The 66,654-nt window shown below is 32.7% G+C and overlaps 1 protein-coding gene across 1 annotated transcript; it reads right to left on the reverse strand.

Moving 5' to 3' along the window:
• Positions 1-4,107: 4,107 nt before the first annotated feature.
• LOC118186424 (protein D2-like) lies at positions 4,108-28,527 on the reverse strand. The gene is made up of 4 exons (XM_035356511.2): positions 27,864-28,527; positions 24,470-24,590; positions 9,873-10,010; positions 4,108-4,485 (listed from the first exon to the last, which is right to left on the reverse strand). Exons 1-4 carry the CDS (start codon positions 28,002-28,004, stop codon positions 4,319-4,321), a joined length of 567 nt encoding a protein of 188 aa, XP_035212402.2. The 5' UTR covers positions 28,005-28,527; the 3' UTR covers positions 4,108-4,318.
• Between the last annotated feature and the right edge of the window lie 38,127 nt (positions 28,528-66,654).

The following is a 66,654-nucleotide window of genomic DNA, read 5'->3' on the forward strand; positions in this document are numbered from 1 at the left end:
GGTCGTCACTCTTTTTTTTTTTTTTTTTAGCTGGACCAGTTGAGCAATATGAGGTGTCACGTATTGGCCGTTTTTGCATTCATTTCCATATCGTAAATCAGTTACCCTTAATTATTTTATTTTATTACTGTCTCAAAATATGAGCATGCATATACAAGATTCCATTAAAATAAACGGATTATTTTTCATCGCATTTTTTGTTTTTGTAATCTTAATTTCGGACATCAGTGTATAAAAATAACCTAACAATTTCAATAAAAATTAAAAACAAAGGAGAAAATCATAAATTTGCGGTTTTATTCAGCATTTGTTTAAAAATGTTATTCGCGAAATATTGCAAAATTCCCTAAAATTCGCAAAAATAATCGCCATATTTCGTTTCGCGATAAAATTAGTATATTTGTAATTCATGTTTAGAACAGTTTCAAAGAATTCAAATAAATTTTCTTTTCATCCGGCTTTTTTTTTTTTTTTTCCATTTCATTGCTTACCTTTTAGATACGAGTGTACTTTTAACAGAATATAGTTTGAAAGAATCTACATTTAAGAAGCATTTTTTTTTTAATTACGGAAGAAAAATTATTGGAGGTTATGCGCAGGAATTAACTAAATCTCTCGAAAACACATTTCTTCCGTAAAATTTAGCTATCTTTGTTAGAACAGCTCTCTTCTTTTTCGAAAAGGGCTTATTCGCTGTTGTTGTAAGGGTTATCATTTCCATATCGTGAGAAAAGAATTCAAATTTGCTCTAGTGCTCTTGATTTAGTATGCTGATAAAATAAAGCTTCATAAGGCTAAGTTGCTCAAATCGGCACTAAATCAATCTTAAGACTAACAGCTAATTTTTATAGCAGAATGTAAACTTCCTTTTGTAGTTAATTAATCACTCGTAAAATGGTTGTAAAAGATAAACATTTATTTAAAGATAAATCTTAATAACCTACACGTAACGTATTTGTAAACGTACATAACATAACAAACGTACTTACTGCATCGTACCATTAAACATTTCAAGCGTACACCATCTCAATATCTTTTAAAAATTATATAGAACAACATCCAGCAATTAGCTGTTGCCATTTCTCAATACATATTTTGTCTAATAACAATAAACAATTTACAGTCATGCTTACAAGAATATGCTCTGAAGTTCTATATTTCTTTTATGTTTTCATCGTATTACTTACTAAATACATGTTGCCCATCACGCATATATGTATTTTCGCATTAGCAAGGCATAGTACTGGTCTTTAAAAAAAAAAAAAAAAAAAAAAAAAAAAAAAAAAAAAAAAACCGGAATTGCGCAAAACAAGCCAAAGTGTAATAAATTTAGTGTAATTCAACAGGCCGAAGGATATTTTGCCATGGATAACTTTAAAATACGAAAATCAAAATGTCAAATAATAGTTCATAATCATCATTTGATTATGAACAATAATAATTTGATTATTGTTCATAATAATTAAAATAATTGTTCAGAACCAACAATGATTAGCAAAAAAAGGTTTATTAATTTTTTCTCTTGCCTAAGATTATTTAATTCTTTAATGTGGAATTCTGAAATTTTAAATAAAAAATTTTTCAATATATATTTAACATTGCTGATAAGAGATGCAAATTCACCACGACTTCGGTGATTTAAAAAAAAAAAAAAAAATTCTTCCCAAAACTTTTCATGTGTATGCGATTACACATGAAAAGTCTTGGGAAGAACAAATTTTTAGTGCGATTTGTGAGTTTTACCACATGCTGTAAAACAGTCAGCCACCGCAAATCACTAGGATTACTGTATGAAGAAAAACATATTTCAGAGATAAGATGGAGTTTTATGTTGGTAGCTGATTGGTTTAAAGCAGAACAATCTAACTCTTTTGGGGAGAATTGTACATTTCTATCATTGGTAAATCCAGTAGCAAATTGTTCAAAACAGTTGACAGACTAAAAAAAGCGGGGGATTAAATACATGACTGTGCTTTAAGGAATGAATTTCTAAATTTATCATTAAAAGGGAAAATAATTCGAGAATTAATTTATGGAGAATCTGCAAACAGAACAGGGTGAAAATATAAGAGCAAGAAGATTATATCTTTAGTTGAAGAGGTGTTGTCCTGTACGGCAAGAGGTAGAAATTTAAAAGCTTTACAAACAATGAAAGGTAAGAAAGTTATTAAATACAAAGGTTCATCTTCATACATACATTCTGGGTGGCTGGTCATTGAAATGTTTGCATGTTGGCTGTGTAGCTCTGCCGTTATTTAGATCCATCCCAGTTTCGAAGAACCTTTCGGAGGACATCCAAGAGTCTCCTACCTTTCTTTCCTTGACACTCTATCGAGAGCACATCCGGCTTGATAACATTTTAAATGCGCCCACAAAGCAAAGACACTATTCCACGAATAAACTTCTATATCCAACTTCAATACAGAACGAGCTGCCTTTTAGAATTCAGGAAATTTCAAGAGGCTCACCAGCTGCAAAGTGGCTGAACGCTGGTAATTCGGTCCAGAGGTTTGAATTCACGAACAGGCTGGTTGTATGGGAGTTTTTGTCGTTTTCCTTATCTCTAACACATATATGAGCCAGTTTCCCTTAGAAAGTCCTCCACGAAGGCATCAATCCCCTCAGGCAGATAGCCCTCAAGTGCTTTGCCGAAATCAAATAAACCAATCAAGAGCATCAAATCTGTATTTGCATAATTTTAAAAGTAGTGAAACATTCTTTAAGTGGAAAGAAACATTTGAAGTAAATAGATGAGAATTTCAGAATTTTTACTTAATTAATGTGGTGGCATAACAAATATAAATAAATAAGTCTTATTTTTCCAGTTTTATATTTCTGAGAATATGCTTTTATGACATGAAAATGCAAAATTATTGTACAATGTAGCTGAATACTTATTTTATTAGACATAAAACCAAATATTTTTCTTTCCCTCTTCTCCCAATTATAATTGTTAAGTAGCTTTAACAGAAGTAACCTGAAGTGGAAAAAAGATGTTTTTACGAGTACTGAATGAAGAATACTGACTCATTTGAAAAGTACTCAAGTACTCATTTAAAAAGTAGGCCCCATGATTTTTTTTAATTGTGTGTGCATTTCTCTGGAAAGAATAGCACTGCATAGAAATTTATATTCAAGAAAGGAAACTTATTTTAAAATAAGATGGCAACTTGCCTTAGGTTTTCCATTAATACTTTTTTCCCCCTTACAGTTACCACGATTATTAACATTCTAAGATCAAACCTAATCTTAAATAATTAATTCATTAGATGAGAGTTGATTCAGAGATGAGTTGATTCATTAGATGAGAGTTGATTCATTAGATGAGAGTTGATTCATTAGATGAGAGTTGATTGTTCTATTCATCACCTTATTGTTTTCTATCTAAAACATATGAATTTAGTTACTTGTCAGTTATAAATTATTAATTTTGTTGTTAGTAATAATTAATTCATGTGGGGGGGGGGAATTGCAATTTTATTTCTTTTTTACACATTTTTGTGTTTTGTATAATACAGCATTTAGAATTAGGTAGTTACACAAACTCACATTCAGAGCATGGTTTATAAGAAATGTAATAACTTAAAAATGAAATAAGTCCTATAAGGAATAAAGTTAAATCTTCTGTTTCTCTAGACTGAAATACTTTTCAAATACTGATTACCTCACATAATTTTTTGATATAATAACAATTTATTTTACATACATAATATCCACACTATCTGAATTATGCTATAAATGCTATCAAAGTGCACTTATTTGCTTGATGATGTAAGATTTAATATACCATAATTTTTACCTTTTTAGAAAAATATGAGATTTTTTTTAAAAAAAGGGGGACATTTTTTTTTTTCATTTTGCTTTTTAATATTTCATTTAAATAAGCATTCATATTAAATGAATTCTGAATATTAACAAGCCTAAGTAAAATCTAAACAACATCTTAAATTGAAATGAAAATGTTATGCTTCATTAACTTGAAAATCTAAGAAATTAATATAGTGAAATATTTCAGTTATTTCCACGTATTTTCTCATGAACTAATAAAGTTGTATTAATATCTCATATTAAATATAAAAGAAATATATTAAAAATAAAAGAAAAATATTTATGCATAAAGCATATAATTTTATTATAACTAAAATAAATTTTAACAGTAGGAAAACCCTATAAAACAAATCACTTAAAGTAGCCTGAAACACTCATTCACAACTTGCCTTGCATAATATATTTTGTTAAGTGTCAATAAAAATATTTTTTCATTCATTTAATCTTATCGGAATAATTTTTCCATTTGACCTCTGTCAAAATGAAATGGTTATGAACTACGTGTATAAAAGAAATTGCCAGCAACTGGTCCATCTAGCCCTAGTTCCGACACCATGTGTGTCATATTAAACTTAGAACGTCTTTTTCCATCCATATAAGAAGGGCTGAAGATATAAGATGGCTGGTGGTAAATCAAGAGAATGTACCTATGAGCATCTGAAAAAGAAATAAATGTGAATGAATTTTAAAATAAATAAATAAAAATAAAACCATTGAAAAAAAAAAGGAGGAATTGCTTTAATTCTGTATAATATTATAATATTACAATTAAGATAGTTAATTTTTACTGATAAAACAATATACTTTCTTTAAAAAAAATAATTTTAAAAAATCCCATTTCGCATATGATTTCAAATAGCTAGAAACTTCATATTTATTTTATCTCATGGGGGAGGGAAGAGTATCAAAGTCCACATACAATGCTATCAAGAAATATGTACCAAATGATACCCCTTGATAAGAGTGCTCTGTCAAAAGTGTTGCCATGAAAGTCAGCCACTGTTTATAAAAACTTTTCAAATGCTGAAAAATATTGTTGTGACACATTGATTTCTTGGAATAAAAGTGCTTTACCCTCATAAATATATGTTTTTAATTTATAAAAAGCAAGTTTCTTAAACTTTGGGCAACTTGAACAACTTTGGGCACTTTTATGCAAATAGGATTTCAATTTGTTACTCTGATTACCAAAGCAAGCAGAAATTCTATTTGCATAGCAGTGCATTGGCCAAAAAGTGCCCACACTTTTCTAAAATCTGCTTTTTAAAAGAACGTTCACAAGGATGAGGACACTTTTTATGCTAGGGCCACCTTATGAAAGTTTCTGCTTTTTGAACAGTGGTTAACATGTTTAAAGATTTACCATTATGAAAAGGTCTTTGTCAAACTATCAAATACTATAAGCAGGTATTTATTTGATTCACACAGAGAGATTTTAAACAGACACATGCCGAATCACCTAGACTTAACTTGATTGGATACCTGTGTTTTTAACCAGCCATGTAATCTAAAAACTTTTAGCTTACAATTGTTGATCAATTGTTGATCATAATTTAAGGGTTTTCTATTATTATTGATTACTTTATATTTCTGAAAGAACAAGATAAAACTTATAGAGCCATAAAAGTGTGTTTTGTTTTTTCTCGCCATTCTGGTGAGCCAGTTGTTGTCTATTAGCTGCCGAGTGAATTGTTCTTATAAGTGTTCAGCGAACTTTGATTTCTCTTAAAATGACTGAATGAGTTGAATAATAATACTGTATCAAATTTTCTCAAAAGCTTGGTGATTCTCAAAGTGAAACAATTCGTACCATTCAGCAGGTGTTTGGAAATGATGCTAAGGGAGTAACACAAATTAAAGAGTGGTTCAACTGATTCAAAAATGGCCAGACATCGGTGGAGAGCGATCAGCATTCAAGGAGTTCACAAACTGCTTTGAATGCAGCTGTTGTTGAAGGGTAGAAAATACAATAATGGGAGATGCAGTTCTGTACATGTAGTTTTGCGTGATAATACGAGTGGCTGAGGAATTTCTGCCCAAGCTTTAGTCAGCAGATAAGAAAGAACTCTCATGAGGTTGTACAAGACCCACTGAACACTCACTAGCAACATTGATCACAAGTTTCTGAATACCATGATAACCGGAGATGAATCATGAGTGTGTACAGATACAATCTGAAACAAAAGCCCAGTCATCAAAATAGAAGCATCCTGGATCTGAAGAAAGCAAGGCAGATGAGAAGCAAAATATGATGCTAACTGTGTTCTTTGATATCCGAAGAATTGTGCATCATGAATACACATCTACAGAACAAACAGTGACAAAAAAATACTATCAAGAAGTTCTGTGCCAACTTCCTTGATGCAGTTTGGTGCAAAAGGCCAGACCTCTAGAAGGCAAAAAGCTGGCAGTTGCATCACGAATGCTTCATCTCATTCAGCACACCTGATACAGACTTTCTTGGCAAAATAAGGAATTCCAGTCATTTTCTAGCTTTCCTACTCTCCAAAAATGGCTCTTTGTGACTTCCGGTTGTTTCCGAAATTGAAGATAACATTGGCAAGATCTTGTTTCAAAGCAGAAAAGAGATTAATGCACAATGCAATGGCAGAATTAAACATCATTCCAAAAGAAGCCTTCCAGAAGTGTTTTGGGCAGTGGAAGGAACGATGGTCTAAGGGTGTGGAAGCACAAGGGGCATACTTTAAAGGGGACCCATCATATAACTAATATAATAAGGTTTGATACTTTTTAACAGACCTTGTATATGATAACTATGTAAAGAGGAAAAACAATAAAATGAAAGATCATATATACATATTCAAACACAATATGCACGATTATGGCACTGCTTTAATATTGAATACGAGTCATTTATATGCACCACAATAACTAATACTGGATAGATTTTGCCACATTAATACAAGTCAAAATATAATCGTGCAAAATTATAGTAAGGTATATTAAATTTATTTATTTTCAAGGTAAGCATGCAATTGTTTATATTTTAAGTCACTTAAAATTACTTATGATTAAAAAACATAAGATTTAAAATAGAATTCGTAAAATATTTGTTTATAATCTTTCTGATGTTTCAAAGTGTATTTATCTTACAGACCTGAAATTATTTATAAATTATATTATTATTTATAATATAATATTTATAAAATCAGCTAATATGTTTAAATATGCAGCAAAATAAACAGTATATTTTAAAAACTATTAGCTCTTATTGACTAACTTTATATAAAAAACTACCACACTTACATTTAAGAGCCACAAACAATGAGACTGATGGAGAAAATCATGGATTATAGAAACAAAACAATAGACTGACAATACAGCATTTATTGATAAAAAGCTCAGAAGACTAAGAATAATTTTTGAATTCTGAAAACATTTTTTTTTTATCTTTGATATATTGAATTAACTACCAAATAAGCACAATAATTAATGCAATCTGTTCTGATGGCAAAATGCGTATTGATAAAAACTGAATAAAAACTAAACAAATATAAATTTTAATGACTTATTTTTATTGTTTTCATTTGTAATTGCTTCTTTAAATAGTATTTATAATTTTTTTTTGGTTGAAATATCTTAACGGAATATATTACTTGATGGATGTACACTGCGCAAAACAAAAAATTGGATAGTTCTGTATCTCCCATTCTATTGAGCTAATTGACGAATTCAATGTGCACTTTTCATATCTCGAAAGCGCGACTTAGGATATGTAGTATTACATTTATATTGTTACGAATTTGGTATTTAAAAAGCTAATGTTAGTTCAATTATAAATTAAATGGTTTTATTTCTCGCGCGGTGCAGCGCGTGACGAACATTAAAAGAAAGCTAAGCCTGAAAATTGAAAATACAAGAGCGCGTGCATTAAATAAATAAATATCTCTTTTTGATTTCGAGAAAGTATTGGAAAATTCTAGCATGTGATTTTTAAAATCTTATAAAAGGAGGAAAACATCTCAGTTAGTAGTAGTTGCTTAGTTTGTTGTTGTTTAGAAAACTGCTCTTGTTGATTGTAGCGAATTCGTGGATTAGCGTTCTTTAGCTGTTTTGAATTACGTTCTATTGGATATTTGAGTAGTTAAAAGATAACTACTGTGAGATATTGTAATACTGCATGATAATTTGAGAAAATTTAAGCATTTTTGTTGTGATAATAATAAATTTTTCTTCATTTTTCATTGGACTTGTGCATTCATTTCATAACGAACCCGTACGCACGCAAGAATTTTTGGTGTCAGGAGTGGGGTTTTGAATGTCAATTACAAGAGCGATGGAAGAACAATTCAGGCAAATGATGACTGCATTTGCTGCTTTCCAAGAAAAGATGGAAGGGGCCGTCAACTCCGTTAAGGAAGAAATGAAATTAGGCCAGGAATCCGTTAAGGACGAAATGAAAGCCGTTCAAGCTGGTCAAGAAGAAATGAAAAGAGAAATTACCTGCATAATAGAAAATAAATTTGAAGCTATAGAAAGCAGAATTGATACAGTTGAAAATAAAGTTGGACAAATTGAAGAAAAAGTTTCTTCCATAAAAGATCAAATTGAAGAAAGAGTTTCTTCGGTGAAAGAAGAAAAATGAAGAAAAATTTATTATTATCACAACAAAAATGCTTAAATTTTCTCAAATTATCATGCAGTATTACAATATCTCACAGTAGTTATCTTTTAACTACTCAAATATCCAATAGAACGTAATTCAAAGCAGCTAAAGAACGCTAATCCACGAATTCGCTACAATCAACAAGAGCAGTTTTCTAAACAACAACAAACTAAGCAACTACTACTAACTGAGATGTTTTCCTCCTTTTATAAGATTTTAAAAATCATGCGCTAGAATTTTCCAGTACTTTCTCGAAATCAAAAAGAGATATTTATTTATTTAATGCACGCGCTCTTGTATTTTCAATTTTCCGGCTTAGCTTTCTTTTGATATTTGTCACGCGCTGCACCGCATGAGAAATAAAACCATTTAATTTATAATTGAACTAACATTAGCTTTTTAAATACCAAATTCGTAACAATAACTGTTCTAATATAGGTATTTTGGCAAAAAATCGGACTTTTTCTGAAATGACATGCCATTTTTTTTTCCGTATTTCGATTCTACGACTCAAATTATGCCAAACTACCAAGTTTTGTAATAAAACACTTGAGTAGTTTTTAAAAAATTAGCTCTCAAAATTTTAGCTCCTCAATGTTTAATTGAATGTGTTAAACTTGATTCCTTCTTACAGAATTTGAAATTTGGACTTCAACTAAATATAATTCACACATTTTTTATAATTTATTTCCATAAGTTGTATTTTTAAATATTTTCTTTTAAATTTTTCAAAACATTTTTTATATTATAACCTATAAAATTTTTACCACCAACTTAGAGTAGATGTAGTTCGAAGTATACCTGCAAAAAATGAGAGTTTCTTATTCAAAATTTTCTAAGATACTCATGAATTTACATATTGGCATGTTTTAAAATTTGGCATCTTTCTTTGAGCGATAACACCGAATACGGTTTACGCACTTTACTAAAATGATTTGAAAGTATGAATGCTGACTTTTTTCTACTCATCTACAATGAAAAAATCAAAGGAAAATAAGTTGCTATAAATTAAGAAGCTCGTCAAGTAAATAATTCTTAGCGCAAACTGAAAAAAATTGCACCAAGATAAATTTTCAAATTTCTCTGTAAATTTCACACCAAATTTGACAAAATTTAATATTTAGGCAAAATTTGAGTCGTAGAAAAGAAATATAGTAAAAAATTGCCATTTCACTTCAGAAAAAGTCTGATTTTGTGTCAGAATACCTATGTTAGAATAATGCTATATTTAAATATAATCAGTCGCACTTTCAAGCCATGAAAAATGCAACTTGAATTTCATCAATCGATTCAGTAGAGCGGAAGATATAGAACCATCTCCCTTTTTTTTTTTATTTCACATTGTACATTACATGTACCATTTTAAGTACTTTAAGGTCAACTTTACTCTCATATTGACATATTTCAAAAATCATACCAGAATAAGATGGTGGACTGGGACGCATATACTCCATTAAGTCTTTGCCTTCAGTGATCTTTGTACCAGGTACGTTAACAGTCAACCAGTGTAAGAACTGGGCATATACTGGTTTGTGGGGGTCAGGAGCATCTGGATCTATTATATAGAAAATAAACTGTTACTTAAAAAATTTTGCAGGAAACTAATCTGTTTGTATACATATAGCTACTGCCTAGTAATCTATAATGCACTTATGAAAAAAAAAAAAAAAAAAAAAAAAAAAAAAATCGAAACTTTTTATTCTTTTTATAAATTTTAAAATAATGGCTGTTTAACATTTAATAATTAAATGTGTATTATTTGGACCATAATTATTACCTATTACTGTGTTTTCACATCATAATACTTTTCACTGAACTATTCCCAAGATATATTGAACAAAAACTGGAAACACTTTATTAATGAGAACAAAAGCTTTGTTTACTAAAAAAAAAAAAAAGTTAACATCCTTATTAACATTTAATTGCAAAAGTTTGTTTTTAATGACAGCATATGGCATGGAGTCCATAATTTTGTATGCTTTCCAACCAGAATAGAATGCCACATAACCAGCATAATAAGTCTCTTCAGATTTGATGAATAATGGCATTTTATTTTATCTTTTTAGTTTACACTACACATAATCAATTGGATTTAGATCTGCTGGCTGAGACAGCCATGGCAATCAATTCTGGTTCACTAGAACCAGCCTTTTGTTAGATTTACTGAATGCCTTGGATGATTACCTTGTTGATAGTACATTTTAAAAGGCAGCTCTTCCTCTAATCACAGTAATACTGCATTCTCTGATATATCCATGTATACCTCTGTTGTCATTATAACATCTGTACAAAAAATTAAAACCGTACTCTATCATGAAAAATAACTCCAAAACATAATACTGCCACCTTCATTTTTAAGAGTTTTTCTTGTGCATTTTGGATCATATAAGAATTCCTGAAGATGCTCCAGTTCTTTCAGAATTTTGTAAGACTTACTGCCACAACTTTGGACGGATCTCTGCTAACTTTGATTGTCACCAACTTTCATGGTTGATAAGATAATATATAAGTAACCATTCAACCAATGAGGTAATTTTTCAGGATGATAAATGTATTGCTATTTATTGTTAAAACAGCTCACAGCTTCCACACTGTACAATGTTTTCCACAACCTATTTTTTTTTTTCTATATATTCACATAAGAAAAGCAGTCGCTTGGTAAGAAAATTCAGAGTTAAACAGAAGGACGACACACATTTTTATTTCTTATTAAAGGGATCAATGTTAATTCTTTTTTTTTTTTTTTTTTTTTGTCCAATGTATTTTGAGAATAACAAACAGATAAACATATACAAAAATAGTCCAATAACTAGTAATTTTAGTCACAGAATTAATAAATTTGTCACTATATATGTTAGCCATAAATTAAGAAAGTTAATCAATCCTCAAAATAAAAAAAAAGGGTGTTTGATTTTTTTTTTTTTTTTCCCAGGCACGGATGTGTGTGCAAGTATATACATAAAAAAAAAAGAAAACAGAAACGAAAATAAAATACAATACACAACTAACTTTCAAACAGACATAGAAAGAAATTAATAAAAATTTTTAATTTACTCATTTGAGCTAAAGGGAAGTATTTAATAAACCAAGTTTCCTCACCACAGCCAGCTTCAAAATTATGCTAGACCAAAATGGAATATTTACAGTGAAACTGCAAATGTTTGAAAGTTAAACAAAATATGTGTATCGTAAGAAAAATTCAAATCATCTCACTAAAAAAGAGAGAGAAAAGCAATGTAAAAACAAAAATAAAAAAATAAATTTAAAAAAAAGAGTACTGATAAATGAAAAGAAAGTGATACAATGCTAACAATGCACACACTTACCTAATACATCAGAGAACCATAATATCAAAATTTGTAAATTGAATCTTAAATTAGTCAATACGGATAAAGTGAAATAATAACTATTTGGTTTGGTAACTTCAGTACTATTTGGTTTTGAGGACCGTAAAAAATCACCAAACTATTGTTGATGCCAGTGCTGCCAAAAATAATTGCGGCAACCCTAATGCAAGAAAGGAAGTATAAATAGTAAATAACTATCTAAGATTAATGTTTTAATTTAGATGAATGGTTACTTTCATATAATAATTTTTATTATTATAATTTATATAAAAAAGGCTAAACATGACTGAATAGAAGCATAAGAGTAAATAACTATTAATTTATATAAAAATTGCTAAACATAGCTGAATGGATGCCTGCATCGCTATTTCGCTACCGAGTTATCGCTAAAGCACAATTTCATCTTGTTGGTTGTTCAAACATAATTTTCTATAATTAATGACGCCTTTTCTTTGAAAAAATTCTCGGTAAAATGCGGAATCGCCCACTTATTTGTTTGCTGCTTTTTACAAGGGTAAAAATAATTGGATTTTTGTCAATTTTCTTTGACTTTTTAAGTGAAAATAGGTCGATGTGTACACAGATAAAGTCAAGGGCGTGTGCAGTACCATTTTTGTGCAATTCTGGGATTTTTTTTAAAGTAAAAATAGATCGATGTGTACATGGATACCGAGTATGTGCAATTCTTAAAAACGTGTCAAGTAGCAGGTGATTCTGCACTTTACCCAAAATTCTATTGCACACTTTTCGTCATGGGCAATTCCCAAATTGTTAAATCCATAGGATATTAAAAAAAGGATTTAAAAATTAAACTAGTATTTCAATGGCGTCTTAAGAAATATAGAACTATATAAACTTACGCAATCTGAAATCAGCTCGTACATTAGATTTGGCGCACTTGCTATATTTGGCGCTTTTGCACATACATTTTCGCTGCAATTTTTTTACGGTCCTCAAAACGGACTAGTACCCTAAATTCTCTACTTAATTTTCAAAGTACACTGTCATTTTTCAAATGTATTGAAACAATGTTAGAAGTAGCAAAGATATATATTAGATTTATATATTAGATTTATATATAGCATTGTTGAAATGCACATATTCTGATATAAAATTGGACTTATTCTGAAATGACATATCGATATTTTTTTTCACATTTCAATTTTATGACTCGAATTATTCCAAAGTGCCAAGTTTTGTAAAAATCGCATGAATAGTTTTTAAAACAGATGCACAATTTTAGTTATTCAATGTTAACTGAATTTGATACATATTTATTAATATCTTTTTTTTGTTGTTGTTGTTAAACATACTTGATTCCTTCTTTCACAATCCAAAATTTATGTTCAATCCAAATACAAATTGCATATATTTTCTGATTTATTTTTATAATTTGTATTTTTTAGTATTTTGTATAAATGTTTTGAAAATATTTTTGAATTATAATTTGTAAAATTTTTACCATCACCTTTAAGTACATGTATATCTAGACATACCTGCAAAAAATTAAAAGAGTTTTTCACTCAAAAATTTCTCATGCTATATGTGAATTTATATATTGGTGCATTTTGAAATTTGACATATTTGTTAAAAGTAATAATAATACCAACTTAAGTACTTTTTTAAAATGATTTGAAAGAATGAATGATGCACCTTTTTGTCTGCTATATACTCGTACACTGCGTGGAAAAAAAAAGGGGGACAGTTCTATATCTCCCGTTCTACTGGTCCGATTGATAAAATTCAAATTGCGTTTTTCATGTCTCGAAAACAAGAATTACGAGGTATATTATATTTATATACAGCATTGTTCTAACATAGGTATTTTGACAGAAAATCAGACTTTTTCTAAAATAACATACGAATGTTTTTCCATATTTTGATTCTATGACTCAAATTATGGCTAGATATTAAATTTTAAAAAATTTGGTGTGAAATTTATTGAGAAATTCAAATATTTATCTTGGTGCAATTTTGGTGCGAAATTTAAGGAAAAATTTTTTTCAGTTGCGCCAAGAATAATTGCCGAATTTCTTAATATATGGCAACCAATTATCCTTTCCCTTCCAATATGCAGGGGCAGAAAAAAAGGCACCTCGTTCCTACCTTTTTACATTGTGCACGAGCAGGGGGAAAAAAGGCAATTTGTTCCCACTTTCAAATAATTTTAGCAAAGTGTCTAAACCACATTTGATGTTTTATCGCTTTCAACAAATATGACAAATTTGAAAACGCACCAATATATAAATTCACATATATCTTCAGAAATTTTGATTAAAAAACTATAACTTTTTGCAGATATGCTTAGAAATACGTCTTCTTTAAGATGATGGTAAAAATTTTATAGATTATAATTGAATATTTTTTTGAAAAATTTATAAAAATTATTTAAACATACAAATTTTTTAAATTAAGTCATAAAAAAAGGGTTGAATTTTATTTGGAATCAACTTGAATTTCGAAATGCGAAAGGAAGAATCAAATAAGTTTAATCAAAAAAAGAGAGATTAATAAATAGCTACCAAACTCAATTAATATTGAGAAGTTAAAATGTTGAGAGTTAATTTTCTAAAAACTACTCGTGCGATTTTTACAAAACTTCGCAGTTTGGCATAATTTAAGCCATAAAATATAAATATGGAAAAAAATTGGTATGTTATTTCAGAAAAAGTCAGATTTTGTGTCAAAATACCTATATTAGAACAATGCTATATATAAATCTAATACATATCCTAAGTCGTGGTTTCGAGACATAAAAAAAGCAAGTTGAATTTTGCCAATTGGAACAGTAGAAGGGGAAATATAGAACTGTCCCCCCTTTTTTTTTCACAGTGTACAATGAAAAGGAAAGGAAAATAGGTTATCCTAAATTAAGAATTTTGCCAAGTGAATAATTCTTGATGCAAATTCAGAAAAGTGCACCAAGGTAATTTTAAAATTTTTCAGTATATTTCTCACTAATTTTATAAAATTTAAGCATAATTTGAGTCACAGAATCGAAATATGGAAAAGAATCAGTATGTCATTTCAGAAAAAGTCCAATTTGTAAAAATTGCATGAGCACTTTTTAAAACAGGTGCTGTGTGTGTTTTAAAAATGCTTATTTAAGAACAAGTCATGTTATTTCAAGCCAGAACTGAGGCTCCAACTGTTTTTTTCTTAAAAACTGTTGACTTCAAAGTAGGGGAAAAAAGGTAGAGACAAATTTTGACTTCACAATTTTCCTAGTAAAAAATTTTCTCTTGTTGCCTTTTGCTTTGGAGTCCTATAAGCAAGTATTTACACTGCATAATATTTATTTATTTAATTGCATAAGAATGGTTAGTAATCAATAGCAACTCTAGTACAACAGTTCTAGATACACTACTGGTTACTACAAATTTCAGGTTCTTGAAATATGAAAACGGAATCCCTTTCCACTGTCAAAATACTTATGTTAGAACAGTTTTATATATAAATGTAATATATATTCCTAAGTCATGATTTCGAGACATGAAAAATGTAAATTAAATTTCATCAATCGGCCCTGTAGAAGGGGAAATATAGTATTGTTTTCTTTATTTTTGTGCAGAGTGTACATGCATATAACTACTGTATTAATATGTGAAATATGATGTTATAAATCCAGTTTATTTCTAATGTTCTACAATTTTAAATTACCATGCTATAAAAAATAGTCTGAATAACAACACAATCTGCACAAATCACACAGAAATTTTATCATACTGGCACTCAAGAAAAGGAATTCAACAGTTAATTGGATACATATTATTATATGGTTAGGGGGTATTTTTGACATTACAAACAATTCAATCTTACACAGATTTTTTTAAATAGAAAATTTAAATCATTCAACAGCAAACAAAATGGCCTCATTTCTGGGAGAGTAAAAATTATACTACAAAATAATATGGTTATACAGTCAAATACCGAAAATCCGCTTTGCCTCTCAAAATATAAACATTCAGTTTATAGGTTAACATTGAGTATGAAATATTGAAGAAAAATACTTATCGAATAATGACATCATAATTATCTAATTATAATGAGTTATAATGAAAATACCAAATTATTGACATCGTGATAAAAGTTTTTTCCCATCTAATCTGCATCGAAGTAAAAAAGCAGACGATTCACTCAAATCTTCTTTCAAGTTCACGATTCACGTTGTTGTATTTTCTGAGCTTTGTTATTTCACAAGATTATTTGGTGCTGCCTTCTTTTTTTGTCCGGATATTTTGTGGATAAATTAAGAATATTTTAAATTTCAGCCCTTTTTAATACAATTACAGACAAGAAACGCACTCATGATTTTACTGCTTGCAACATTGAAAAACGTAAACACGTTGCATTGACAGTAATGCAAATTTTGAAAAAGATGGAAGCAGGTGCTACTCCTCAGTTTATAGCAGAATGGTATGGAATTGTGACACGATTATGTGTGATATACGGAAAAATAAAGAAAAGCTGTTGAAATTTTACAGCAACAGTGATTCTAACACCAGAATAATACAATGAATAATATAATCAATTTATATATGTAATAATAATTTAATGCATACAATAAGTTATTGTAATAATGCATAAAATAATTTAGTTAAATGTACCTAATATGCCTTATTTATTTTGCATTTTTAGTCTGAATATTACGATTTATCTTTTCTGTCCTGAAATCCGCAAAATCCTAAAATCTGCACAACCTCTGGTCCAAGCTCTGCGGATTTCTGGACTTTTACTGTAATACAATATTATGTACATAATTAAATACATATTGCATGTTTAAAGTTGCACTGATGGAAGACTTATCTAATTTTATACAGCTTTATGAAGTGGCTTTCTTTTAACATTTTGAGGTCAGGGATTCAATGCCTGCGAGATCTTAAAAAGATGGATTTTTCCTATCTCATGCTTTCCCCCTTTTGAGAAGTCCCTTGCTGTTTGCAACAATATCTGTTGTAGGTAGTTGATTCATTCTGAAAGAGGTGCATTTCCTTTACAAAAGAAATAGAAATGTAGGGATCATTGTCTAACAGCTAGATGGTTTTTCTGATGAAGGGAAAATTTAAACGAGCAATTGATTCTCAATCAGATTACACAATGATATTGCAAAAGTGAATGCATATTTCCATTCTAGAAAATGGTATTCTGTTTTCCTCTATTATAATACACACCTTTCTTTAAAAAAAAAAAAAAAAAAAAAAAAAAAAAGCAAAGAAAAGAAAAATGTCCATAATTTTAAATAATGATTTTAATTTACCTCACCGAATTAAATGGCTTTATAAAGTGGTAAAAAAAAATTCTATCATACTTTAAAGTTATGTTATAAAAATTCCCCCTATTTATTATTCTACAGGTTTTTTTTTTTATTTATCAGGTCTCCATCTCATTATCATCCATCATCATCATTTATTTATCAGGTCTTTATCTCACAACATTTACAGAAATATCATGCAAATGTTGCAGTAATCAGAAAAATTATTTACTGTCACTTTTCCTTGTATGTTTAATTTGTTTTGTTGCATATTTTATTAAAATTATCCAAATTTTAAAAAAGAATTTAAGTGCAAGGAATGGCTCAAGATACAGCAGTTAAAGCTGCATAAATGATTAAAAAGTTAAATTGTATGGAAATGTTAAAATGTAAATTGCAGAAAAGTTAAAATTTAAGTCTAGATAAATGTTTAAAAAAAATCTGTGTGAAAACATAATGCTTAAAAGCTGCAAGAATGCAAAGGGAATGATATGGAAAACCAGATCCTTAACACAAAGACATTTGAAAGTGATAAGTGGTTAAGACTAAAGCGACACCAAACTTGACATTTCACTCCAACCTTTCAGTTTAGAAAGGAACAAAGACATGTCGATTAAAGAGGGCATCCCTGTCCTTTCAAACACATAAGACAAAGGCCAATATAATGGCCATTTCATCCTGAAAAGGTTGAACACTGAAAAATCAAATTTTAGTTTAACGTATTTTATATCTACTCAGAGTTAATATTTAAGAAAATAAGCCAGCTTTGAGAACAATTGATTGCAAGGAAACAAATTTCCCTTCTTTTCAAAATCTTGTAAAGAAACTCTCTAATGAACTGAAAATTAATACTCATTCTGCTATCAAATGAGAAATCTATGGAAAACATTTTCGAAAAACTGGCTACATATGTAGAGAACAAACATGAATATATTCAAATATTTTTTTTTTTTTTCTGAAATCAAACCCAGGGTGTAACTATAAATTTTCAGAACAGTCGATTAATTGCTCAGCCACTGGATGATATGCTAGAACTGGTCTATAAATTAAATGAGTTGAATAAGAAATGCATATTAATTTCATCCTTCCGCACATTTCATTTTATTCAAACATTTAACTTTATTCAATCTTGTCAAAATTTGACACGGAAATTCAGATGGCCAAAAAACTACGAATGCCCAAAAATTAGAAATTTTAGAATTAAAAAATAAATCTGCAGATATAAAAGTAAAAAAATGCAAATTTTAATAAACAAAGTTTTTATTATTATTATCATCATTTATGATTTTTAACTATTAATTTCAACAACTACATTAGACAACTACTACCTAAAGCATCCAAAAATTAAAGAACATAGAAAAAAATGCAAGTAGAACTTAACACAAATTAAAAGGAGAGAAGGGCCTTTACCACATAACAATCTTTAATATAGGTTGTATATTTAAACACTTTTGCTAACGGCATTTCTGATATAAATGTATGTTTTTAAGGTTACGATTTAAGGTTTCCATATAAATGCATACTCTAAGATGATAAATGTATATTTTAAAATACATAAATTTGTAATTACTTTTGCAAATTTTTGAGTAATTCCTATTATTGATTTCAGTAAATCAAAGTATATGGCCAGCGTAATTCACTTTATGTTTCCTACTGTGGTTTTTGACTGCTAGTGAGTAACCAAAGCACAAAATAGAATTTTATACACATTTTCCACCAATCTAGAGTTTCTTTCCTTAGTTCTATTTTTTTATATTTTTAATCTTGCATTTAACATGGAATATTTCTTTTTTAAGTAGATTTATTTATTAGTTGGCAATGCAAAGCCTGACGAGATAAGGAATTATTGTATCACTCTCTACTTGGTCTTATGATGCAATCAGTAGTATATCCAAATAGCAGTGGACTACTTTGAAAAAACATAATACCTCTACAAACTGAAAACAAAAGAGCAAAGCTTGATTAATACCAACTGATGTAATTTCAAGCCAGAACTGAGGCTCCAACTGTTATTCTTCTTAAACTCTGTGGACTTCTAAGCAGAGAAAAAAGGGAGAGGAAAATTCTGACTTTGCAATTTTCCAAGTAAAAAAATGCTAATAATTATTTAACTGTATAATAATGGTTAGTAACCAGTGGTGTAAATCCAATCCTAACAGCTCTAGATACACTACTGGTTGCTACAAATTTCAGGTTCTTGAAAAGTGTTGAAAATGGAATCCCTTTCCACTGTCACCAAAATATTAACATGTATAACTCTTAGACTTTTAAACAGAAATTTAGAACTCAGATTTTGTTATTAAGCTTTTTTTTTTTTTTTCCTGTTCAAGTATTTCTTCGTGACCATATTCATATTTCATTCATTAATTTTCAAAATATCACTAATAAAGATTGAATTATATGCTTTGGCAGACAATATGATTTCCAATATATCCAGTATTCTACAGTTAGACTGAATGCAAATATAAAAATTATTTTAAATTAATTTAGAAATTTTTACATAACAGATTTTACAAGTATATTAGTAGGTATGCTGTATTTACGAATAAAGCAAAGAAAGTCATCTATCAAATTATGTTTCATGCAGTTCTAAACAAAGGCTGCAATCATAACACCTGAATATTTGGCTCAATTTCACTCATAAAATCAAAATAACATAGCTGATCACATTGTTCCTAATCTTTGGCACATTACTACACATTTCAACAGTTTTTTTTTTTTTTTTTTCGTGCCGCCAATATAACAGAAAAATACCCAAATTATTCCAAATTAATTCAGCTTTTCCCATCAGATTTTATAAGTGTATCTACTAACAGATATGCTTATATGCCAAATATTTTTGCTACATATAAACTGCATTATGGAAAGGAATAAGCATATAGTATCATTATTTATGTGACTGTATAAATATATTTATTCACCGTGAATTCCTAATTCATATAGTTTCAATCTGTGTAATATCTCTGTTCAGTGTAGATTGTATCTGTGTTATCAGTCAGAGTATAAAGAGAAAGTATCAGATGGATTTATTGAAAAACAAATATTACAATATGAATGCAAACTAAGAAAGTGCTCAAAGGAAAAACAAGATGACTCTGTGACTGTGAGTAAAGAATGTACTGACACTGGAAATAAAGTAAAGAAATTTCTGGAAAATTAAATCTAGAAATCCGGCAAACAATTTTCAATTTTAAAGAGGGAGAGAGAATAGAATATAATGCAAAACAACTTGTACTGGCAAAAAACATTAATGGAACAGTGGTGTAGCTAGGGAGCGGTCCTGGGCTCAGCATCTGGGGTGGGGGAGGGACCAAACTGATGTTTTAGAATGAAATATTATCTATTTCCTGAAATAATGAGAAGGCACAAAATCTTTGATTGTCTCTGGACCCTAGAAATCCTAACTCTGTAAGTGAAAATGAAACACAGAAAAAATTTATGAATAAGAAGAAACAACTCAGAAAACGAAATTTACAGTAGGACATCCAATATCCAAAACGATCTCAAATCTGTACCTCAAACACTAGCAAACATTTTTTTTTAAAGGATTTTTTTTTTTTTAAATATAACTCACGCTTGCACATTTTACATTTTTACATAACATGTTGAGAATCCTGATTCTCAATTTGACTTTGGCACTGATATCAACCTCGCGAAGCATTATTTATTATTATTATTATTATTATTATTATTATTTTGCTTTCATCACTGATGATTATCAAGACAGTCCAGCTTGAGAAATGATTTGCAGCAGTGTCTAAACTTATTTTTTTTTAAATATTAGTTACTGAATATCAAAGAGCATGGTAATTCTTTTAGATTGACATTACGCTTGGCAATGATTGCAGGCTTTGGCTATCCTTTGCAAAATATTGTGTCGATAAAGAAAAATTTAACAGGAATTTCCTTCCATATGCAAAAAATGGTTACAGCCAAAAATGTTATGGAGAAAACAAAGCAAGGCAAAATCGTTGTGGGAGAAAATAAAGCAAAGAGAAAACATTGCAGTTCTAAAGCATAGTGGTACAAAATATTGTCGCCGAAAATAAAGTGGTTTAAAAACTTCGCACTTTAAAAACATCGTCGTCGAAAATATCGTGGTAAAATTTAAAGTACCTACAAATCATCACATGATGATAACATCACAAAAATGTGTTTTTCAGGCTTTAATAATTGTAAATGGATATTCGCATAATGATTTGTGAGCGCAAGATAAAAAGAAGGATAATTTTTACTTTCATATTTTTTATTAACTAATAAATGTACAAAAAAATAAAACAAGAAATTTAAACAAAAAAGAAATAATTTTTACTATAAGAATATCAGATTAATAAAAAGTGAAGAAAATAATCTCATAACTAACTTCAAAATTTTTTTTATAGATGAGGGCATGCAGTTACTTCATCTTCCTTTTTCTCATCCTTTTTATACAGTCAAAAGCCGTTAATTCGGACACCCATAATTCAGAATGATCTATAATCCGGACCTCAAAATTAAAAACTTTCTGTGCATGCGCTGCGTTGACACATGTGCATAGGCGTTTACGCGTGCGCGTAAGACCTTTTACGACTGCGCATATGAGTGTGCGCAAGTGCAGAATACGTTTTCGCGTGCGCGTTTTATATATAATGGATGTATAAGCTAAAATTATCTAATTATCTATTTCAGTTAATGTTGATGATTGCATTGTTCCTTAATTTTCGAATTGGATCCGGCTTATTATTTTTTGCAGACTGTAAGAGCAATTTTATAAAAGTAAGCTTAAACTTTCGATTATATCAATTACAATTTCCGATATATATTTGTTAATATGTAAAGGATCTAAAACGAAAGTATGTTTTGAAATCCGAAATCTGTTTATCAATTTCACGCTGCTCGGCGGGGGGAACGCCGCGGCGGGCGCGTAATGAATTGGAAGTTGATCTGTCAGCACTATCCTTATCTTCAGCGCAGATGTTTTTATTTTATTTGGCTTATAATTCCTTACCAAATGTAGTATTTCATCTCGATATGCTCCATCTTTGATATGATTTAAAACAAGTTCTTCGTCATTATAATTCGCTTCCGATAGCGAAGAAAGTGAAAGAGGTTATTGAACACGAAAAAATTTCGATTGACAAATTAGTCGGTGTTCTCGACACAGCAATTATAGGACTTGAACAGCGGAACTTTGTAACTGAACAAGAAATTATGTCTGTTTAATAGAATTAAAGAGAAAGTATTATCACATGAAACGAAGCAAAACTTAAACATCTTACATTGAAAGAAATGTTTAATAAAGTAAACAAATAAATATTAAGCTTTTTCTTTTTGCAAATTTTGATACCCTTTAGATCATAATTGTTCTTTATTTCATAAATTACGGTTTCATATTTTTAATTTTAGAATTTCTGCATGCCATCTTACGAGATTTAAACTGATGATCTATAATCCGGAAAAATCGATAATCCGGAATCGCCGAAGTCCCGACGAGTCCGGATTAACGACTTTTGACTGTATTATACTTTTCATGAAAAATTACCAGTGAAACTTTATGAAAAAAATAATTTATTAATGATCTTTGTTAGTTAACTATGTCAGTTTAAAATTCTATTAAGTACTATAAGTTGCATTAGTTTTCTATGCTTACATTTCCATTTTACATTTCCAGCAAATATTTATTAGTTAATAAAAAATATGAAAGTAAAAATTATCCTTCTTTCCATCTTGTGCTCACAAAGTATTATGCAAATATCCATTTATAATTATTAAAGCCTGAAAAACGCATGTCTGCAATGTTATCATAATGCAATGATAGATACTTTATTTTTTACCACGATATTTTCAACGACTATGTTTTTAAACTGTGAAGTTTTCGAACCACTTTATTTTTGATGACAACATTTTGTACCATGATGTTTTCTCTTTGCATTATTTTCTTCCATGATGATTTGTGCCACGATGTTTTCGCCTTGTGTTATTTTCTTTGCGACGTTTTTCATCCGTGATGTTTTTGGCAAACAACGCAAAATGTAGATTTTTAAATGATACTACCAAAGATTACAGTTAGTACTCCTTGAATTGAGAATAACTGATTTATGATTCAGTTCAGCCCAGAACTGGTGCCATAGTTGGTACAGCCACACTGGAATTACTGGTACTGACCACACTGAGAAGGCAAAATTTTTAGAATTTAGAGAAGTACCAAGCAACAAAGAAAACAGATGGCAAAGTTTTTAGAATTTAAGGAGGCACTCTGCAGAGATTGCACTGGGCCACAAAATGTCTAGTACAGCCCTGGGAGTACCTTAAGTATATGTGGGGGGGGGCATGGATATGCCTTAAGCATGTGCAGGAAATAGTCTAAATACAATAAATAATTAAACTAATATTCAATAGTAATAATTCAAGCCAGTACTGTAGCTAGGATTACATTTCAAGGGAAGTTACTTTTATGTATGTTTTTGTCAATGTATTATATTTATAAACTGAAACTTCAGCTTCCTAATAAATACATTCAAATTTAATTTCATCAGCATGCGATAGAAGCAAGGCATAATTTAGCAGAATAACAAGTCATTAGTTTCCAATTTCATGATACATAGGCAATAGTATATAGCGAAAGGTAGCTAAGCTTTATGATGATAGCCATGATTTTGAACATTTGCAGATATCACAAACAAAAACAAAAATTTCTTCTAATGGAATTCATGAAAAAATGTGGAGAAGTGTTAATAAATGAAGATGGTGTAACAGAAATTTTTCACTGCAATGGTAATTATCAGTCAACTAATGGATGATGAAATCTGTAATATGTTCTAAATCTAGAAAATGTTGCTTCTGACATTGAAGGAAATGACAAAAAGGCTGTTGAGAACAAAAAAAAATTGCAATTGAGAATTTGGTGGAAATTCTTGATGTGGCAATTACAGGATTTGAACAATGTAAATTTGTAATTGAACAAACAATTAAGCCTGTCTATAGAATTAAATAGAAAATATTAGCATAAAAATGAAGCAAATTAAACAACTTGCATTGAAAGAAATACTGAATAAAGAAAACCAAAAAATATTGAGCCTTTTGTTTTGTAAATTTTGATTTGTTCGAGCTGATAAATTCTTCATTATCTCATTAATCATTATTTCATATTTTTAATTTTATATTTTCTACATGTTATCCCTCATACTAGATTTAAACTGACAATCTAATATCCAGAAAAATCCCAAATCCAGTACAGCTGAACAGCTGATGAGCTCACATCTCGGACTTTGTACTATGTTACATTACGTGCTTATCATTTTTGTTTTCTAAATAAAATTATCAGTGGTAATAAATTACAAAAATTCAATGGTCAGGTTTCAGATATTTCTAACATCTATAATCCCAGCACTTAATAAAAGATATATGGAATTAATCAAATAATTTAAATTAACTTACCTATCATAACCAATGTATAAAACTCGTAATTAACTGCCGAATAGTTTAAAGTGGGTTCAAACTCAGTCACACTGCGTTTTAGTTCCTCTCCACATTCTACGCTATGTGATCCATAAACAACCTAAATGTAATGAAGGAAAAAAATAAATAAATGTTTATAACCAGATTTGATTATAAAAAGTTTTTGTTTAATTTTCAATTGGCTGGCAACTTCTGGTTTCTGATTTAATAAACTGTGTTGAAAACAAATTATGTCACAGCTTATAATAAATATTATTAATAAATATGTTGAACATAATAAAATACATACAGTACATAATCAAACAGGTAGAAACTAGCATTACTTCTCTCAAAATTGCGAACTATAGAAAAGTTGCAGTGAAACTTAGAAGGTATTTCTCCTGCCTTCTTGGCATGCCTTCGTAGTGTGGGGGTCTGCACGCTGGGCACCTATTCCAGAGGTCTGCGGTTCAATTCCCGAAGAAGGTGTTACTCATTTTTCATCTCTTCAGCTTCCAAAAAATACCTAATGAATCTACAGTGGCACCTGAACTAAAAGGGTGGTGGTTGATGATTCCCCACACCCAGGATTTAACATTTGGGTCTCCTAAAACCCCAGTCGCCCTTTAAAAGGGAGTGTACATAAGGTGCTCCCACTTTCTTGGCATGCCTTTGTAGCGTGGTGGTCTGCCTGCTGGGCGCGTATTCCAGAAGCCCGTGGTTTGATTCCTGGTGAAGTCGTTGCTCACTTTTCATCTCTTCAGCTTCCAAAAAATACCTAATGACTCTACAAACTTACAACATTTTAAATGAAATATCATTTACTGAAGTTCTCCCTCTGACAAAAAATAGTTTTTCCCCAAAGAAGTTTTTTAGAATTTCTGTCAAATAATCTCAGCTAAACAAAATTTAAAATGGCTCTATTCACATATTGAAAATTTGCATTTTAACTGCAATACACAAGTCCCTGATTATTTCTGTATTATTCAATGCTTATGCTAACGGAACTGATATAATAATAGCATATGTTAAATTCATTGGACTATCAGGTTATGAATCCAGTGTTAGAAAGTTATATAAAATTTGCTTCTGTATATTACAAAACAAAACATTCATTGATTTGATCTATTCATCAGTAAAAAATAAAGTGCTAGCATCAATAGAAAAGTAAAAAATGTTCAGTCATTAATAAAACAAATGAATAAATAAAATTTTGAGTAGCACTATGCTAGAATTTACGCTAATTTTAATTTATGATAATACTGGGAGGGGGTGGGGGAAATTGGTTTATAACCAAAAAGAGAAGAAAACCTGCCTAATGTATTTGTAACTATTTCCTATCTCTCATATTTTGAATTTCAAGTGCAATAACTGAACTTGTTTCGTTTTATACCTAAGAAATCAATTACCCATTTCCTTAGCAAAAAAGGAGGAAATTCTGGAATTTGGAATTATCTGTATCAAAATGTATGACAAGAATGAAAAAAATTAAATTTAAAAGAATTTTTTTAATAATGAATAAACATTTATTTTTAGTTTTCAAATATTGCAATACATGCATTTATATAGTCTTTACCTAGTCCATACAATAAGAAGTGTTCATCTCATTATATTTATTTCATTGATTTAACACTCCATTACATTTTGCTTTCCCATCCAAGGCAGAAATATTCTAATTAGGTGTTACACTGGCCTACAACATGGTAAATTGTAAAGTTTTAACAGCCAAGTTAAAAGTAAAACTCATTGAACAGGTTGCTCATTCATTAAGATATATTCATAATTTTATTAATTTTAAGCAAATTTCAATTATAAGAAACTAATTTCAACTCTCCTTTTACTTCCTACATCAAATGATACAGAAAATATATGTTATGTATTTACATTATCATATTGTGTTACGTATTTACATTATCATATTGTGTTACGTATTTGCATATAATTTTGAATGGAAAAGAAACTTCCAAATAATTTCTGCATGCATGAACTGGTATTTGCTTATGCATGTCATCTGATAATAAGAGCACTGTATTAATGTATAGGGAATATGGGCACTACCTTGAGGTCCTGTGAATACAAGAGCTAATATTTTTGAAAATTTATTAAAAAATTAATGTAAGAAAAAGTCAGGATGATTGACTGAAGATTATAAGAATTTTACAGGTCCAAAAAAATTCTGAAAATATTAAATGCAGCAGACAAACATTCATGCATAATATGCACATGTAAATTAAGACTTATTTTCCTACATATTGATTTATGTCTACATTTGCTTCACAGATGAAGTGACATTCTGCATCAACATAATTTTGAACTACATGCTTTGGAAAACCGAAAATATACATTCAAGAACTAGACAATATTTCATGCAAGCTAGTAATTACCTACATTGTCTTGATATATAAAAAGGAGATAATCTTTTCTAACTAGATTTTTCAAATTATGTTAAATGCTCACACTACCTCAACTATTAAAAAAATTTTATGTTTAAAAAAAATTATATAGCCAATATTTACATCTTTACAGTTGGTAGGTAATGTGCATCAAAACGACAGATAAATATAAAACATGTCCATGTGCACTGAAACATGAGCATAGCACTTCTAAGTATGACTTATGGTGCTACTTTAGTAGACGGTTGCACGGATTTTCTTATTATCAACTGAATAAAGAAATGCCGAAAACAGCATGTCTCCTAAGAGTATCTATAATCAGAAAGTACCTAAAAGTGTCAGAGTTTCTTCCATTAATGAACAAAGCAGTTTCCAAGATATAATTTCATATATCTGAACACTTTTAACCTGAAACCCTCTATTATTTATGGATGAAAATATTTTAAAGTAGTATATTATTCATAAAAAAATTTTAATTTTTTTCTGATCATCAACTATTTCTACATAAAACTTCAAGGCAGTAACACCAAATTTGAAAATTAGCATTACCTGTGGTTTAGTATTACCAGCTATCTTAAAGATTTAATGCTCTTATCTGTTTTCCCTTATTTCTTAACATACATATCTCTTTAATCTTGAGAATTATTCTTTTCATTTAACATAAGAGTGATAACAAATTTGACATAACAATTAACTTAAAAATACATATAAATTTTCTGCTATAACCAACTAATTTTTGTAATTATTTGTTACTATATTAAACATCAAGATCTTGATGAATGTATATTTTAAAAAGTCACACGAAGTATTAAATGCAATGCATTTGTAAAAAATGTTTAACTATTCAACGCAAAAAATTAATATAAAACAAAAATATAGTTATATGTATACATTTAAATTCGCTTATTCCTTTAATTCATTTATTTACTTTAAAATGTACAAAAAGATTAAATCTTCAAATAATAGAAATTTTTTTTCAAATTCCTTTTATGGAGAGGTACCTGCAGCTCTCCTGGAACTTCATCTATAATCTCCGGTACGATTCCAGCATCTTTCCATTTGTCACGGCTACATTGGCACTTGATATAAGAAATGCACATCAAGCTAAACAAGATGAACTGCAAAATTCTAATGAAAGTCATTTAGACTTATCAATAGAAGACTTCTTATTACTTCCTATTGGAAATCAATTCTGAAATATAATTTTTAAGCGAACTGCGCACTTCACGTTTCGCCACGCACGCAGACGTAAAGCATTTCCAGTTACCGTTTCTATTGTATTTTCTTAACAAGGCATGAAATAAATTTATATACTATTTTCATGTGTAAACAAACGCACTCTTCAGCTTTTTTTTTTTTTTTTTTTTCTTTTTTATTTTTTTGTCAAAGCAATTTCGAACAGATTTAAATCTATGTTTTTGTTGATCATCAATCAATTGTACTATCAGTATTTAGCTTCAAAGGTAAAAAGGTAATAGATATTAAGGTAGTAAATGGGAGTACGCAAATTTTATTACAGTAAATGCGCGTACTGCCTTTAACGTATCTAGGAGTTGTTTATGACGTTTTAACTTTCACATTGGAATGGACTTTACGTCATATTATACAATTTCCATTTATATTACTCAGTTCCCGCAAAATCCCATACATCCGCATCGTTTCGGTTTTGAAGCTTCGAAGCCTAACTGTCACTTTTGATGTCTTCTTCTCAGATGCTACTTGCCAGCAACAGGTGGCCTCGTGGACAGAACTCGCGGAAATCTAAAACTTCAATTAGAGGTCTTTATTACATTTCTTTCAGCTCTGAGGAAGAGGGATCGCCCTCAAAATCAATAGAGTTCTACTCAAAATCTACGCCAAGTTAAGGCTTCATTTTTGCTTAATTTAAATATTACATTGGCGTATCTCTTGCAGTTTGTCTTAGATGAAAAGCGATACCTTTGAGAAAATGTCTACAAAACTGAATACGCTGTAATCATTGGTCGCTGGCATTTGTAATTAAACTCAAAAAAGTTCGTAAATATTATCAGATGTGTATTAATTATTAAAAGCACTGATGAAAAATGCGCAAAAGGCTGTTGAAATCAGGTTGTAATTTAAGCTTGGAAAATGGCAATAAAAGAAGGGGTTGACACGTAACTAGAGCTCTTACACGTTCTATTATATTTTAGATTCTCCAGCATCTGATTAAAAGATTTAAATGTTCTTTCCAATCTAAGACACAGTAGATAGCTTTGAAACCTTCTTTTTGAAGCAACTGCACAATGATAGTCAGGACATAACTTATAACGTGTCACTTTTGAACATGAACTTCAAGGCCATTATTTTTTCCTCTTGGCTTCCCTCGTAATCACTGTAACTCTGCTGTGGCAGATGATCCAATCTTCTAATTTTCTCTGCGCCTTGCAGAGGCGCCATTGCAGAGACATTCGTTACGATTGCCAATGAGAAAGGACGGTCAGTACGGCCTTGAAGTGCCTATTTTAAAGTAACAGAATATGGAATAGACACCTTTTTTTAATACTCGTAGTCTCTGGCGGAAAGTATATTGTATTGCTGAACTAAGATGAGTGGAGGAACAGGAATCACTTGCCTTTTGTGGGCAGATCTTAGCTCACTAATGCATAGAACTGAATGAGATTTCTCTTTCTCATGTCGGGCAACGAATGAGACACTGCAAGCTAACTATAAAGCGCTTTAATCTAGCATATGTGTATGGGGCGCTAAACTAAAAGGACGATCACCTTAAATTACCGGGGAAATTTATAGGAGTTTCAGCAAGACAGAAAAAATAATTTTTCCACCAAATCTTCTTGATCTTGGGACGGCTTCCAAATCAGCTTCCCAAATCTTATGATTCTTATCTGTAAATTCTGCAAAAAATTTAGATTCTGTTTTAAGGTCTGTTAAGTGTGTTTTTAAATAATTTTAAGTTATGTTCTTTTAACATCTCGAATTTCGATAGCTTTGAAGTCTTTCGTTTTACATGAAGCAGGAAACCATTAGGTGAAAGGTAGCAGCTCTTAATGGCCAAGGTTTGGCCAACAGCACCTACAGCCCTTCACCTTGGGCAACCTAAATATGTCAGAATGATTCTGTCTTCTTTCGCCCCAATTTGATTTTAAAAAAATCTGAAAGCTTTCAGATTTTATATTATACCCAAAGAAACTTTTTTTAACGTTTTATTTAATAAATATCATATCATCTTCTCACTTAAAACATAAAATTCAATTCAACAGCATATCACAAAATAATTTTTTAAAAAAAGTATATCTTTAGAATTTCCGATACACAGACTCGAGCGCTGGAGATAAATATGTTTTTTTTTTTTCGTACAAAGCTGCCATTGCTTGCTTCGAAAGTTTAAATGAAATGCAGGAAAAAATACGTATAATTTAATATTCCATACAAGGAAGTCATGTGGCGTACATATCAGTTTTTATTTATTTATTTATTTTTTATTTTTATTTTTTGCGTATAGTTTTGCCATTCCTCGATTTGAAATCGTTGAGTTTCTGAATCAAAAACTCATAAATGCTTTACAAAATATAAAATACATAATAAAACAAATTCCAAATTTGGGCTACTAGATGCCCATTCGGGTGGAGACATACGTTTCTCAAAATTTGGTAATTCTAGTTACCGTTATTTTATTACAGTGCGAGAAACATACATACATTTATGCCGATTCTTCATTACTTAATTTCTTTAAATGTAATACAGTTCGATAATATTTGGTGGCAACAATCAACAATTTGAAAAGTGATTCAGACTTTTAAATTTTTGACTCAAAATGCCAAAACGAAATTAATAGAGTGTGTAATACATGATCGGATATATGACTTGTGAATTCTTTTGTGATGACCACCAAACATCTCTCAGTAAAAATACCGATTAATTATTTGCTCTGGAGGAAAAGGAATTCGTCGTAAACGATCCTTTCATTGCCAAAAACTGTGTCTAATTTCTGACTCGTATATTGCTGTTTTATTGGTCGAGAGACGGAGCGGGTATATCATTCCTTATTTCACCTTTTCATTTCGGCGTCGTACTCAAGTACTCAACATTTGCCACCAGTTATATTGCGTTACAACTGCTCGTCGATCGTGATACAATTACTCAGAAACTGGCACATTTGATCTTTTGCTCTTTTTGTTTGATGGTGAGGTTCCTTCGCACCAAGCTGGCGCTCATTTCATGCACGTTCAATTTATCAAAATTTCATGCACAATAAAAGCATTCAAATTTAATTCAACACCAATTATCCTCACTATCAGCAGACAATGTCAGGAAATAATGTTTCTAATGTTTTTAATGTTTGTTTCGTTTTTGTTTTTAATGTTTCTTTTCGTCTTTGATGTTTATAGTCATATGAGATTGGTTTCATCTTACCTATATCCCTGCCCACCAGTAAATTCCTCATGCAACTTGAATATCTGCTTCGTGATTTGTTTTCTCCATACGTTCTTGTCACTCACTCATGTACTGTATCATGCAGCTTAAAGCAGAACTTGAATACCTCTGTTCCTTTGTATTGCCTCCATGAAGTCACTATGATACATAATTGAACTATATAGCTTAATAGTCCCGCTTTGCCTTCCTCACTTCTGCTACCAGTCATCCAGTATTAGATATTACGTGAATCATTGCAGTATTACCAGTTCATGAACAGTGTTGGCAGTCTCAAGCTCCAAAATTGTTGCAAATACATTAGAAGGACGGTTTTTTGTCTCAGCTGCCATGATTTGTATTTTTAAGTATTAAATATTGTCATTTTTAAGGATTAAATATCTCACATTTAGGTGATCGTATCTTAAACATAAGATAAGTTTTTTTTTCCACATCATACAAATAAGATTGTATTAATGAAAATAATTGTGTTGATAAATGAACATCTCCTCGGACTATCAGATGACAGGAATTTCATTATCATAAATAACCCTTGATAACACAATATATAAGCAAAAGATTTTGAAGAGTTTCACACTTTAGATTGACTGTACATTTAAAAATATATCTGAAAAGTTCAGATTTTAAGGATCTCTCAAGAGGGCTCTTTAATTTTATCCCCCCACATTTTATTAAGAAAATGCAAGGTACTGAAAAATTCGAAAAAACTGAAATTTAGGGGTGATTCATTTGTTCTGTGCTATCGAGATTTCGGAACAATCAAACACATCATCATCAGAATTGACTGGACTTACAAGTTAGAAGAATATAAAGAACTGATATGGATTTTGGTTCATTTGATTATGGCAAAGCACTCAAGGGCTACCTGCCTAAGGAGAGGGTTGTCTTCTTGGAGGATTTTCTGAGGGAAATCGCTTCGTATACATGTTACACATGGGGAAAACCATGAGCACACCCATGCAACCAGCTCGTTCGCCAAAATTGGAAAACCGGGACCAAATTACCCCTGTTCAGCGACTTTACTGCTCGGCCGCTTATGGACTGTAAACTGATGACGAAGTGAAGCAAAATAAGAGGATTTAGTGTGATATGAGTGGGCACTGATCAAATCAAGGAGTTTAACAAATGGATGTTACACTACTTCAGAAACTGATTTTGTAATTTTTGGCATTTCTTTTTCTTTCTTTTTTTTTTTTTTTAAATACCTATAATTGCTATATAAATTACGCACTATCTTCCACTTCATCAAGGCTACCAGTATGGGTGTTAGCGATTCAAGTCTCTGTCGGGCTCTTATGTGTTCTCGTTGTACTACTTCCGTACTTCCCGTATCATTTACTGATAAACGGTGAACTACGCGATATTTTCGAACTTACGAACCCCTAGAAACTCTTACATGTTCGAAAAGCGGCATTATGTTACTTTGGGATAGCGATGAAACGCAGATTCCCATTTCCGTGAGGTATATATTTGCCTGAGCCAACAAGAACTGAAATGAATGAAAGAGAAAAATGGCGACGGAGGCGATTAAGGTTTATTATTATTGGGAATACTTTTGTCTTTCTCTGATTATTGTTTACTGTTATATTTTTAGGAGCTTCTCAGTACTTTCAGACTTGCTATCTAACAAAATAAAGGGATTTTTTTAATGCTATTCTCTTTTTTTATTATTTTATCTTAACAATAGGTAGATACATAATTTTCTTAACAATGCTTTTCTAGATTTACATCATTTTACCGTGACATTTGTTTTTGTAAACAAAACAAATTCATAACAATGAATTTTTTTTTCCGCCAAACCTGGGAAGAAAAAATATTGTAAAAATGGAATAAGTGTAAGTTTTTTGAAATTTTGTGTGCGAGGGGGCTCATGAACAACTAAACTGAATTGTTTACATAAAACTGGATTACATTGATTTTAGTTACATCAATCTCCTAATCTTTTGTTGTTAACTTCTGACATTCTTGTGGGGAGTGGGATGGTTTTTTTGTTGCTCCTGTGCAAAACTTGACCTTTATCACGTCGACCCTTTTTACATCACCGGATTCAATCGTTTATTAAAGGGAAAGTTATGTATAAGCTTTTGTAAATTGTGCATATAAGAGCAAATAAAATTTCTTTTAAGTTTGTGATGCCTAATAATGTGTTTCTCAGCAAACGAATGTAAATAAATTATATCATTTAGCGTTCTGTTTTTTTTTATCTAATAATAGAGATTTAGTAAATAAAATTAATTACGTTCTTGCAAGTTTTTAAAGCGTCAGAAAAATACATAATTCCAAAGTTAAATACGTCAGTAAGAAATATATTCTGTGTATGGTATGGAAAACAGATGAGGGTGTAACGTTAAACTAAATTAACTATCTAATTACATTTGTTTAATCTTATCTTGACGAATTTTCATCTTCGGACATCATGCAAATCAAACTTCATTAATGAGGACAAAGAGTTTAAAACCCTATTAAAACTATGTCTCAAATTTAACAAATACTATCCACCGTTATTTACAGCGTCTGAGTAATTCAAAATTCAAATGACTTAGGTGAGCAGGCTACATGAAACAAGCTCCAGGAAATAGTCCGATCCTGTGAGTAGAAGATGAAACAGTTGATAACAATAATGGCTATCATTTTCGAGAGTGATGATTCGGAGTGCAGTAAGCATTCCAGATGAAGTAATTCAAATGTTCTAAAATATACAACACAGATGTTAATCTTTCAATGACTAGGCTCCAGCTAATATGGATTCTAGACCTGCACCATAACAAATAAAATAATCCCTCAGCAGCACACGGAAATCTGCTAAGTTGGTGTCTCACAAGTAGCTTCTGAATGGTTGTCACAGTTTTCTGTCTAAACCAGAAATTCTCCCGCTGTTTAAATTCATCTTGATCTGCATTCTGAAGGCAGCCAGTTAAAGAAATAAGATATATAAGTAAGAACTCATATAGTATTTTCTTCCTGCTTTCGGCATGCTTTCCTGGAAGCACACTCTCCGCGCATTCGGGAGTTCGAATCTCGGAGAGGACAGTGCAGATTTCTTCAGTTTTCTGGCTTCTACAAATTGTTCAAAAAAAGGAAGGTCTCTACAAGTGGCGCCGGAACTAAAAAGGTGTGGTAGACGATAATTCATCAGCAGTAGGATTTGACGAGTTGGTTCCCTAAACCCCAGTCGTCTCTTAAAAGGGGAAGTATATAAGATATTTTGTCTCTGCTTTCGACATGCCTTCATGGTATAACTGGAAGCACCCTACACTCGTTGCGTATTCAGGAAGTCCAGAGTTCGAATGTTGGCGTGGGCACTGAGTTTCACTTCAGTTTCATCACATAAGAAAACTCTAATAAGTCTGCAAAATGAGGTAAAAATAACGTGTTAATTAAAATGAGCTCAAAGTACGTATTACATTTGCATAAGGTTGCATTTCAATCTAATGAAAGGACCTGATAAAACTTTTGGTATAATAAATCATCATAAAGACAATCTTCTTTGGCATTTTCTTATTTTCAGAATAATCTTGTTTATGTTTAGAAGATTAATGGAATTGTACTTCTGCAGTATAAATAATATTATTTATTGGAAAAGATTAAAAGGAACTATTCCAAACTTTTATGTAAGAAAGTCTTGAATGCCCATTGAACACTGTAAAGAATAAGAAAGTAGTTTTAAAAATAAATAATATTCGATACTTCAACTTCTCCAACAGAATTACTTAATTAATTTTTTTAAGCTGACTAAGTCCTAATTAACTTCTTTCACTCAATATAATATATATCACTCTCTCTCTCTCTCTACATATATATATATATATCTATATCTAGAGAGAGATATATAAACCTGTGCATAATATGAGAAAGTTTTACTTTTTTGCCTTTCGAATGATAAATACTGATGAAAGTAATGCGGCATGTATTTGACTTAATGCGAGGGAGGGCAGGAAAAAGAAACAGCTCAAACTTTATTAAACTGTCACAGAAAATTGATCGAAATAAATAAAAATAACGTACCATTTTTATTCTTTAATATAGTAATACGTTAAATGCGGCAACAACCATTTTTATTCTTTAATATAGTAATACATATTACATTGCAGCTCAGAATAAACAAAATGTCTCTGCCCGGAGAAAGCTATAATTACCTAATCACAGGTTGTAAGTAAAATTACTTTCGTTGCTATAGGCACGTACTTTAATGTATTCCAGAAAATATATTTGATACTATAAACTCATTTTTACAATGAAACAAATAGTTTTATGTCTTTCCTCATTTTATAAGAAAGAATATGATGAAATATACGATATTGAAAATACAAATGTTATACGGAAAATGTTATACGGTTAACGTTTAACGGCATATCTTGTTAACGGCTTCATTCTCTTCCAGTAATAGCGAAATGTTTTAATAAGTGCTCATTGTTTTTAAATGGCACACAGTTATGCACTGAAATTAATGCGCTATTATAATTTGAATGAACAGTAGAATTCCAATTATCCGAATCAATTGGGACCGGACACCATTCGAATAATTTTTTTTTTTTTTTTTTTTCCTGAAGAAAAAGTATGTATACTTTAATTAATTACTGTATGTTGAAAACGGGAGAAAAAAACTATTTTTGAAGAAAAAGAGGTTTTAATTAATTAAAATGAAAAGGCAATACTTTTCCGTACATGTTATGTAGCGTACTGTTACAGTACATACAAGTACTGTAAATCTGGTTCAAAGTCAGCTGTTTGGCTGTCTTCATTCGTTTTCGGGGAGCCAAGTCGCACATCCGCTTGACAATGAGAAGTTGCATGTGGTCGCACTCGGGCTGACGCTCCAGCCACTTCAACGCAGTTTCAAAGGCCTGGAAACCTTCACTAGCTGTTGGTCCCGTGTCTGCTTCAACTTTCTTCTTCCTCGACACTTTCTTCTCTTACATTTTCATAAGTTAATCATCATTTAGAATTTGAAACCCATAGTATATCAAATCACATATCCTCTGTTCTACTCTATCCTCATCATTAACTTCTGAACATCCAGGAATTTTCAAAAGAATGTTTCTTAACTCCTCAAGTGACATGTCATCTTCATCTTCTTCTGTCTTATCCCTTTTCTTGAGCTTCTTTTTCTTTTTTCTCTTTTTCCTTCTCTTCTTCAGTTGATATGCCTTTCAAATTGTTCCATGCCCGTCTTAATGCTCCACGCCTTAACCAAGCTCCAAGCTTTCGCAACCATGTAAGCGAATCTTTCAAATTCATTTTTTTGTGATTAGCCAACACCTCTTCTTCGTCTTCGCTTTCTACCAAACGTTTCCTTAAAAGTTGGGTTCTGTAATGACGTTTCATGTTTTCAATAACGAAATGGTCCATTGGTTGCAACAAATTTGTGACGCTTGGAGGAAAAAAGATTGTTGTAAACTGGCCATTCCCTCTTTCCAACAATTCTGCTGTGGGTGAGTTGGTGCATTATCAATCAAAAGCACTTTACTGCCTTCTTTACTTAGAGATTTTTGGTGCTTTTTCACTTTAGGAATGAAAAGTTTGCCATATCACTCGGTCTTAATTTTTTTCTTAAATTCTGAAAGCGATTGGGATAGTCGGAGTTCGGATAATTGGACTTGTACTGTAAATGAAAGCTTTTATCCCGTGCAGATTGGCAACAATTTCGCGCTTTGCCTCGAGTGCGATCTAAGCGAAGTGAAAGTTGTAATGCTTTAAAAATACATATATCAAAATTTCACCCAGTAGCCACATATATTTCATTAAGTTTTATAATAAATAAATAATGTAAAATTTATCTAATGCTTTCTCGATTGCATTAAATTGAATTGTTCTTTCCAAAGAAACTAACAGTTTGAAAGAAACACGAAGAAACAGATTTAGGTCTCAAATTTAAAGTAAAAAGGCTAAGCATTTGCTGTTGGTACATTTGGTTGGTTTTAAATAATCATTGTAATTCTTAATTACGATTGTTTCAGTGTGCTATGATTTGAAAGCATCTATAAAAATATATGTCATAATTACTGCTATGTTATAATTTTTCCCTCACAAATTTACCTACGAATAAGTTAATGCTTTGCGCATTTTTCTCCCCTTGGGTTTTAGAAAACATTTTGCATTCTATAATTTGAATTTCACCAGTTTTTAACTGCAGGTTCTTTTGGTTATATCGCCGTGATAAATTTATCCAAAAACATTCTTTGAACTCCAATGGCGCGAGCATGTTAGTCTAATTTATTAATCATAAAAATTTTTAGACCATCAGGTGTTTGTTTGTTAGGCTTGTAATTCTCTCTTCAGTGTAATTTTTTATCTACTAATATAAATCACGTCAATTATCCTATGGAGATTTTTGAAGTTTATAACAAAATGCTATCTAATTTTTTCTGGATTTGAATTATAAAATTTTTACCAGCACAAACTCAAGGTAACTAAGTAGTAAAAAGTCTAGGTACATTTATGCAGCTATTATATCAATCTGGAACATGTCCTAAAGGGAAATACTACATTGATCAAGTCTTTGTAGGATTGTGAAGCAGTGTTCTGGCGTTTCAATGTAGCATTTCCCTTTAGGACATGTTCCAGATTGATATAATAGCTGCATAAATGTACCTAGACTTTTTAACTATAGTTGACTTGAATTTTATTAAATGCAGCTCTGTAAGGTAATTTTTATATTTTTACCATGTTTTATAATTTTAATATTTTTTTAATGTAAACTCTTTTTCGAAGTGCTAGACTGTAATATTTTCTTCTTCTCGCAATATTCCATCGTAGGAAATTTTACTTAATAATTTCAGTCATGTAACAAAAGGAAAACAGCGCAAGAAAGGAAATAATTAAAATTAGAACTCAAAAATGAAATTGGAGAAGCACCTGGCATTCTTACATATGCACGATCTGTAATTGGATTTGTTACATTTTCTTTGCAGTAAGAACATCTTATTTCATTTATCGGAGATAAAAGAAGACACAAATAATGAATTGCAATATTGGATAAATTTGATATCAAATGTTTGGAACCTTAAAATATTAGATTGAATTATTCAGGTAATGGAAAGCAGATGAGGACTACCTACCTGGAGACTGGTAAAGAAAAATACTGTCCTATTCCCTTATTTGCTGGTTAACTGAGAAATATGATATTATTGATGCCTTTGGAAATATTGACAAAACACACATGGAAATATCTGACGTATCAAAGAATTTTCTGTAAAAAGGTATATGCCCCAACTTGATACTTCCAAAAACGGAACGTACCATTTTCATCAGCTCATTTAGAGTGTAGCAAAATGTTCTAGCTATAAGAAAAATATCTCTTATATTAGTTATTTCAACAAACAAGCAGTGAGCAATGGGCAGCTCAACCGGGATAGTGATTAGCAATGCTGACTGCCGTACCGAAGGATCCAAGCTCGAATCCAGGAGAAGGCACAGATGTTTGTAAATGTATAGTGTTCGTGCGGCATAGGAGCACTTTAAATACGCGACGAACCAAAGTCCTCTCGAAAAGTTGCTGGCAGGGGAAGATAGGTAGAAGACCCTCGGATCCGTCCCTCCGGGGTTCTCACCATCAAAACTGAGGGGGGGGGTGAAGTAAGCAAAGTCGTACTAGCACCTATATGATGCTCAAGGCTGCTGCCAACGACAGGCGCAAACGTTGCTACATCTCTTGCTACGATGGATTTCGTGGGCTTGCTGTGATGTTAGAGACCTGATTTGATGCTACTGCCGATCGGGTGGGATAAGTCACAAACATGCACACAAAAAAAGTGAACAATGATAAAACAATGAATTAACAGTGGCACACTTTAAAAACTTTTTATTTACGATACTTACTTTGAAAACAAAAGCACTGCTATGTGAGAAACGAGCAACTCATTAAATTTAAAGGTGTCCAAAAGGTAAACATTAGCGGAAATAGCTTTCTACAGAAAGTCTGCCTGTTGTCCTATAACGAAAAAGATCCAAAATATTTCCTTTAATTAAAAATCAATGCATTCTTCTTCATTATTATCTGCGCCTCAATGCTTCACGAAAGCATAATTCTTCTTTTCAAATAAATATGCATTAACTATAAAACATAAGTCCTTCGCATTATCGGAATATTTTTTAAGACCTAAGGCATTTGTGTTCGGTACTTCTTTTTTTCTTTCAAGATTATTAACTGAAAACTCTAGTTAAAGTACATCTAAAACTAATATTTATGTTTTAATTAATTATTAATTCTTATTTTTGTCCCCCGTTTTAGTCTTCTTAAAGAAAATAATTAATTATCAAATACTTAATTAACTCAAGCGGTTTACTTAATGAAGTCAAAGCAATCGAGGTATATTTACCTAACTCTAATCTCTTTTTAAGCAAGACAGTCAGTCTCACTGAGAATTAAATTTAATTATGCGCGACCATTTTCGTGAACCTCGAATCTCAAGAGAAAACCTTCTCATTTGCGTGGAACACTTCATTCAAATTTATTTCAAGACAAAATTAAACCCGAGAGAACTAAGTTATGCTAACTCAAGTTGAAAATTAAGTTATATATGCCAATTTTTATTTCATGTCTTATTCAAAATTTTTGAATAAATTTTCAACTACACATCAGTACTTAAAAAATCAAATATAGCTGTTTTTAAGTAATTAAGTTCTATGTTAAAGTAATTAATTTCTACTTTTGTTAGAGATATTTCAGTTAGAATTTGATGAAGTGTGTTTGGTACTGAATTTATCACATGTGTCAATATAATCCATGTAATTTACAGAAAACTGATTTTGAAATTAATAAACAATTATTAAATATAATAATTTAATTTATGAATAAAATAATTAACATAAGAAATCTGAAAGCTTTCAATTTTTATATTAAGCCCAGATGGGCGTTTTTTTTTTTTTTTTTTTTTTTTTTTTTCCATTTACAGACACGTAGCGTTTGAAGAACAATTAGGCTAACCCCGCTTTGTACTAAAAATATTTAAAAACAGAATAACTTTAGAATTTCCAATAGATAGTCTCGAGAGCTGGAGATAAAAATGTTTCATTCCCTACAGTGTTGCCACTGCTGGCTTTGAAATTGTTGAGTTTTTAATCGAAAATTCGTTAACATTTTACAAAATATAAAATAGACAATAAAACAAATTCCAAATTCGGGCTTCCAGATGCCCATGTTCGGGTGGAGGACTATGTTATTCAAAATTTGATGACTGTAGGTAATATTGATTTTCACAGTGCAAGAAACATGCATACACTCATGCAGATTATTCACAATTTAATTTCTTTACATGCAATACAGGGGGATAATATTTGGAGGCAACAATATGAAAAGTAATACGTCGCATTTAAATGATTCGACGCAAAATGCCGTTTCGAGACTAATAGCCCTTCTGGGCTTGTTGGAAATGAATACAGTTATATCGCTTTATATTTACCTTTTTGGAATGGCAACAGAAATTATATTGTTTACTTAGAATATTCTATCTGTCAGTTGAGTTTAAAAATGTTAATAAAGATGTGAGTCTGTTCTAACTACGTTTTCGTATTCTTTTCGTAAAAATAAACACAGTAGTATTTTAAACCCGGTGAAGTGGATTTTTATTTTCTGAGGCCATTTCGCCACAGGGCTAACTCTCCTTTGAGCTGAAAATGAGTATAATAATAATAATTTTTAAATATAATTTCCATATTATAGTTTTTATATATTTTTATATTGTTTTTATGACTGAACATTCATATAGTTTTTGTGACTGATTTTTGTTTAAAAAATCTTAAATTTAAGTCTCCACTTTTATTTCTGTTTTTTTTTTTTTTTTTTTTTTGAGTGAGTCTGTGTTTGCTCTTTTTGTGCAGCCATGAAATAAAATTATTGAAATTAATAAAATTGAAAGCACTCGTGATTGATTGTATAATAGGCGTCTATGACTATAAGAAACGTTAGTACTTAACTAAGAGAAACTGCAGTGTTACATCCCTTTATGTTCTTAAAGGGAGAATAACTGGGATTTATTGGCAAGTTAATCTATAAAACTACCGAGCTTCTCCTTTTCTTGATTAAGAAACTTTGACACTCAATAAAGATCTTGCTTAGAACTAAATTTCCCGAACGAATTGCCTATCGAAAATGTGCCAATTCTTGCAACAAGTAATTCCGTCCGAAATGTGTCTTTTCTTTGCTTCAGCTCTGATCTACAGTTGCTTCAAGTAGCAAGAGTGAAGATAAAATCTACACAAAATGTAGATTTATCAATTAACACTTAAGGAGTGATTTTATTCATGTATTATTATAAAAGATAATATTTTATAGCGAGTATATGTATGCAAATATATTAGTAAATAAATTTTAACTTTTATTGATATGAGACATTTTCCGAAAGATGTAGAGTGTTAGAATAGAACGAAGAGAGAAAAATTCATAATAATTGTTGAATAAATTATAATGATGAAATTTAAAGATAAAATATATATATGGTTTCAAATAAGGAAAGAAAAGTCGTATTTTATGTGCTTAATGTTAAATCAATAAGCAGTACTCGGACTTGTTTAGCTATCGAATTGGATTGAATAGATATCCAATAAATAATTTCTCAATATTGAATGTCTCTTTATATATATATATATATATATATATCTTTATATATATATAAAGCCAAAATTAATAATTTTGGTAAAATTGAAAACTCCGACATTTATCCGAATTGTCTTAAACTTAATAAAACTAATAATTCACAAAATAGCATAGACTTTCTAGATCTTCAAATCATTAACTACAAAAAAATTTTACTTTTTGACAAAACAAGAAACTTCAATTTCAATACTAACAAATTAATAAATTGGAACTCCAACATATCCAAAAAAGTAATTAACAATACTATAATTAATCAAATACAACGAATTAAAACTATATGCACAGATACAATAGATTTACAACGCGAAATTTTGATCCTTATCAAAATTCTCAAAAATAATCTAATTCCCTTTCAATTTATCAACCATTGCCTTAAAAGAGCAGGCGTTAAATACTCACTCTAAATCATTTAACTGATAGGGATATGATAATTTATTCCTAAACCTGAGAAGGCGGTATAAGTTGGATGACTGTCAGTTGAAAGATTTGTATATAGTGTAATTACTCAATTGTATATATTGTAAAAAGGTAATTGTCTTCAGACATATACTGTTACTATACTGTTACTAAAAAAATGGGCCTATTTCCTGCCTTTAGTCTGTCTATTAGCTCTCGGACAGCGAAAATGCCTTTTTCCTTTCTTAAATTCTTAATCATTGCGACACGACAATTAGCCAGAAATTAATTAATTTCCATTCACTAGTATTTTCAAAAAAATCTTAACAGACGGTCTCTCTCAGATAAGAACTCCACAAAATACATCCCTCAAGAATTCCAAGTCCCACCCACTACCATAAATTACTTCACACAAGTCTTACCGACTGATATTATTCAAAGCCCCTATTGCCGCTAAGAATTTTCGGACACCCTACACTTCTGAGTCAGACACGAAGAGAACACTTTGCCAACTCCCCCACTAGACCTTTCTGGCCTTTATATCTTCATGTACATTCACTGATCTTATTTATATTATTTTCTATATTATTTTTATATTATTTTTATATTTTCTTTGATTTGTTTTTACAAAGTTTGCATTATTTATCTTTTTTATAATCTTCTATGTTTATTTCAACTTTACTTTGAATTCGATTTCATAATGACAATTTCCAATGTTTAATTTCTACAAATAATATAGTACTCAAATGCATAAAGATGAAAGTGTCGGGGACGGTTACTCGAGTTTCACAGGATTTCTCTACAGTAATTGATTTTTACTCCAAAATGAATTAACTAAAATGATTCATGAGAATAAGTTCTTTGAGTATCAGCATTGGTTCATAATTCCTACTATTCGCAGAAATATTTTAGCCTGACTAGAATTGCCGGTTTGGCTTTAACTTATAACTCGAGTAAAGACGAAACACTTTCGTATTTACGTATTTTTATCAATTATTGTTCATTGAACGGGAGTTGGTTTGTTCCCCTTGAAAAGTCAACTAATTTCCGATCAATGACAATGATTACATGTTTTAATTTTTCCTTTTACAATTGAAATATTATTCTTCGTGATGATTTAACTCCAGTCCCCGTTAAAACATTATTAACATTTTGCTTTCAAATTACTTCAAAACATCTTTCAAAATATAACTTACCAGTATGGATGCACACTTTTAAAATAATTCTACTTTAATTAAACTTAGGAGATAATATAATCAATTAATCAATACTGTTTAGGAAATAATTTATATATATATATATATATATATATGTGTGTGTGTATGTGTGTGTGTGTGTGTATGGATAATTAGAACATACTTTTCTTATGATTTCATAAGTATAAAAAGTGTGATGATACTTATGAAATACATAAGCACTTTTTATGCTTATATGAAATCATAAGAAAAGTATACTTAGTTACATTAAGTGATACTTAATGTATACATTAAGTGATACTTAATGTATTTCATAAGTATAAAAAGTGTGACATTAAAAATTTATGATGAACATACTTTTTTATGATGTCTGAAGGTGTTGTATTTCAGAGGTATTGTCTGTAGAAACTAAACATATCAAACTTTTGTATTAAAATAATAAAGCAAAAGTGAATGTAAAATATTTTCTGTTGCATTTTATTTTGCAAATCCAGTCTTTTGTTGTAGATCACACTGCAAATGAATTTAGTAGAAACTGAAAATAAATTAGCTTCGTCGAATTCTGCATTATTGCCATTAGTGTCTTGGCAACACGTCAAATACGCAAAATTCCTTTCTTATTCATACATTAACTTACCTGGAAACTGGCTGGAGAACGTAGCAAAGATTAACATGAATCAATATTAATTTTATTTGCAGGATTTTTAGAGCATGATTATTGTCTTAAAATTCTAATGATAGCGTATATGCAATGCCAAAAAGAATAAAAAGAAAACGGTCCATTTTAAAAATAATAATAACATTAATATTAAAAATTAAAGCATAACAAAAAATAATCTGAAAAGGTTGAGATTTTAACTATCCCCAAAAGGTTTTTAGAGGTTGCTACATCATAAAACATTATTTTTCTGTTTAAGAATAATTTTTCACGACTATATTTTAAAGAAAATTATTTATTATTTTAAGATATTGATCTTTTTGAAACATTATTATTCTAATAATAATTTTCCGTTGTTATTCACAGTTTGCATAAAGATGCCGGAACGAAGACTATGTATGATTTGTAGAAGTTACACTACTCCTCTTCCAAGCAACATAGTTGAGATACAAGGATAAAAGTAGTTGTTAATGTCGCCTGAATATTTACATTGCAGTAAGATACATTAATGCTATTTACAAAATATTTGCAACCATTAAATTAAAAATTAATATACAACATTAAATTTTCACGGGATCACGATAATGTGCTGTAAAAGTAATTCTTCTCCCACTAAGTACTTTTTAAGTTCTGAATCCTCCATCTTTCCATTTTCAGCTCCGTTTTAATAGGGTGTTTTGCTTTTTTTGTTTGTTAGGTTTCGAGAATTATCTTCACCTGAGGCTATTAATCGATCGACGGAAACATTGATGTCCTTTAATTCTCACTCTAAATACTTGTCATTGCTGGCAATCACAGGAAAAAATCCTTCATAACGGGATTGTAATGTTTTCTTGACCCGGTCCTCTCTGACAAATATATGTGAACATGAATCTTTGAAATATGGAGGGAGCATTTCTTAAACCAGAACTCGTTACATTAAATTCAAAATGTCTAAATGGTCGCAGTTTTTTGCTTATCTTCTTCTGCTATTGGAATTGGGTAATAAGCTTTAAATAAATGAAGTTCAGAAAATAGCTTCTTGCCTTTTAAAATATGAAGGAAGCCTTCATTTCTGGGTAAAGGGCAGCGATCTGGTAGTGTGATATCACTCAAGTGGTGATAATTTCCGTATAATCTCAGGGTGCCGTCTGTTTTCGCGACTAAGTGAAATGGGCTTGCCCATGATGAATTTGAAGGTCTTACAACACCGTTCCCCACACGCATGCCCAAGCCTATGCCGACGATTTCTTGTTATCACGCACGGCACAAGCCGCAGGGAAATAGAGTAAAACTCAAACAATTTACTTGTATTGATCAAAGAATGGGCGGACAAGTTTCAGCTGAAATTATCGATACAAAAATGCAAAGCACTTTACATTCCAAAACTGGGAGCTTCGCTCAGAAATCCTAGATACTCAATAATACCGATATCTAATGAGAAAATCAAAATGGAAAATTATATCCTTTATTTAGGCGTCATAATAGATGACAGACTCTCCTGGCATCAACAAGTAAGATATATCAGAGACAAGCTCATAATCCTATACAACTATCAGAAATTCACGGCTGCTAGCAACTGGGGGATATCTACAAAATTGCAAAAACTATGGTACCATACAATAACAGAAAAAACAATCTACTACATGGGGTTTCAGCTTGGGGCAAAAACCTCAATACTATTACTTTCTGTACAAAGACTTTTTCTCCCGGCAATCACAAAAGCATATGAAACAGCCCTCAACAATCGCTTTAAATGTCATAGCAGGCATTCCACTGATCACCATTACAATAGAACAAGAGGAAACAAAAGTTAAATTAGCTAAACCAGCACATTCAATAATACGATGTACAATCCAACAGATTACGAAGAGCATAAGCATACATAAGATAATAAGCGCAATTTAGATTTACATCCAAACGATCTATACACAGAAAACCAAATAGTGAATTCTTCAATAGCCCATTTCCCAATCTGAATCTATACGGACGGATCAAAAACTAAAATGGGTGTCGGAAGTACCTTCTGTGCGTACAGAATTAATTTGCTCAGGCAAAGCTTAACAGCACAAATTCAGTATTCCAAGCTGAACTGTTAGCCATCAGAGTAGCTGTGAAATTTGCCAGGAAACAACAAGAAAAAAGCGCTATAATTTCCGACAGTGCTGTCAAGCGTACAGACAATAATTGGACTGAGCCGCTCGCCACTAGTAAGGGAAATTCAACTTTACTATTCTATTTTTTAGAGAATACCCGTCCCTGGACACGCGCCCATGTGGGCACAGTGGGCAATGAAGCAGCCGACTAAATGGAAAGAGAGAGTGCAAACGGACAACTTGCCCCAGCCATCTTTCAACCAATTCCATTATAACATCTTAAATCAAGACTGGAACCGGACCTTATGTCTCTATGGAAAACTAACGGGACCAAGAGCTAACAGGTACGCCGGTAAGCGTCCGTGTCCACTAATTATTTGATTGTAATTAAAGTCACATATCATTCTCATATTTTTAGAGACTTCAAAGTTCAACCACTTTTCCTTTTTTCCGAAACTCTCCATTTCTCTTTCTAGCAACCGCAATAGAAAGCCTTGATTTTATCCATAACAGTTCTTTTTTACGTTTGAATATCGAACGCATCTCCGGCATTACCCATAGCAGTCTATTTCTGTGCCAAACAAGTAAACCACATATGCTGCACCAATTCCATTGTCATAAACCGAACCGTCGGAGTAAAATATCCGATTCTTCTGCGCAAACATTTGGTCTCTGATAGAGAACAACAGGTATTTGTCCTCTCAGTGGTCAGGGTCGCTGAGACCCAGCATATCTTTCCTGGACTCATTGATTCCATCATGGTATCCCAAGCATCACGGTAGCAATGCTGCCGAATGATAAGCCGCAGTCCCGATAGGCTACGTTGCTGTCGCAGCGAATTCCGACACGCGCTGTGCTGATAGGAGTGAGTGAGTTCACCGCTATGATGGCTTCCGACCATGGACATGAACCAAAAGGAATTATATACCATCACGGCGGGGAAGACTCCAGAGTAACAAGGTTGAATATTATAAACTGATAACAGTTTTTACATATTGTTAACTGCAAGGCACTAAGCGTTATTCTGGTTATCTGCTTTAAGTTCTGAACTTTTGAAACACTATAATATTATCCACGGTTGTTTCTGCTTAGGCAGTGTCCTGAGATTTTCTCTATTTTATCAAGGGCTATTCTGTTTTTGAGTGTGTTAGTCGTCCACATTGCCCAGGCACAGGCCGCTGGTTTCTTCAAGTGTCAGGTTCTTGTATGTACTCAATGGAAGTAATAATGGTCCGTGTCGCCTTCCTCTCCGCATTCGCAGAAAGGAATATCCCTAAGTTTGAATCTGTTCAGGTATACTGGGAATGGTCCATGACCTGTCAAGAACTGTGTTAGGCTAGCACAGTGGGTCTTTATTTCCATGTTAACTTTTGGCAGTAAGCGAAATGTCCTTCGTCCTACCTCTGCCTCTGTCCATCTACTTTGATAATTTTGTAGCAGACTTGTCAAAGTTGTTCGCTTAATATGAGACCAAGGAAGTTTAGTTGGTCTTTCTATTATATCCGTGCAGTTGGCTGCCTGCTTGGCCAGTAGGTCAGCGGCTTCATTGCCTTGAATCCCTGTGTGAGCGGGAACCCATTTTAAAGTGGGTCTTTGCGAAATAGGCATTGTCAGAAGCTGTTTCTGAATTCTGTATACCAATGGACTCCGGCTGTTTTGACTTGCGATAGCCACCAGACATGATGCCGAATCACTAAGTATGGAGAATTTCTCCTGTTGATATGTGCATATCTAATTGCAGCACTGATAGCTAGAAGCTCTGCTTGGTATACCGAGTTGTTCGAGCCTAATTTCCTTTTCCACTCGAATGTTACAACTCCATTTTCTAGTCTACAGAAGGCGCTGCCCGTGCCGTTCTCAGTTTTGGAGCCATCTGTGAAAAGGTTATTACTGTACCTCTGAATTGGTTGGTCGTTTATACTGATACCGTCAGAGAGATTAAAAGCTGCTGGATGAAAGTTATTGCAGTTGTTTTGCTCCTCGTAGTCCGAGTGGTGATAACTATGACCCCAGAGTGTTGAAGTTTGACCCAGCCTGGTAACCCTTACGATAGCTGCCTCCCTTTCTACTATCAAATCTAGGGGAGGAATTCCTGCTAGTTGTTGTAGGGCTAGTGTTGACGTGGTACGGTAGGCCCTGCATACTTGAAGTAGCTGCTATCTCTGAATAGAGAGCAGGGATCTTTTCATATGAGAGGTAAGTTCGCCACCCAGATTGCTGCTCCATAAGTTGTTACTCTTTCTGTAATGGTTCTATGCCAAATTTTTAGTAGCTTAGATGAGATACCCCATTTATGTGAAGTCATGCGGCTCATGTTGTTGCTTAGGATGCTAATTCGAGTCTTAAGATTCCTGACATGTGGCATCCAAGAAAGTCTGTTGCCCAAGATATTTCAATTGGGGGGAAACATTTTACCGGTATCCCATGGAGTTTAATGCTTGGGTTGCGTCTTAGCTGCCTGCTGCGTCCTATGAGCAAAGCTTTAGTTTTCTCTGCCGAAATCTGAAGCTTATGTGCTCTGGCCCATTGGGAGAACAGATCAAGACAGTATTGAGATCTCATTTCGAGGTTACTCCTTCCTGCCACAACTAGCATAAAATCGTCCGCATAGGCTATGATTCGAGCGTATTCTACGCTCTCAAACTGACGAAATGCCGAGTTTGCCACTATATTCCACAATGTTGGTCCAAGGCATGACCTCTGTGGGCATCCTCTAAAGACATTTTTGACATAAATGCCGCTGTCTGATGTTACTTGTACACTTCGATCTTGAAGGTACGAGCGAAGGATGGTAATAATGGCTGTTGGGCACGCCATGTTGTGCAGCAAATTTATTACGTCTGACCACCAAAGGGAGTCAAAGGCTCCCTTGATGTCAATGGCTGTTGCCAGTGAGTGCAAATTGTTATCCTTGTTCTGTTTGATAGTGGCCATTAAGTCTTTTATGGCATGTTCAGTTTAGTTGCCCATTCGGAATCCATATTGTTTGGGATGCAGGGCGTTGTTCCTTTGGAGGAAGAAGTCCAATCTGTAAAGAGTTACTCTTTCCAATACCTTACCGAGCGCTGGCAGTAGACAGACTGGCCTGTAAGATGTAGGTTCTACCGGAGTTTTGCCTGATTTTAGGAATAACGCCACTTCTGCCAACTTCATATTTTTAGGAAAGTACTGATGTTTCCAGCAAGCTGAAATGACCGCAAGGAATAGTTTTGGGAATTCCCGGCGTATCTCTCTAATGATGATATTATCAATTCCATCCGGACTTGGAGCTTTTTTGGGTGCCAGAGTACATATGATGTTATCCACTTCCATTTGCGTAGGAGGAAGTTCGTCTCTTCTGGTAACTTGGCGAAATTTCATACTGTAGGTTTTTCTCGCTTCCTCTTGCTCCTCTAAGAAATCCTCTTCATCATAATCAGGAAAAACTGCATTTATGATCTCACTGATTACTTCGATGTTGGATGAGGCAGTGCTATTCACCATAGGCGAAAGGGTCGTAGGACGAAACACCTTGTTACATATTATCTTTTGAGTAGGTCCAAAGGCTTTAGTGACATTACTACAGTAAGTTCTCCATGAGATTAACTTGGCCTCTTTAATTTTTCTTTTATATAAAGCTCTGGCTTTATTGTATGTTATCATTTTGAGTTGTCTTAGATATGGATCTACCGTGGATTGTGCTTTTCTGAGAAGTGCTCGAACTCTGCTCCTCTCTGTGTTAAGCTCTGGTGACCACCAGGATATCGAGTGTTTTGCCTTTACAGATTTCAAACGATATGCTTTGTGGGCGGCTTGCACTATTTTTGTAACTAGTAAGTCGTAGAGATTATCTAAGGAGTTTCTGTCCTGGCAGTTGTTGAAATCTTTGATAAATTTCTCTACATGCGCTCGAATGTGTTCCCGTAAAACGGAATGTCCTCCAAATGCCGTTTTGAATCTTTTCTTTATTATGTAGTCTATAGGAGTATCCAGCCTGTAAGTAATAATTTGGGATCACTGAGTGACGGCAGGTCACTCACTGTCCAATCTTGTATGTACGGAGTTGTATTGGGAGTTGATATTGTTAGATCTGGCCACCCTCGAGCTCTAGATGTTTCAAAGGTAGGCGGTGAGTCCTGAGCGTTGATGACAATGAAATGCTTACTGTCCAAGAATTCGAGTACCGCAATTCCCCTTCGGTTCTCCGAGTCAGCACCCCATAGTTGACTGGTGGCGTTAAAGTCTCCTGCTATGATACAGTGTGATGCCCCAGTTAGAAGGTTAGAATTAAGTTCCTCTAATAGAGAGGTAATATCTTCGCTCGGGGGTAGATACACAGCAATAATATCAATGCTGCAATTACTAGTGTCTAGTCTGATGGAGACTGTATGCTCTGTGATTTTCACTAGGAGAGGGGAGAGAGGGCCACTGTAAATAATCGCAGCTAGCTGATTCTTTGAGAGAAACGTTCTGCTGTGTGTTGGAACACTAGGAATCACTCCGTTGTAAACGTATGGCTCTTGGAAGATTCCGACATTGGCAGCAGTATGTGTCATTACTTGCAGCGTATTTATGGTTGCTGCATAGCACTTCTGCAAGTTACACTGTAAAAATCGAAGACTTGCTATATGTTTGTTTAGTGTCATCTTGGTTTAGTTCTTTGCAGTGGTCCTTCTCAGACTCTCGAAATGGGCTCCATACACTGGGCAGGAACTTGAAGTAGCTGGGTGATCTCTGCTGAAAGAGGTCCCCTTTTCAGAATTACTACTGCAGCAATTAGTGCAACTCACTTTTTCCGAGCTACACTCCTGCGTCGGGTGGCTGTTACCACACTTCGCGCAAACTGGAGCGTTTTTAGAGTTCCTGCTATAGTGACCGAACTCCTGGCAGTTGTAACAGCGTATGATCCTAATGTACGGACGGAGAGGAAAAGACTCAAAACCCAGTAAAAGACGGCCTAGCTTAACTAGGTGTTCTGCTGACTTAGGGTCTATGTCTATCACCCAGTTTTCCTTCCGCTTTGCCCGGAACGGCTTGCTCGTATTTGAAAAGCACTGGGATTGAAATTGGGCAGTTGGTCTACAAGTGCTGCTGTTAGATCTTCTTTTCCTAGATTCTCAGGTACTCCAAAAATAATTACACTTTCCCTTCTTGGCTTGGGCTCCCGAAATTCAAGTGTCTCTAGTGGTGCTGGCCTGTCCTCGATTGCCTGTTTCAGGCGTAGCAGGTGAGCTTTTTCTCGACACCGGATGAGAAGCTCTCTGGACCTTGTCGGCCGAATCTGCACTAAAGTGATCCCTAGCTGGGAGGGTTTCAAATCTGCCGAAAGTTGAGCTTTAATCTCTTCAGGTGTCCGTGTGGAGTTCTTTGACCTTAATAATAGAACGTGCTCCGATAGAACTGGAGAAGATCTTGAAGGTGGAGAAGTTTTCCGCTTCTTTCGTGTCACCTCAGTGAAGGAATATTCTTTTGTGGACTGTTCTTCTGGGGCTGAGGATTCCACTGCTTGATAAGACTCGGAATGTTGAGGATTCTCGTGAGATGGCTGTAAACTGTGTGCGACTTGCTGTTGTTGCAGAGCCAAGACTTGTCCCTGTAGCTGGGCGAGATAAACCTCTTGTTCCGTTAACGTTATGCGAACGGTGTTCACAAAAGATGTAAATTGCTTTCTTTCAGAAGCGTTTAGTCTGCGAGATTCCTTTGCTTGTAAGATGAATAACTGGAGTTGGTTACAGATGTGGTTAATTGCTTCCAACCTGGAGTTAGGTGTCGATGTGCTAGCAGCACCTTTAACAGAAGGGGAAGAATGTTGAATATTATGCTCCGTGCCAGCTGGTGATGAGGGAGTATCCGAAGGCATAGTAAGTAAGACAACACAATGAAGATGCTTTCAGAGCATAAAAAACGAATGATGGATACATATGCACCTGCAATATTCCAGGAATACTCAGTTTACGCGATAGCACTGTAAGGAAAGGTAGCGGAACACAATGAACACACTTCACGACGCTAAACTTGAATGAGGAGATGCACGATCAGATCGCATGCACTTGTGCTAGAGTACTAAGCATGTACCGTAGCAATAATAGATTAGATAGTTGCGAAAACACAATGTGTGCACTTTCACGGCACTAAAGTGGATGAGGTGATGTATAATGAAACCTCATAAGCTAATAGACTTTCTTGTATATTGAGTATGGGCTGTAGCACTATAAGAGGAAAATATATATATATATATATATTTGTTTTATATAAAATGTTACGCACACACTTTAACCTTGTATACTAAACAGTTCTAAGTAAGCACAGACTGATAATCACGCACACTATTACACAGCACTGAATAATAACAAAATGACTATTAGAACACGATGCACACACTTTCTAGGACTAAACTCGAATGAGAAGATGCGCAATCAAATCACATAAACTGACAGTAAAGTATGCACTATAGCACTATAAGATGAGATAACTGCAAAAACACTATACTTTCACAGCACTGAAAATTTGATTAGGAGATGAATGAAGATATCTCACAAATAAATTATCTTGCATAAATATTGAGTTTGCGCTGTAGCACTATGAAAGAAAAGATTAAAAAAAAAAGGAAAAAGAAAGAGCAATAACGTATGCACACACTCACGGTAAGCACTGAATAAAAATTACGCGCTCTGTACGCTGGGAAAAAAAAAAAAAAAAAAGATGAATACCTTGAGCACAATACACGCTCTTTTCACTGCCCTAAGTAAGTACTGAATAATATTCACACGCACTATATCAAAGCACTGAATAATATGATTAATACTGGAGCTCTTCGTAGCATTAAACTTGAATGAGGAGATGTACAATCAAATCGCATACACTGCCGATAAAGTATGTACCGTACTGCGAGAACACGATGCACAAACTTCCGGTATTAATAATAAATAAGGAGATGTATGGTGAAATTTCAAAAATCTTCTTTACATATATTGAGTATGTGCTATAGCACTAGTTCGGACTGGTGTATGTAAGAGGTAAATACTTCGTAAGCGTTAAAATCTCTTTCAAAATAAGCAATGCACGCACTTTGACAGATATGAACTTGGATGAGAAATTGCATTAAGCAATGCACACACTTTCACAGATATGAACTTGATGAGGAATTGCACTGTAGCACTAATAGAGGAAAATACTGCTTGAGCTGAATGCAAACACGCACTTGGCACGAATGATGTGTAGTACTAATAAAAAAATAAATAAATAAATAAAATAAATAAATAAATAAAATACACCGACAGTCGTAAGATGATTACTACTCTTATGTGGCCAAAGATGGCGGTTGACAATCTTTTCCTTCTTGTTTTGAAGAAAAAAAAAATAAAAAATAAAAGCGAATTTGGAAGGGGTGGATTTAGAGCATGGAGGTAGGAAGTAACCCTTTCTTACCTCCCATGATTTAGAGTAGTATTCGATTACAAGCGCACCCCTGCGCTGCCTGTGTCCGAGACTGAGAGAAGGGGAGAATGCTAAAGTTCCTTTTTCTTATCAGCAGGAGGGTCGGGTAACCGCGTTACTGTGTTAAAGTAACAACGGTCAGGAACACAAGCCGGAACAGTAATACTTAGAAAATGAATTAAATAATCAGTGAATAATGAAGAAACTTACACTACTGAAGTCCTAGTGCTTTGCTGTAACTGCAGATACAAAAAAATCTCTTGTAAGGCTGAATATTCCGTTCACCGTGAAGCAAAATGTGGGAGCAAAATTCATACGTCCTCTTATCTCTTATACGCGCTCGCTGTGCTGATAGGAGTGTACCGTTGTCACACGAAGCGTAGCACAACATTTATACAAATAACCGATGTTCAGAAGCGATTTTCAGATGAGAAATACGTTGGGCAATCTTTTCATTACTATACACAATTTATTCTAACTTGTGCTTTGTGCGCATGCGTAGGAATACGCGTAATGCAAAATTATTTGTAAATTGCAGAATGTAGAACCTTTCGTGAAAATTTGACGTTTTTTGCATGCCACGTTCATGGTATAACAATTTTAATGACTAACAGTGTGTATTAAATTATTTTTCTTCTTTTAATGTGTAAATTATTTTACACGCTTTAAATAAAAACTGATTTTATAAAAATTTTTTTTGTTACATTACAATTCCCTAGAATCTTCCTGCTCAACAACCTTGAGGCAAGAATTTAAAAATAAACACATCTAGTTCCAAGTAATTAAAAATTTTAATTAACCCTGTCATAGAAATTAAGAATTTTAAAGTTTGCTTCGTTTTATTCAAGTAATATTTACACATTTCTGAATTCAGCTGGTGTACAGTGTACTTTCGAAATTTTAGACAATACGCGCTTTACAATAGGTACTACTTTCACAATATTACAATAACTTTTAAGAATTTAACTCAATACTAAATCATTTACTGATCACATTTAAACATTTTATACAATACAATAAAATGTTTGAAATTCATTAAAATAATTTAGTCTGTTGACTTCTCAGGAATGACTCACTGATAATTTTTCGCTAACTCTATGCTGCTGAGTACATCCGCAAATCTATTTGCGATTCTTGGTCTAGCTTTGACCTCGCAGTCGAAAGTTTGGATACATTGAGACCATTTTAGCAAACTCTGAATTGCAGCAGGATGAGAATTTAGCCATACGAGAGGTCGATGATCCTTTGGATTACAAAAAGCCGGCTATTGAGGTAAAATCTCAATGTTTTAGAGCATATCACATGGCCACCCATTCTTGTTCCATCGTACTTCAATTTCTCTCAGCGGAACTGAATTTCTTGCTAAGATAAAGCATAGGTTGCTCTTTACCATTGATACGTTGTGATAGGACAGCCCCTAAAGCCACGTTTGGTGAGATACATTGCGCTGCAAATGCGATCTTAAAATCAGATGCAGGAAGCACTGGTTCATTGATAACTTCCCTTTTAATTTTTCAACCCAAAAGCCATCCGAAGCTGTCGATAGCTGGCAAAAAGAGTCACAAACGGAGCTACTCTTTGAGCTCTTTTCCCAAACGGAATTTGCCAGTATCCTTTCGCTAGATATAGCACTGTTGTATATTTAGCAGAGACTACCTATTCTACCCCTTCCTCAATTTAGCAAAGGCAAAAATTTGGTCTGAAGCATAGAGTTCAACTTTCCATAATCTATACAGGGTGTCGGATCTCTTTCAGGAGTCTCTACTATGATCATTGGGAAGCGTAATCTGATTCTCCTGTCTCTATCCCTTTAGGCCTGACCACGTTCTCTGTTTCTTTTGGGAGGGGATCTTGGTACCTTTGGTATGCCCTATACGGTCTATCTCTGACTAGTTTTGTCAACATTAACTCGAGATGATGTCTTACTAGACGGGTAAATCCAGGGGTATACGGTCTGTCTCTGACTGGGTTTCGTTCACGTTTCCTCGAGATCATGTCCTACGTAGGCGGGGAAAACCAGGAGTACTGGAGAATACACTTGCGCAACGTCTTAATAATGTTTTTATCTGATTTATCTCTGTTTCCAACAACCCATTTTCCATACTGTTATTCTCCTCCATTTACTCAATTTCGAACACTTCCGGCTCACTTTCGAATATCCCAGTCCTGTTCCTCTTTTTATTCCTTATGATCCTCTCATACTAGAAGATTTACATATTGAAAGATTTAAATACATATTAGGAGATTGCATATTAGATTACATATTACATATTAGAAGATTTGCATATTAGAAGCTTCCCATCTTATAAGATTTAGATAATACGTAAATGCCATACTAAATTTTAAATAGCACAAAGAACAATACGTCCAAAGAGAACTTGAACAATAACACTGAGTTCAAACTCAGTAAAAATGTCAGTTAGCACTTTTCATTTTTTACGGTACAAAGTTTATATATTCCGAATTGAGTACAATTGGGTACTATGGAGAATAAAAACAACCCCCCACATAACATGATAGTCTGCCATTACGATTTGTTATCCACGCATTTTTCATTTCCTTTTTTGAGGCTAGAAGCGGTCGAGCTGTAAGAGCTTTAAACAATGGTAATTCGACTCAGGTTCTAGTCTCGAAGACCAGGTTGGTTGCATATAGGTTTCGTGAGTTTCCTAACATGCAAAGTAAGCATGAGCCAGTTTCCCTTTTAAAATTCACCATGACGATACCATTCCCCATCAGGCAGATTACGCTAACATGCTTTGCCATGCTCCGAAAGTTCCTTTTTGTGTTTTGAATAGAGAGTTTTATATTTTTGCTGATGGCTTGTGATAATAACTTGTCCATCGATTCTTAATAAAGAGCTTAATAAAGAGCCTACACCCGATAAGAACCCGATTGATCAGCAGCCTGATTAACCCGTCCCTGGCTAATTGGTAGTTAACTGTATAAAATGCTTTATAAGAACTTCGAACACGATTTGAAAACGTGTAAATAAAAAAATACGCAATCGTAAGAAAATAGTTAAAAAAAGTATTGCATGTATCTTACAAATGCATGAATATAATACGAAATTTGTGTTAAAAACTGCTTTGCTAAGCCCATAATTCTTTTTCTTCCTTTTCAAAAATAATGATCTCCCGCACTTTATTTTCTGTTCAAGTCTAGTTCTTTTGATAAATACGTTATAAAAGTTTAGTATTTCTGCCCTTGGGTGTGGACCGTAAAATACTTTTTTTTAAAACTTTATTGACCATTTGAGAAGTCAATGCGTCACTATGGCGACAGATACGTCGGCTCTGCTTTCTATTAATGTCAATGACCCGCTTCTAAGAAATCGTCTGCGAAGAATACATTTCTTACACTCAAAGTTTTCCTTATCAAAAGAAACCCTACTCCAGTGTTAAATTAATGAATTTTTTAAATTATCAAGCTTTATAATTAGAGGGCAACTTCCTTTTTACTTGGTGGAACAAAGACGCTTTTGATTAGGTACACACGAAAAGAGGTTTTAAATAATTTAGAATGTATTTACAAAACGTCTGGAGTCTGAAATATAGAAGAAATAACATATGAATGAACATGGTATTAACTTTATATAGAGCTTTCAGCGTGAAAAATCAGTGCAAATTTAGAGTATTAACTAATTTGAGCTGCGTTTGCAGGCATTTAAGACATTTACTAGATAAAAGTTCTTATTTAGGAAAGAAACACTCAGATGTAAAATTTAAAACAAGCCCAAAAAAGCAAGTCTAGTTGGACATAGATTTTTGAATAAAAGTCTTTAGATTTCTAGACTAGACCTGAGAGATATGTACCTCTTCTTCAGGAGAAAAATCGTAAAAGTTTGGGAAAATACTGCCTCTGCAAAAAGTTTTTGCTCCATAAAAAGAGGTATCTAAGCCTTATCGCCCACGAAATCAGTAGCATTTTATTCAAAATCTACACGAAATTAAGTTTGCGTTTTTGCCTGATTTTAAGAGGCTTTTTTAGCATTAGCCCGCCAGGGGCAAAGCGGTAAAGTTGCTGAATCTGGTAGTTCCGACCTGGGTTCGAATCCAGGTGAACGGGTTGGCTTCATGAGCGTTTTCTTGGTTTTGCCCATGTGTAATGTGTATATTTTCAGTTTCTGTTTCTGTTAGAGAGTCCTCCACGACGGCATCCCTTCTTTTAGGCAGATAGCGCTAGCTACTTTACCATAATTAAATAAACCAAACCAAACTTTTTTAGCTGTAAAAACAGGGGGAGGGACAGGAAAAGAACAAAAGAAAAAAATATTAACCTTAAGATAAATAAATAAATGAAAAAGTACACTACAACTCCAATTATCCAAACTCAACTATCCTATTCGCTGATTATCCGAATCAGCTTCAGAATTTTAGGAAAAAATTAAGAGTGTAGCCACGTACAACTTCTCATTGTCAAGCGGATGCGCGACTTGGCTGCTCGAAAACGGATGAATACAGTCAAACAGCTTACTCTGACCGAGATGTTCAGCAAACAATGACTTTCAGCACTTGTAAGTGCTCTATAGTATAATATGTAAGTAAAAAGTGTTGCCTTTTCATTTTAATTAATTAAATCGCTTTTTCTTTAAAAATAGTTTTTTCCTTCAATTTTCAACATACAGTACATACAGTAATTAATTAAAGTATACGTAGAGCCTTTCTTCGTAAAAAATCCAATTATCCGAATTTTTGATTATCCGAATGGGGTTCGGTCTCAATTGATTCAGATAATTAGAGTTCTATTGTAACATTTTCCTTGCAATATTGATAATTCAAACATCTAACGTATGCGTCGATTCTGAGAAATTAAATCTGAAAATTTATGAAAAGGCATATATATATGAGTAAAACCTCGAAACCAAACGATATTAATTACACAAATTATATTAGAGTGTTTCTTTGATTCTGAGATGTTATAATTGTAAGCCTACTTCTCAATTCCACGGCCACCAATCAGAAAAAAATCCTGGTAAAATCACTATGGATAAAATTTTGAAATACATCTGAGGAGATGTTTCTACTGTAACAGGTAAAGTTAGGTTATCTGTGCATGGTAAAGTACACGAAGCCTATTTATTTGTTCTAAGGGAAGTGTATTTAATTACGGCAAAGCACACTAGGGCTATCTGCCTAAGGGGAGGGATGCCTTCGTGGAGGACTTTCTAAGGGAAACTGGCTCGTATACACGTTACACATGGGGAAAACCACGAAAACACCCATGCAGCCAGCCCGTTCGCGGGATTCGAACCTCAGACCGAACTACCAGTGTTCAGCGACTTTACCGCTCGGCCGCCGTTCTAAGGGAAGATATGTTTTCGTGAAGGACCTTTCTAAGAGAAATTGGTTTTTATTCAGATTACACTTCCGGAAAACGACAAAAACCAACCATGCAGCAAGCCCGTTCGCCTGGGTCCAAACCCATAAAACAATAGTTAAAACCTTTAAAACCAAGGTATTTAAGGGTTTTAACTATTCTGCTGCTGGCGAATAGTTGATTTATTGACAACAACAGAGCCTTTGGATACTTACGTATTAACGCAACCACCTCAGTGTAATCTGGCGATTTTTTTACAAATGAAAATATAAAAATTACTTACCGGGTGCAAGCTGGTGAGTTTCGCGATTTCTTTTTTTTAAAAAGATTTTCAAACTATTCACATTCATCTTAAGCGGATAGGTTTATGGTTTGTTTTATGTGATTATGGCAAAGCCTCGATGGCTCTCTGCCTAAGGTCCTAATACCTAGTATACTTTCGGAGAGGACTTTCTAAGGGAAAGAAGTTCGTATACACGATCCTAAGCGGATAAATATTATCAACATAAAAAATACGCTACAGTAATTTAAAACACAAATTTTAATTATTAAATAAGAATTATAGGATATCCCCCCAGTATATTTTTTTCGCTTTTCTTCCCACCGTGCAACATATTTTTCTTATTTCTGAACTATTTCAGCAATTACATTAAATGCAAGATTTCCACTTTTACTTGCAAGCTCTTATCGCGTAAAAGAGGAAAATATATAAAAAAAGAAAATTTTAATTTTATATTGTTACGAAACGTAAAGGCGCGGTCAGATAGCTTCCCCGCAAAGCAGTTTTAGGGTTGCCATAAAAATGGCAAAGGAAGGCAGGTTTGCCGAATTTGGCGAGAAATCGCCCATTTGGCGATATGCCATGGACGGATGGAGAACCTTTTGGAACGAATTCTTACCGGTTTAGCCCAGAATGTTCTCGAACACAAGCCGAAAGCTATATAAAACCTGCTGGTTCGCAGTCAGTGAGTGTGTCTCGTCTAGCGAGTCAATCCCTGTGGAATCGATCAAGTTGACAGCTGGGCAGCGAGTGCCGAGTGGGTCGTCGAGCGCACAGAAGGAGTTTGTTAGTGTATCGCGGTTAGTGCTTCGTCGAGGGAGCGTGTTGAGCTCCGGGAACGACTGAACCGAAGAGTCGGGAGCTGCGCTCGTGTGTCGTCGAGTGCATCGCGAGTTGTAGCGTGGAGAGTCTCGAGAGTACGTGGAGTTCCGAGACCAAGCAGAGTCGGGAACTGTACTCTGGAAAGCAGAGTCGGGTGCTTTGCAGGAAGCTTGTCTCCACCGTTATTGCCTGACAGTGTGAAGGCTGTGTCGCTGATTGTTCCAGCGTGTTTATAATAGTTCATCGACGACTGTAAAACGTGTTTTGGAGCTGTCCTGACAATACTGACTAATAAAGTGTGTTTCGATACTCCATCAATTGTCGTCGTTATTCACTCCAAATCTACAAACCCCGTACGAACGTGAAGGAAGAAAATAACGCAACAACTGGCGTCAGGAAAAAAAAAAAAAAAAAAAAAAAGTAACAATATTTTAATCTAGTTTTGATTAATTTTCTCTGCGATTTGAAATATGCGATTAAATTTATTTGTTTGCTTAAATTTCCTATTATTAGAGTAAGTTGGCAGATTTTTAACAAAATAGCAAGAACCTTTTTCAAGTAGCAAAAATTTCCTTTTTAGAAGACATTTTAAGGGAAGTAAACTGTCTGTTTCCATATGACTGAACATACACCAAAAGCTTTAGTTAAAATACTAAAATTTTAGTTACATTAAAAGGTATTTCTAACTTATTTATAAAATTAGAATATTTTAAGAAGCATTAAATTTTAAATGACAAAGAAATTCTGATGATTCGCTATTATTTGAACTATATGTGTTCCATAAAATTATATTAAGCTATATCACTATAAAAAATACATTCGAAAGAAGATTATACTATTTACTCCTATGCGAAAACGAGTTATTATTATATACTTTGCATTCAGATTTTGAAAAATTCATTTAAAAACTTCTCGAATACAGAACAAAATAAAGAGAACTTGAAAAAATACACTGATAACTGAGAAGCCTTTAAATCCTAGGCTCTCATTTACATCTGTTTCTAATCTTTTAACATACAGAAGGTTGCTAGTTATATATTTTAATATTAAATTATTAAATAAAGATATGTATAATTTAACTCTGAAGTTAAAATTTTACTTCCGTTCCTAAAGAAGTCTCTCACCAACAAAAATATCTTTATAAGCTGAGAAGCTGTATATGTAAAAATGCATGTAATCCATAAAGATACTCCGCTTCAAAGACAGCCGCCAGAAACAACTTGCCTTTTCTAGAATCTGAGCCTAAGCTGATAGACATGGTAACTTGTCTCTGGTATGAAAGTAAGAAGGCCTTCTCTAAACACCTCCATAGCAACGAGGTGGCAAACCGTCATATTCAGTTGGCACTTTCTCTTGACATGATTGACGTAAGCGATGCTAGAGAATATCTTTCTAAGTACTTCTTTCATCTCAATGACCACTAGCTGAGTCTATCTTTTACCATTCTAAAATAGCGTAGCTTTCATCTTCGTCGTATTCTACATACACTGTCAACTTAACTTGGCGCGGATTAAACTGGCTGAGAATTAACCGACCATGTCTAAAAATATTACATTCTTTTACTGGAAAATAATGGAGAAATTGCTGTCACGAAGCATCAACGTGAAACAAAACTGTGAACAGAAATACAAAATGGAAAATAAAAATGCGTGGTTAAAGGCAGTAACTGTAGATGTGCTATAGTATTTAGGAACTGTTTTTAGCCATGATAACAGGTAATATTATTCCAAGTTGTATGGTATCTTATGTTAACTAAGCAGTTATTATGATTTAAGTCTTTATTACAATTTCTCCTTTCCGCATGAATGAAAATAAGAATGCACCAGAATGCATAAAAGGTTTCATGTGCATTTTAAGCTGAGGGTTTTGAATCTTTTCTGTAAACCGCGTCTTGCTGTCAGTTATTCTCGCCAACTCTAAGTAACGTTATATCGCGGCTTTAGCATTTTACTAACCGATGTTTTAAAACACGCGCAGGTAGAATTCTGGAATAGCTTAATTCTATGTGAATTTAGTTTATTCTATTCTGTGTTTCTACGTTTGCAGTTAGCTATTGTTATGTTAATTTAAATATCCACAAGTACTGGAAGTTTTGTCTGTAGTACAATATATGCCTGTTCTGCTCAACTTCAGACTAAATAAAGGTTATTTTAACCTTTTTTTTAGTATTTTGAGAGTTGTTTAAGACGAAGTAATAACTCGCTGTTAGTCTAGTAGGGTCTACAGGACTTCACATTAGGCGCTGATGTAAAATCTAGTAGATTCATCTCCAAGCAACATAATAAGGACAATCTAATATAATAAGGATACAACATAATAAGGATATAACATAAGTAATAACATAGTAATAAGGATATAACATAATAAGGATACAAGGAACACAATAAGGAGTAATGTAGTCGATTAATCTGCAATCAATGACAATTACTACTTTTACAATATTTATAATTTACTTTTGGTTTTGGTATTTTTGAGATTTAAGATTTTCTTAGCAGACTTTTTAGCAGGAAGTTGAAAATACTATTTTTAAAATACTAATTTGAATTCTGACTAAAAAAAATTTTTTTTTTTCATTCATGGTTTTAAATTGAATTTATGTTTTTTGGAGATGGTATATGGAAAGTTTTTTTATTGTAAATTATTATGAATTATTAGTTTATTACTTTGCAGCTTTAGCGCAAGTCATGGACTTTTCAATTTACTTTTAATTACTTTATTTTGAATTTATATTCTAATAGCAGCTTTTAGCGCTATTATAGTTAACAGCCTACTCTCTATGTGTTATCTCCAAGAAGAATGCCAATTTGTTCGCCAATTTAGGCTCAACTTTTTAAAATAGAAAACTGCACATTATGACACCCTTTTACTTCCATCTCTTAATACTTGAATTTTCAGCCATTTGGTCTTAAAATTTTGAAAGCAAGTTTGTTAATTTTAGCTTACTAGTTTGATCTTTAAAATTTGTAATTAATTACATATTTCAAATTCTAAGGTTGTATCATTTTTGATCTTTTTATGATTTTGAATTAACTTCTAATGTTCTAATATGGTTACTTCTGTTCTTGAAATTGAAAGACTTAAGAGTGTAGGGGATATGTATTCTAAAGTAAGCATCTCGTTCAGATTAATTGTGTTCTTAATAGAAACTTTAATTTTAAGATTATTTGCTATTTTGTTTAACAAGATTCTTGGCTTAAATTGACTAATGTCTTTATTTGGATTAAATATTAATTTAGACTTATGGCTTGAATCTAGCAAATAATTTGATGCTTACTTGAAAGTAAGATGAAACACTCTCTTGATTTGGTTGTTGTTAATTGATGGTAGATTGGTTTATCCCCTTGATAAGTCGATTAATCTGCGGTCAATGACAATAACAACTTTTACAATATTTAGAAATTACGTTTGGTTTTGCTATTTTTGAGATTTAAGATCCCCAAGTTTAAACACTATGGCTTTGTTCGAGTTCTGTTATAAATATTATTCTTTAATACAATTTTTAACGAAGTTTGTTTCATTTCTAATGACATTTATTCTTCCTCTATTTACTCTGTACTCATTTTTTGTTGTTGTAGTGACTTATCTCTTTTGTCTGACGGTAACATCAAAACAAGCCCACGAAATTCATCGTGACAAGGGAAGGGGGGCAAAACTGCTTCCGTTTTGGGAAAAGCTTTGGGCACTATACAGGTGACAGTGCGACTTTGCGCAGTTCCGCTCCCCAAATTTGAAGGACAGCACCCCAGGAGAACGGATCCGAGGATCTCCATCCCTATACCACAAACCTCTCAAGAGGACTTTCGGCTCATCACATATTTAGAGAGCCCTCAAGCAGCAGACACTAGACATTTACAAACATCCATTGCCGTCTCCAGGATTCGCACCCAGACCCTTCGGTACACATTTTCTTTTAATACTGATTTGATTTAGGTATCCAAATACAGGGTGTTTATAAAGTCCCGGACCCATTTTGATGTTTAATAACTCATAAAATAATAAAGATAGATTAAAATTAATAACATAAATGGTTAAATAGACTCAAAAAGTTTCATGACCCTTGTCAATGAACTTCCACGTGCGCCCCCTTCGTCGCACGGAGAATATCAAGTCGATATTCAATTTCACGCCAGGTACTGGCAAGCATGTCGGCATCCACAGAGGCTATTGCGGTTGTAATTCTGGCTTTTAGGTCATCCATGTTCGACACTCTCCTCCTGTAAACGTTGTCCTTTACAAATCTCCAAAGGAAAAAGTCCATAACATCGCAATAGTTGCCAAAAACAAAAGAGAGAAAAATGCAATTAAGAAGCAGACGATATTTAAAAAAGTACAGATATTTAGACTGGAAAATGAAATTATCTAAAATTAACCACACGCGCAGACGATATTTATAAAAGTAAAGATATTCAAACCTGAAAAGGAAAATATATGTTATTCCATCAATAAAATGCCATAAGTTTGTTTATATCTTCATTATTTTATGAGTTATTAAACATCAAAATGGGTCTGGGACTTTATAAACACCCTGTATACAGATTAAACACTCTGGAAATCCAGTAAATTGTTAACAGTATAATATGGGTTATAAATGGATTATAATATGAGTAAGAATATGGTTTATTCTTGTACTCTTTTTCTAACCGTTCCTGGATTAACCACGGTTTTTAATTAAAATGCACGTCGTTCCTGGGATTAATTTGGTAAATCGGAAGCTGACTGCGTTTGCGAAATATTCGATAGCATGACAAATCAAGTGAAAAATAAGATTGATTATTATAGGAAGTAGTGAAGGCATCAGAAATACTTTAGATACAGTGTTTCTGAATTGTGTTCAGCGGATCGCAAGTAGACTTCGAGGCCTGACCTTGAGGTCTTACCAGATTAAAAAAATTAATTAATAAATAAACAAAATAAAATATAAAATAAAAAAAATCTGAAATTTTCAGTTTATAAATTATGCCCAGAGGGGCGCTTTTTTTAACGTTTTGTGTGTTACCTTTATTTATTAAATATCATAAAGTTCAATTCAACTGCAATACCGCAAAATAATTTTAAAATGAGCATATGTTTAGAATTTCCGATACACAGGTCCGCGCGCTGGAGATAAAAAGTTTTTTTTCCCCTCCCGCAGAGTGTTGCCATTGTTCGCTTTTAAATCGTTGAGTTTGTTAATCAAAAATTCGTTAAGTTTGGAAATTATACATTCGTCTATCACTTTTCTTCACCTGATTTAAGAAATTTATTACCGGTTACCCTACCTATAGAATTCCCACTTTACCTTTAGCAACACAAAAAGGATTTAAAGAACTATGATTATGGAGTCATCGTTTCGCTGCCCATCTGATGACGTTGGGCTCATTATCGGTGAAAACGGAATTTAGTGAACTGTATTCTGTAAAAATTATAATTTAATTTCTTTCTATATATCAGTCTGAGAATGGAGTTTTATTACCACCTTAAACAGAAAAAAGTACCGAAATCAACTTGATATACGAGACGATCACAAGACTTAAGGTTACCATCATGCATCCAAATATAGAAGAGTTGTGCAAGAACTGGCAGGCTCATTCATCTCATTATTGTGAGTATCAACAGTTATTTAATTTACTGACGGTTATTAAATTAGTTTACTAGCAGTTATTTAACTTTGGTTGATAAGGTAAAATTTACTTTCAATTATTAAAAAAGAATATGAATTTCCTTCTGTTAGCTTAATATTGAAATAAAATTAAATGAATTTTAATTAACTGTACTTTATAAAAATAAATATACTGGTAGTATACATGAGAAAAGAGGTGCTTTCGAAGGGTTTGTTTGTTTGTTTGTGGAGAGTTGCCCGTCCACTTGACCACAAGTGGCTCTATGGCTTAATTAGGCTGTCCCAATATTAGGTGCACATACAAAGCACAGACACTAAAATAGAATTTCCATGCTGATCGATTATTATTCATATATGCTTTTGAAAGATGTAAGAATAAAGTGGTCTACAGAATTTTCTAATTTATGAAAGTGATCCTCGCTAGAAAAGTTTGAGAATCGCTGTCTTAGACTACTTGCGGTCTCAAATATTTTTTGTTTCCAGACAGCATTTTGCTCTACAAAAATCAATAAAATGATTCAAGTTATTGCTGAGTCTGTCTTTGAAAGGAATGACAAATGTATTTAGCCTCAAAAGGCGCCGAAGGACTTTGTGTACATTGCTTGCTTAGAAGGCCAATGTTTGGCGGAGAAAGAGAAAAAGGCAGCACTGGAGGTGGTATTCCATACATTTAACGTTTCTTGAAAACCATTTACATTTTGTCCAAGACATTAATTTTCTACCGTTTCGTGCATTTTGTCATTATTATTTTAACAGAAGTCACAATAATTTTGCGATTGAAGAAGTTACTTTTTGATTATTTCCAATAGCAACAAGTTTATTAAAATTTATTCCGTTAATGTAATTAATAAGACTCTTATAGCCAGAAGGTTTAATTAATCAAAAAAAAAAAAAGCACGCTACGGCCATCTGCCTAAAGAGAGGGATGCCTTCGTGTAGGAAATTCTAAGGAAAATTGGCTCGTATACACATGTTACATATGGAGAAAATCCTGAAAAAGACGATGCACCCGTCCCGTTGGCCTGGA

Source organism: Stegodyphus dumicola, chromosome 7, assembly GCF_044657685.1.
Source record: "Stegodyphus dumicola isolate Sdum_Otavi_A_Nest chromosome 7, ASM4465768v1".
NCBI lineage: Eukaryota > Metazoa > Arthropoda > Arachnida > Araneae > Eresidae > Stegodyphus > Stegodyphus dumicola.

Coding starts and splice junctions, on each gene's coding strand:
- LOC118186424 (XM_035356511.2), bottom strand. CDS start 28,004: ATGACTTTCATTAGAATTTTGCAGTTCATCTTGTTTAGCTTGATGTGC. Junction 10,011..24,469: donor TTATACATTGGTTATGATAG/GTAAGTTAATTT, acceptor TCTATATAATAG/ATCCAGATGCTCCTGACCCC. Junction 4,486..9,872: donor CAGTCCACCATCTTATTCTG/GTATGATTTTTG, acceptor TTTCTTTTTCAG/ATGCTCATAGGTACATTCTC.